Source organism: Pan troglodytes, chromosome 7, assembly GCF_028858775.2.
Source record: "Pan troglodytes isolate AG18354 chromosome 7, NHGRI_mPanTro3-v2.0_pri, whole genome shotgun sequence".
Classification (NCBI taxonomy): domain Eukaryota; kingdom Metazoa; phylum Chordata; class Mammalia; order Primates; family Hominidae; genus Pan; species Pan troglodytes.
The window spans coordinates 61,958,493-62,030,581 of record NC_072405.2 but is presented as its reverse complement, the minus strand read 5'-3'; the positions used below and the strand labels follow the sequence as shown (position 1 = coordinate 62,030,581).

The 72,089-nt window shown below is 39.8% G+C and overlaps 1 long non-coding RNA gene across 3 annotated transcripts; it reads left to right on the top strand.

Annotated features, from left to right (window-relative positions):
- Positions 1–37,162: 37,162 nt before the first annotated feature.
- Positions 37,163–64,408, top strand: LOC104007603 (uncharacterized). Of its 3 annotated transcripts, none has more exons than XR_010159555.1 (7): positions 37,163–37,967; positions 43,370–43,459; positions 43,579–46,346; positions 50,586–50,675; positions 52,334–52,601; positions 56,184–56,266; positions 56,409–64,408. It is a non-coding gene; the product is annotated as an uncharacterized LOC104007603 (long non-coding RNA). The 3 variants fall into 3 exon arrangements; XR_001720175.4 differs by having other exon boundaries at positions 56,099–56,266; XR_681865.5 differs by lacking the exon at positions 52,334–52,601 and having other exon boundaries at positions 56,099–56,266.
- Positions 64,409–72,089: the final 7,681 nt, after the last annotated feature.

Here is a 72,089-nt window from a genome sequence, read left to right as displayed (position 1 = left end):
TATTTCACCTTTATTTTGAAAAATAGTTGTACTGGATCTGGAATTACTTATTGACATTCTTTCCACACTTTGAATATGTCATTTCACTGCCTTTTGGTCCCACTGTTTCTGACAAGAAGTCAACTGTTAATCATATTGTATTTACCTTATATGTAATTACTTACTGTCAGAATTTTCTTTGGACTTTCACCAGCTTCATTGGATGTGACTAGGAGTGATTCTATTTGTGTTTGTGTATATCTTGCTTCTGGTTTGTTGAGCTTCTTAGATTTTTCTGTTAATGTTTCTCATTAACTTTGGGTACTTTCAATTCTTAATTCTTCAAGTACTTTTCTGCTCCTTACTGTCCCTCCTCTCCTCCCGGGACACCAATTATGTATATATTGATGAATTTGATGTTATCCATAGGTCTCCGAGTCTCTGTTCATTATTCTTCAGCCTTTTTCCTTCCCATTTTTCAAATTAGATATTCCACTGCCCACCTTTATTTCAGTGTATTCTGATATCTCAAATCTGTTGTTGAGCTCAACTAGTAAATTTTCATTTTGGTTTTGAACTTTTTAGCTTAGAATATCTATTTGGTTCTCTTTTATAATGTTTAGCTCTTCATTAAGAATTGCTGTTATTGGGTTATTATCATTCTGTTTCATTTTTCATTCTTTAAACATTTTAATAACAGTTGCTTTGAAGACTCTCTTTGCCAAATCAAACATCTGGGCCAATTCAAAGTAATTTTCTATTGGCTGCTGGTTTTCCCTGAGTATGGTCATATTTCCATTTCTTTGCATGCCTCAGGTTTTGGCTGAAAACTGGATATTTTATTTTGTATATTGAAGCCACTCTGGATTCTGTTTTATTAGCAAACCAAATTCAGCAACATTAAAAAAAGATTATTGCTATGGTTTGACTTTCCCCTTGAAAACTCATGTTTAAATTGAATTGCCACTGTAATGGTATTAAGAGTGGGACTGTTAAGAGGTGATTAGTCTATGAATGCTCTGCCCCCATGCATGGATTGCTGTTATCATGGGAGTGGGTTAGTTATTGTGGGAGTGGGTTGTTATAAAAATGATTTCAACCCTCTCTTGCTCTTACCCTCACTTATCCTTCTGATTTCTCCTATGGGATGACATAGCACAAAGGCCCTAGCCAGATGCTGAAATCCTGATATTGGACTTCCCCACCTCCAGAACTGTGGGAAATATTTTTTCTTTATATATTACTGTTTGTGATATTCTGTTATAGCAACACAAAGCAGACTAAGGTGATTATATACCACAACAAAGTGGAGTTTGTTCTGAGAATGGAAAGTTGACTTTACATTCAAAAAATCAGTTAAGAAAAATAATTTAAAACAAAACAAACACCAACTAAATATTAATTTAAACTTAAACTAAAAATTAAACATAAATTAATCATTTAAAAACCAATGATTATTTCAATTGATGCAGAAAAAGCTGTATATAATTGAATATCTATTTATGATAAAAAAATCTCAGTGAACTAGAAACAGAAGAGAGATGCCTGACAAAGTAGCTACAAAAAGCCTACAACTAAGATGGTAGGAAATGTTGCAGAATAAAGGCTTTCTTCTAAGACTGGGGAGCAAGAAAATGATGTCAGCATCAACCACATTTATTAACTTTGTATTGGAGGTTTTAGCCAGTACAGTAAGGACAAAAAGGGAATTTCTAGGTTGAAAAGGAATCAGTAACTCATTCTTCACAGACAACATCATCTTGTGTGGAGAAAATCCAAAGGAATTTATAATAACAACAACAAAACCCATTACATAAAAAAAAAAAAAAACCAAATTTACCTAGGATGTAGGATACAAGATCAGTAGGCAAAATCAATTGTATTCATAGTATTGGCAAAAAATAATCTGAACACTAAAATTAAGAAGACAATTGTATTCACAATAGCATTTTAAAAGTGAAATACTTAGAAAAAAATTTAAACAAGGAAACGTAAGACTTGTACACTGAAAACAATGAAACATTGTTGATAAAAATGGAAGAATACCTGTATAAATGAAGAAATTGTCCATGCCATGGGTTAAAAGACTTAATATGTAAAAGATGATAATTCTTTGCAAATTTACCTAAAGAGTCAATGCAATCTCTGTCAAAATCTTAGCATGCCTTTGTAGAATTTGAAACCTAATCCCCAAACATATTTGGAAATGTAAATGATCCAGAATACCCAAAAATTTTGAATAAAAGAACAAAGTTGAAGTTCTCATGTGACCTAATTTCAAAACCTACTATAAAGATAAGGAAAAAGAGTGTGTAGGCATAAATGTAAGGGCAGACATAAAGATCAGTGAGTCAGAATAGAGAACACAGAAACAAACTCACATATTTATAATCAATTGAGTTTTAGCAAAGTCGCTGAGGTAATTATTTTAAACAAATGATACACTACAATTGGACATCTATATGCAAAAAAATTATTTTATAACCTTATTTCAATCCATACACAAAATTAACTAAAATGAATTATAGACTTAAAAGTAAAAGTTAGTTCTATAAAACTTCTAGAAGGAAACATTTAAAAGTATATAAGTAATTTTGTGTTTGACATATATTTCATAAATACAACAACAAAAACAAAGCAATACATTAAACCTCATCAAATTAAAAACTTTAATTCTTTCTAAAGATATAATTAAGGAACATAAGACAAAAACTTGGAGAAATATTTGCAAAAAACATATCTAATATTTTACAAACAAGGCAGAAAAAGATAGTGAAAAAAGAGAAAATGTCTGCCATAGGTTAAAAAAAGTATTGCTTTCAAAATGTTCCCCCCACAACAAATCTTCTATTTTGAAAACTGTCATTGTTCTAGACATTTTTAAAAACTCAATAAAGCTGAAATTCATATAATATAAAATTATGCATTTTAAAGTAAACAATTCAATGACATTTACTGCATTCATAATCCTGTGCAACCACCACCACTATCTAGTTCAAAATAATTTTCATCATCCCCAAAGAAAATGTTATTCTCATTAGGCAGTGACTCCCCAGATTTCTCTCTCCTCCCAGCTACTGGCTACTACCAATCAGCTTTCTGTCTTTATGGATTTGCCGATTTTGGATATTTCATAGAAATGTAATGCTATAATATGTGATCTTTTGTGTCTGAATTTTTTCACATAATGTTTTCAAGGTTCATCCACATTGCAGCATATGGCAGCACATCATTTACTTTATGGCTGAATAATATTCCATTGTATGGATATATCGCAGTATGTTTATCCATTACCTATTGATGTATAGTTGAGTTGTTTCTCTCTTTTGACCATTGTAAATAATGCTGCTGTGAACATGGATGTACACACATCTGTTTGAGTCTCTGTTTTCAATTTTTTGGGGTGTATACTTAGGATTGGAATTTCTGGGCCATACAGTAATTCTGCATTTAATTTTTAAAAGAACTTTCAAACTGGTTTCTAAAACAGCTGTACCATGTTACATTTCCAGCATCAGCAATTTACAAGTGTTTCAATTTCTCCACATCCTTACTATTATTTTCCATTTAACAAAAATTATAGTCATCCTAGTTGGTGTGAAGTGGTATCAAGTTATGGTTTTAATTTGAATTTTACTAATGATTAATGTTGTTGAGCATCTTTACATGTACTTATTGGCCATTTGCATATCTTCTTTGGATAGATGTCTTCAAGCCCTTTATTCATTTCTGAATTTAGGTTGTCTTTATATCTTGCTGAGTTGTAGGAGTTCTTTATATACTTGGGATATTAGACCCTTATTAGATAAATGATTTGCAAACACTTCCAACCATTCTGTAGTTTTTCTTCTCACTTTCTTGGTAATGCCTTTCATGAAAGGTTTTAATTTTAATGAAATTTAATTAATTTATTTACTTTTTACTGCTAATGCTTTTGATGTCATATCTAAGAATCTATTGTCAAATCCAAGGCTATGAAGATTTACTCCTCTATTTCCCTTATGGTTTTAGCTCTTACATTTAGGTCATTGATCCATTTCGAGTTAAGTTTTGCATATGGTATGAGTTAGGTGTCCACCTTCATTGTTTTGTGTATGAATATGCAGTGGACTCAGCACCATTTGTTGAAGAGACTCTTCTTTCTCCATTAGGTGGTCTGGGCATTTTTGTAAAAAAAACCAGTTGACCATAGATATATGGATTTATTTATGGACTTTTGATTCTATTTCCTTAGGCCCAAATCCCACTGTTTTTATTACTGTAGCTTAGAAATACGTTTTGAAATCAGGAAGTGTGAGTTTTCCAACTTTGTTCTTTTTTACAATATTGCTTTTGCTATTTGTAGCTCTCTGAAATTCCATAGGCATTTGAAGATCACATTTTCTTTTTTTTCAAAAAAGGCTATTGGAATTTTGATAAGAATTGCATTAATTCTCTAGATCACTTTGGAAAGTATTGCCATATTAACAATATTTACTATTCCAACCCCTGGATTGAGATGTTTTCCATTTATTAAGATCGCCTTTTATTTCTTTTACATTTTTGCTGTTTTCAATGTATAAGTCTCTCACAGCCTTGTTTATTTTTATTTTTTAGATATTCTATTCTTTTGGATGTGATTGTAAATGTAATTGTTTTCTTAGTTTCCTTATGGATTTTTCATTTCTGCTGCATAGAAACACAATTAATTTTTGAGTATTGTTCATGCACACTGCCGCTTTGCTGAATTTCTTAACTCCAGTTTTTCTTGTGGATTCTTTAGTATTTTCTATACATAGAAATGTCATCTGCAAATAGAGATAGTTTTAATTCTTCTTTTCCAATTTGTATGTCTTTTATTTATTTTTTCTGCCTATTTACTCTAGCTAGAACTTACAGTATAATGCAGTATAGCTGGGGTAAAAGCAAGCATCCTTATCTTTCGGGGAAAAACTGTCAGTCTGATCATTGAGTATGATGTTAGCTGTGGATTTTTCATAAACACCCTTAGACATGTTGAGGAATTTCCCTTTTATTTCTAGTTTCTGAATGTTTTTTAAAAATCATGAAATAGTATTTGATTTTGTCAGACATTTTTCTGCATCAATTGAGATGATCATGTGTTTTCTACTTGGTCTATCAACTTGATGCATTACATTGATTGATTTTCTTATATTGATACACCCTTACATTACTGGGATAAATCCCACATGATCCTGGTGTGTAAGCCTTTTAGCATATTGTTTGATTTAGTTTTCTGGTATTTTGTTGTAGTGTTTTATGTTCATATTCATCAGACATATTGGTCTGAAGTTTTCTTTTCTTGTGATGTCTCTGTCTAGTTTTGGCATCAGGGTAATAGTGAACTCATAGAATGAATTAGGAAGTGTTTCCTCCTCTTCTATTTAAGTAAGAATTTGGAAAAGATTAAAATCAAACTTTTTAATGTTTGGTAGAATTTCTTTTTTTTATTATACTTTAAGTTCTAGGGTACATGTGCACAACATGCGGATTTGTTACATATGTATACATGTGCCACGTTGGTGTGCTGCACCCGTTTACTCGTCATTTACATTAGTTATATCTCCTAATGCAATCCCTCCCCCCTCCCCCTACTCCATGACAGGCCCCAGTGTGTGATGTTCCCCACCCTGTGTCCAAGTGTTCTCATTGTTCAATTCCCACCAATGAGTGAGAACATGTGGTGTTTGGTTTTCTGTCCTTGTGATAGTTTATTCAGAAGTATGGTTCCCAGCTTCATCCATGTCCCTGCAAAGGACATGAACTCATCCTTTTTTATGGCTGCGTAGTATTCCATGGTGTATATGTGCCACATTTTCTTAATCCAGTCTATCATTGATGGACATTTGGGTTGGTTCCAAGCCTTTGCTATTGTGAATAGTGCCACAATAAACACATGCGTGCATGTGTCTTTATAGCAGCATGATTTATAATCCTTTGGGTATATGCCCAGTAATGGAATGGCTGGGTCAAATGGTATTTCTAGTTCTAGATCCTTGAGGAATCGCCACATTGTCTTCCACAGTGGTTGAACTAGTTTACAGTCCCACCAACAGTGTAAAAGTGTTCCTATTTCTCTACATCCTCTCCAGCACCTGTTGTTTCCTGACTTTTTAATGATCACCATTCTAACTGGTGTGAGATGGTATCTCATTGTGGTTTTGATTTGCATTTCTCTGATGGCCAGTGATGATGAGCATTTTTTCATGTGTCTGTGTGATGTCTCTGTCTAGTTTTGGCATCAGGGTAATAGTGACCTCATAGAATGAATTAGGTCGTATTTCCTCCTCTTCTATTTAAGTAAGAACCTGGAAAAGATTAAAATCAATTTTTTAATGTTTGGTAGAATTTCTAAGTGAAGCCATCTGCTCATGGTCTTTTATCTGTTGTGAGGTCTTTTATTCAATCTTTTAAGTTTGTCCAGGTTTTTTATTGCTTCTTGAGTCAGTTTAGGTAATTTGTGTTTTTTTAGGAATATATCCATTTCATCTAGGTTAACTTATTTGTTGGCATACAATTTTTCATAGTGTTCTCTTATAACCCTTTTTATTTCTGTAAAGTTGGTAGTAATGTCTCTACTTTTATTTCTAATTTTAATTATTTGAATCTTTTCCTTATTTTCTTAGTCTGGCTAAAATTTGGTTAATTTTTTGTCTTTTTTTAAAGAACCAGGATTTGGTTTCATTTATTCTACTTATTATTTTTTGATACCCTTTTTATTTACCTCTCTAAATAAACCAATCATCGTAGATGAAGTCAAGTTAGCAAGGAATTATTGTTCAAAAGTCTCTAGGCACAGAAAATTTTCTTGGCAAATTATTTCAAATATTTAGGGGATAAATTATTTCCTGCTATAAAACTGTTTCATAATATAGAAACAGATGAGAAATTACTTTTATTCTACAAAAACAAAAATGTTGATGCATAAATAAATTCTGGAAACACCTACATAAATTATTAGTAAATATGATTCCATTGCATATTAAAATACAGAGGCAAAACTGTCTCCTATAAACATGACTAACAGAAGACTGTAATGATGACTCAATATAAGCAAAACATATAATCATGTCAATAAACAATGAAAAGACAACTTCTAAAATTCAACACCCAATCCTGATAAAAATGACAGAGAAAGTTGGAACAGAAATATACTTTCTACAACAACGTCAAAATTAAATGCAAGGCAGAGTTTTCAGAGAAATTACAATTAAAATCAGGAACAAACTAAAGATGGTCACTCATCATTGTTCTTCAAACATTAGCTTGGAAGCTCTATCTTTTACAATAAGACATGGAACAGAAATAAGTATAACCATTTTAGAAGGAAAAGAATTATTTTCTAGTTGAAAATATTTTATGACTAGAAACATCAAAGCAATCAATTGAAAATGAAAAGTAATATGAGAGATAAACAAAATGATTAATATATAAACATTGAATTCATTATCATATGTCAGGAATGACTAACTAGAAAACACAGTAGAAATTAAGAGAAATACACTTCATTGTAGGTACAATACATAAAATACCTTGGCATAATCTTAACCACACTTGGATCCCTTGGACGTTGCTGTGAGCTGGTGGGCATTTCAAGTTTCCTGTAGGGAGCAGAGCAACACAAAGATTTAATAAAGTGATACAACTATTTAGGAAAGCAGTTTTGCAATTTATACTATCAAAAGTCACTAAAATATTAAAGCCCATTGTCACTCCAGTTTTACCTCTGGGAATTTATCCTTAGATATGTAAACCAAAAGTATCTGAGACAGGTCTCAATCAATTTAGAACGTTAATTTTGCCAAGGTTTTCTATACTTTGCCAAGTACAGAAAAAAGCCTTCAGATTGCTAATAGTGATTAAATGCCCAAGGAGGTCCTGATGACATGTGCCCATGGTGGTTGGGGTACAGCTTAGTTTTGTACATTTTAAGGTGACATGAGACATCAATCAATACATTTAAGATGTACATTGGTTCAGTCCAGAAAGGCAGGATAACTAAGTGTGGCTTCCAGGTCACAGGTAGATTTAAAAGTTTTTTTACTGGCAATTGGTTGAAAGAGTTATTATCAATAAAAAGGAATGTCTGAGTTAAAGCAGGGGTTGTGGAGATCAAGGTTTTATCATGTCGTTGAAGCTTCCAGGTAGCAGGCTTCAGAGAAAATAGATTGAAAATGTTTCTATCAGACTTAAAGAGTCTGTTCTGTCAGTAATTCCAAAGTGGAGGAGGGTATCATGAGGCATGTCTGGCTCCCCCTTCCCAGCATGGCCTGAACTAGTTTCTTAGGTTAACTTTGGAATGCTTTGCTGACAGAAGGGGCCCATTCAGATGATTGGGGAGCTTAGAATTATGTTTTTGATTAACAGGTAATCATCAAAACTGTGGGAAAATTTATATACAGGAAGATTTTTGACCCACCTAAAATAAAATAGGAAACTATCAAAATATTCAACAGTAGGGGAATAATTAAGCAACTATGGTATACCCTTATGATGGAGTATAATTAGATTATTAAACATGATGTTTATAAAGATGCTATGTGAAGTGACAAAAATATTATAAAATTTTGTTAAAGTGTTATTCAAGCAATATAAACTATTGTTGGGAAAGACATATAGAAAAAATCCTTCAGGTTGCTAATAGTGACTAAATAAGTAAATAAGTGTAAGTGGTTTTCTCCTAATTAGATTTTCCAAAGTGTCTGTAATTATTTTTATATTAAAACATCTACATTTTTTATTTATCTACCTGAAATTTATGTTTTAAAATAAGAGATGAGAAAACAATTGAAAATGTAAGCTGTAGGCAGGACATGGTGGCTCATGCCTGTAATCTCAGCACTTTGGGAGGTCAAGGTCAGAGGATTGCTTGGGGCCAGGATTTCAAGACAAGCCTGGGCAACATATTGAGTCTTTATCTCTACAAAAACTAAAATTATCCAGGTGTGGTGGCATGCACCTGTAGTCCCAGCTACTCAGGAGGGTGAGGTGGGAGTGTTGCTTGAGGCCAGGAGTTTGAGGCTACCATGAGCCATGATGACATTGTGAGGTGAAGCTGGCTGGGCTTCTGGGTCAGGTGGGGACTTGGAGAGCCTTTCTGTCTAGCTAGAGGATTGTAAACACACCAATCAGTGCTCTGTGTCTAGGTAAAGGTTTGTAAATGCACCAATCAGCACTCTGTAAAAACACACCAATCAGTGCTCTGTGTTTAGCTAAAGGTTTGTAAATGCACCAATCAACACTCAGTAAAAATGCACCAATCAGCATGCTGTTTCTAGCTAAAGGTTTGTAAATGCACCAATCAGCACTCTGTAAAAATGCACCACTCAGCACTCTGTAAAATGGACCAATCAGCAGGAAGTGGGCAGGGCCAAATAAGGGAATAAAAGCTGGCCACCCGAGCTAGCAGTGGCAACCTGCTCAGGTCCCCTTCCATGCTGTGGAAGCTTTGAACTTTTGCTCTTCACAATAAATCTTGCTGCTGCTCACTCTTTGGGTCCACACTGCCTTTATGAGCTGTAACACTTGCTGCGAAGGTCTGTGGCTTTACTTCTGAAGTCAGCAAGACCACGAGCCCACTGGGAGGAACAAACAACTCTGGACACACCACCTTTAAGAGCTGTAACACTCACTGTGAAGGTCTGTGGCTTCACTCCTGAAGTCAAGTGAGACCATGAACCCAGCAGAAGGAAGAAACTCCAGACACATCTGAAGGAACAAACTCTGGACACACCATCTTTAAGAGCTGTAACACTCACTGCAAGGGTCCACAGCTTCATTTTTGATGTCAGCGAGACCAAGAACCCACCAGAAGGAACCAGTTCCGGACATATTTTGGTGACCATGAAGGGACAATTGACTATCGCCAAGCAGTGAGTACCATTGGACCCCTTTTACTTGCTATTCTGTCCTATTTTTCCTTAGAATTTGGGGGCTAAATACCAGGCACCTGTTGGTCAGTTAAAAGCGACTAGCATGGCTGCCAGACTAATGACATGGGTGTCAGGCTTTCTGGGAAAGGGCTCTCAACACCCGACTCTTCAGAGTTGGGAGCGTTGGTTTGCCTGGAACCAGCTTCTGCTTTTCCTATACTTCTGAGCTGAGCTGAGGGTTGACAGAGAGGAAAGCCATTCAGCTCCAGGGTCCCAACAACAAGTTGGTTGACCCTGTGGCCATGAACAGAACTCTCAAAGTCATGTCGCCCAAGCAAGTCTCACCCATCTATCCTATATATCCTGACCCTTGCCTCCTGGGTCCTAATGCCTGTTAGACAAACTTCCTCCTGCCTCTTCTCTGAGGCTAGTCCCACTTCTAAAAACCACTGCCTGTCTCTGGTGCTTTTATAGTTTCTCCTATAAGAATGATTTTTAGTATAAACTGCAGGACTCTATTCCCTTCTTTAGGGACCCGGGCTCACCAATCAGAAAGACATAATTTTTGCCCAAAGCCCCATCGGGGGTGGTGGACTATCTTATCTGGAATTTTATGATCCCTCCTCAGACTAGCAGGCCTAACAAAAGCTATTCCTGAAGCTAGGATATGGGGAGCATCATAAATGGTATCTTTACTGTTCATATAAGTGAGGACAAAAAGCATCACTCTTCCAACTCTGGAGATCCCTTCCCTCCCTCAGGATATGACCCTCCACTTCATTTTTGGAGCATAACATCTTTATAGGACAGTAGTAAGGTTCCAATACTAACGGGAGAGTGCTTAGGACTCTAACAGGTTTTCAAGAATGTGTCAGTAAGGGCCACTAAATCCGATTTTTCTTGATTCTCTTTCAAGTCTAGGAGGACAGGCAAGGGTGCAGGTTTTTGAGAATGCATCAGGAAGGACCACTAAATCTGATTTTTCTTGATCCTCCTTGTGGTCTAGGAGGAAAACTAGTGTTTCTGCTGATGAATCGGTGAGTGCAACTATTCTGATCAGCAGGGTTCAGGGACTGTTGCAGGTTCTTGGGCAAGAGGTGTTTCTGCTGCTGCATGGGTGAGTGCAACTATTCCAATCAGCAGGGTCCAGGGACTGTTGTGGGTTCTTGGGCAGGGGGAGAAACAAACAAACCAAAGCCATGGGCAGTTTTGTCTTTCAGATGGGAAACATTCAGGCATCAACAGGCTCACACTTGAAATGCATCCCAAGCCATTGGGACCAATTTGACCCACAAACCCTGAAAAAGAGGCAGCTCATTTTTTTCTATGCTATGGCCTGGCCCCAGTATTCTCTCTCTCTGATGGTGAAAAATGGCCACCTGAGGGAAGTATAAATTACAATACTATCCTGCAACTTGACCTTTTCTGTAAGAGGGAAGGCAAATGGAGTGAAATACCTTATGTCCAAGCTTCCTTTTCATTGAAGGAGAATACACAACTATGTAAAGCTTGCAATTTACATCCCACAGGAGGACCTCTCAGCTTACCCCCATATCCTAGCCTCCCAATAGCTCTCCTTCCTATTAATGATAAGCCTCCTCTAATCTCCCCAGCCCAGAAGGAAATAAGCAAATCTCCAAAGGACCACAAAAACCTCTGGGCTATCGGTTATGTCCCCTTCAAGCTGTAAGAGTTGGGGAATTTGGCCCACCTGGGTACATGTCCCTTTCTCATTCTCTGATTTAAAGCAGATCAAGGCAGACCTGGGGAAGTTTTCAGATGATCCTGATAGGTACACAGATGTCCTACAGGGTCTAGGGCAAACCTTCAATCTCACTTGGAGAGATATCACGCTACTGTTACATCAAACTCTGGCCTTTAATGAAAAGAATGCAGTTTTAGCTGCGGCCCAAGAGTTTGGAGATACCTGGTATCTTAGTCAAGTAAATGATAGAATGACAGCTGAAGAAAGGAACAAATTCCCTACTGGTCAGCAAGCCATCCCCAGTATGGATCCCCACTGGGACCTCATCTGAGATCATGGGGACTGGAGTCACAAACATCTGTTGACCTGTGTTCTAGAAGGACTAAGGAGAATTAGGAAAAAGCCCATGAATCATTCAATGATGTCCACCATAACTCAGGGAAAGGAAGAAGATCCTTCTGTCTTCCTCAAGTGGTTATGGGAGGCCTTAAGAAAATATACTCCCCTGTCACCCAACCCACTAGAGGGTCAATTGATCCTAAAAGATAAGTTTATTACCCAATCAGCCACAGATATCAGGAGAAAGCTCCAAAAGTGAGCCCTGGGTCCTGAGCAAAATCTGGAGGCATTATTAAACCTGGCAACCTCAGTGTTCTATTATAGAGACCAAGAGAAACAGGCCCAGAAGGAAAAGCGAGATCAGAGAAAGGCCACAACCTTAGTCATGGCCCTCAGAAAAATGAACATTGATGATTCAGGGAGGACATAAAATGGAGCAGGCCAATCACCTGGTAGGGCTTGTTATCAGTGTGGTTTGCAAGGACACTTTGAAAAAGATTGTCCAATGAGAAACAAGCTACCCCCTTGCCCATGTCCACTCTGCTAAGGTAATCACTGGAAGGCACACTGCCCCAGAGGGCAAAGGTTCTCTGGGCCAGAAGCCCCCAACCAGATGATCCAACAACAGGACTGATGATGCCCAGGGCAAGCAGCAGCTCATATCATCACCCTCACTGAGCCCCAGGTACATTTAACTATTGAGGGCCAGGAAATTGACTTCCTCCTGGACACTGGTGCAGACTTCTCAATGTTAATCTCCTGTCCCAAATGACTGTCCTCAAGGTCTGTTACCATCTGATGAATCCTGGGACAGCCTGTAACCAGGTATTTCTCCCACCTCCTCAGTTGTAATTGGGAGATTTTGCTCTTTTCACATGCCTTTCTTGTTATGCCTGAAAGTCTCACACCCTTATTAGGGAGGGACATATTAGCCAAAGCAGGAGCTATTACCTACATGAATATGGGGAGCAAATTACCCATTTGTTGTCCTCTGCTTGAGGAGGGAATCAACCTTGAAGTCTGGACATTGGAAAGAACAAACTCAAGCTCCAGCCTTAAGCCTTCACACAAGATGAAACTTTTCTTTATACATCACATAGTGAGCAGGAATAGCTCTTGTGGTCCTTACTGAGACTCGTGGGACACCCCCACAACCAGTGGCATACCTAAGTAAGGAAATTGATGTAGTAGAAAAAGGCTGGTCTCACTGTTTGAGGATAGTTGTGGCCGTGGCCTTCTTAGTGTCAGAGGCTATCAAAATAATACAAGGAAAGGATCTCAGACTTATGCCACCCGAGATGATCTCTTAGAAGTTCCCTTAGCTAATGCTGACCTTAACCTATATACTGATGAAAGTTCATTTGTGGAGAATGAGAAAGGAAGGGCAGGTTATGCCATAGTAACAGTACTTGAAAGTAAGCCTCTTTCCCCAGGGACCAGCACCTAGTTAGCAGAACTAGTGGCACTTACCTCAGCCTTAGAAGTGGGAAAGGGAAGAAGAATAAATGTGTATACAGATAGTATGCTTATCTAAGCCTACATGCCCATGCTGCAATATGGAAAGAAAGGGAGTTCCTAACCTCTGGGGGAACCCCCATTAAATACCACAAGGAAATTATGAGTTATTGCATGCAGTGCAAAAACACAAGGAGGTGGCAATCTTACACTGCTGAAGCCATCAAAAGGGGAAGGAGAGGGGAGAACAGCAACATAAGCAGCTGGCAGAGGCAGCAGAAAGGAAAGAGAGAAAGAGAGAGAAAGAGAAAGAGAGAGAGGAAGAAACAGACAGAGAAAGAGAGAGAGGAAGAGAAAAAGAGGGAGTCAGAGAGAAAGAGAGAAGGAGAGAGACAGACAAAGAAGAAGTCAAAGAGAGAGAGACAGAAAGAGAGAGAGAGGAAGAGACAGAGACAAAGAGGGAGTCAGAGAGAGAAAGAGAGAGAAGTAGTAAAGAAAAAACAGTGTACCCTATTCCTTTAAAAGCCAGGGTAAATTTCTAAATGTCTACCCCATCAAGGCATATTCTTCTTATGTGGAATGTCATCCTATATCTGCCTCCCCACTAACTGGACAGGCACCTGCACCTTAGTCTTTCTAAGTCCCAACATTAACATTGCCCCACGAAATCAGGCCCTATCTGTGCCCCTTAAAGCTCAAGTCCATGAACCCAGGGCCGTACAACTAATACCCCTACTTATAGGGTTAGAAATGGCCACTGCTACAGGAACTGGAATAGCAGGTTTATCTACTTCATTATCCTACTACCACACACTCTCAAAGGATTTCTCAGACAGTTTGCAAGAAATAACGAAATCTATCCTTACTCTACAATCCCAAACGGACTCTTTGGCAGCAGTGATTCTCCAAAACCGCTGAGGCCTAGACCCCCTCACTGCTGAGAAAGGAGGACTCTACATCTTCTTAGGGGAAGAGTGTTGTTTTTACACTAACCAGTCAGGGATAACATGAGATGCTGCCCGGCATTTACAGGAAAAGGCTTCTGAAATGAGACAACGCCTTTCAAACTCTTATACCAATCTCTGGAGTTGGGCAACATGGCTTCTCCCCTTTCTAGGTCACGTGGCAGCCATCTTGCTATTACTTGCCTTCGGGCCCTGTATTTTTAACCTCCTGGTCAAATTTGTTTCCTCTAGAATCGAGGCCATCAACTACAGATGGTCTTACAAATGGAACCCCAAATGAACTCAACTAACAACTTCTACCAAGGACCCCTGGACTGACCTGCTGGCCCTTTCCCTGGCCTAGAGAGCTCCCCTCTGGAGGATACTACAACTGCAGGGCCCCTTCTTCACCCCTATCCAGCAGGAAGTAGCTACAGCAGTCATTGTCCAATTCCCAACAGCAGTTGGGGTGTCCTGTTTAGAGGGGGGATTGAGAGGTGAAGCCGGCTGGGCTTCTGGGTCGGGAGGGGACTTGGAGAACTTTTCTGTCTAGCTAAAGTATTGTAAACACACCAATCAGCACTCTGTGTCTAACTAAAGGTTTGTAAATGAACCAATCAGCACTCTGTAAAAACACACCAATCAGCACTCTGTGTCTAGCTAAAGGTTTGTAAACACACCAATCAGCACTCTGTAAAAACGGACCAATCAGCATTCTATAAAATGGACCAATCAGCACCCTGTAAAATGGACCAATCAGCAGGATGTGGGTGGGGCCAAATAAGGGAATAGAAGCTGGCCACTCAAGCCAGCAGTGGCAACCCAATCGGGTCCCCTTCCATGCTGTGGAAGCTTTGTTGTTTTGCTCTTCACAATAAATCTTGCTGCTGTTCACTTTTTGGGTCCACACTACCTTTATGAGCTGTAACACTCACTGCGAAGCTCTGTGGCTTCACTCCTGAAGTCAGTGAGACCACGAACCCAACTGGAGGAAAAAACAACTGCAGACGCACCACCTTTAAAAGCTGTAACACTCACGGTGAAGGTCTGCAGCTTCACTCCTGAAGTCAGCAAGACCATGAACCCAGCAGAAGGAAGAAACTCCAGACACATCTGAACATCTGAAGGAACAAACTCTGGACACACCATCTTTAAGAGCTGTAACACTCACTGCAAGGGTCCGTGCCTTCATCTTTGAAGTCAGCGAGACCAAGAACCCACTGGAAGGAACAAATTCTGGACACAACATCACTATATTCCAGCCTGGGTGACAAAGAGACCCTGTCTCTAAAATTTTTAAAAAAGTAAACTTTTAATTTTACTGTCCTGTAGCCCACTATCACCTAAGATTTTGGGTATGAGCCTGTTAATTCTCTTTTCTTATGTGTATGTGTGACTCTTAAAAACATCTGTTCATTTTGTTTTACACAGGTAATAGAATAAAACCATCTGCTTGTAAATATGTCAAATAGAACAGAAATCTACAGTGTGTGAGAAATACATTTCTCTTTATCATATTCCTCTCCTCTTGGCAATGCCACATTGTGCCTCCAAGGTTCGCAGGTTGATGCAAGTCATTCCAAACATTTATGTGAACTTACATAAAATGTACAAGAGCGTTAAAAAATAAATTGAATTGCCCTCTGCACCTGGGTGTTCTGCACCAGCTATATTGCAATGTGTTCTGGATAGCTTGCTCCCTTGGCACCAACAGCTCAGATTCGTTTCTCTATTGAAAATAGGAGAACCAAACTTCAATTAATTCCTAATTGATGAATTTCTGGTAAAGTAATAAAATTCTCCTTACCACCAGTAATTATGGTTGTAGGTTTGTTGATTTATTCCTGAGTTCCTCCCAGTTTCGTGTTATCAGGTGTTTTCTAATTCTCTTCTCTTGACAGGATATTCCCTTCATTATGTGTATGATCCCTTTTAAGATTACATTTTAGAGGCTGGGCATGGTGGCTCATACCTATAATACCAGCACTTTGGGAGGCTGAGGTGGGTGGATCAACTGAGGTCAGGAGTTCGAGACCAGCCTGACCAGCAATGGTAAAACCCCATCTCTATTAAAAATACAAAAATTAGCCAGGTGTGGTGGCAGGCACCTGTAATCACAGCTACTCAGGAGGCTGAGGCAGGAAAATTGCTTGAATCTGGGAGGCGGAGGTTGCAGTGAGCTGAGATTGTGCCACTGCACTCCAGCCTGGGTAACAAGAGTGGAACTCTGTCTCAAAAAAAAAGGAAAAGAAAAAGAAAAAAAGAAAAAGAAAGATTACATTTTACTGTTGTATTTACTTATCCTTCTTTCTTGTATTCCATGCCTTCCTCTTCCTTGACTTCTTCCTCTTCCTTTTCTATCCCCTCCTCCTTGTCCCCCCAATCTTTTTCTTCCTTTGTAGTTCTTACTTGAATTTTCTTCCAGAGGGTGATATTAATATATGAGTGATAATATTTAAAGTCTTGCATGCTCCAAAAATTTTATATTTAAATGCTTTATTGGCTGAGCATAATAGCATTCTATTTTGAAAATTGTTTCTTTCTTCTAACTTTTAGTCATTCAACAAATCCTAAATGAGCATTTAATAAATCAAGATCTGTTTTAGGTGCTGGAATTACAGCAGTGAACAAATCGGACAACAATCCCTGTCTATCTTGGGCTGATCACCAAGCCTAAAATCTTACATTCTAGTAGGCTGTCCATTAGATACTTGGTATTCAGTATAGTACTCTTTCTATACATACTCTCTATGTATTACTCTGGTATTCAATAGAGAATAGATACTAGAAATTTGCTGTCAGTCTAATTTTCAGCTTATGAGACAAGTATTTAAAATTTGCATTTACATTGAAGTCTCCAATTTTTTCTAGGATGTGTTGACATGAGTGTTGTTAATGTGTGTGTGTGTATGTGTATGTGTGTGTGCACGCTTTTAAAAAATTAATTTTCTTGGTTTTTACATTGCAAAAATGAACTTTTAATTTTCCCTTCCATTCCCTCTCCCATCCCCTTCGGATGTACTTAATGCCACATACATTTGTCCTCATGCTTTTTGACTCTCCTCTCATTTAAAAATGTCTCTGCCTACTCATTCTATATTTTAGGAGATTCACTTTACCACTTATTTGATCTTCAGCCATGTTCATTCTATTATTCAACATGTCCACTGACATTTTAATTTTTATGGTTATTTTTGAAGGATTAAGAGCACTTTTCTGCTCCTGGGATAGCTAGCTCTTTTTCACAGAACAATATTTTTGTGATATAATATTCTCTTGACTCACTCACAGTATACTAATTAGATGATGTTTAATTTTTTTTTCTAAATTCTGGGTTATTTCTCTTCTTCCAAGGTTGTGTTTTTCACTTGTTAATTTGGGCTGCTGCTTGATGCTTTTGATTTTCCCCTAATGTCAGTTGTGCTTGGTTGATCCTATCTTCATATTAGTTTTTGTTGTAAACAAAAACACTGGTAATCTGACTTCTATATTTAGCCACATTTTAGTGGTTTTACTTTTTACTATGAAAAACCTGTTTCTGAACCAGGAAAATATCTGATTGTTGATATTTTTATAGTAATTTTAACAATTTGAAAAATATGTTTCTGCATCTTTCTAGACAACATTCGGCATCAAAATATTGAAGTTTTGGATTGTTTTTGATGTATACTCTTCAAGGATGATGCAAATAAACATCTTTACCATGAAGGCTGAGCATGGTGGCTCATGCCTGTATTCCCAGCACTTTGGGAGGCCAAGGCGGGTGGATCACCTGAGGTCAAGAGTTTGAGACCAGCCTGGCCAAAAATGTGAAACTTCATCTCTCCTAAAAATACAAAAATTAGCTGGATGCAGTGGCAGGTGCCTGTAATCCCAGCTACTCAGGAGGCTGAGACAGGAGAATCTCTTGACCCCAGGAGACAGAGGTTGCTATGAGCCAAGATCACACCACTGCACTCCAGCCTGGGCAACAGAGCAAGACTCTGTCTAAAAAAAAAAAAAAAAAAACCCAAAAAACAAAAACAAAAACTTCACCATGAAATACTGAGAACAGGGCAGAATTTGTCAGCTTGGTCTTTTTTTACCCTTACATCTAATTCCTTGAAAGATATATTCACAGAAAAATTACTTTGGTTTCAAAAAATATTTCAACATTGATTTTCAACACCTTCACCTACAGTCTTATTTATATTTTGACATTTATAATGTGGAACAGTGCATATCATGTAGGTTTCAACAATTAAAGTGAACATATAGTTCAGATAGCAAGAGCTCGAGTTAGCTATCTTTTAAGTTATGGGTGTTTTTTACTTACATCAAATGAAACTAGAGGTTCTGGTAATCAGAACACAATTAACTTCTAGGGTTTGTTTTGTTTTGTTTTGTTTCTGAGATGGAGCCCCACTCTGTCACCCAGGCTGGAGTACAGTGGCATGATCTCACAACCTTTGCCTCCCAGGTTCAAGAAATTCTCCTGCCTCAGCCTCCCAAGTACCTGGGATTACAGGCACACACCATCATGCCCAGCTAATTTTTGTATTTTTAGTAGAGATGGGGTTTTGTCATGTTGGCCAGGATGGTCTTGAACTCCTGGCCTCAAGCAATCCTCCTTCATTTGAGGGTGGCCTAAGCAATCCTAAGCCTTCTAAAGTGCTGGGATTACAGGTGTGAGCCACCGCATCCGGTCTAAACTTCTGTTTCTGAATGCGGCTTTTCTGGACCACAGGCCAGTCAGTACACACTACATATTCATAGTCATGACTGTTTGTTTAAGTACTGGGCAGATAATAATGAATCTCGTTTAGTAATTCTATCATGAAATGTTGTTTAATTGAGTTTATGTCTTTGAGATAAAAATTTGTGCATTACAGAAGGGAAAATAAACAATATATAAGACATGAATTTTTTCCTAGAGACCATACTGGAATATTTCAGAGGTACATAAAAAAGTAATACATTCAGAATAATCTAGCAGCAGAGTAGCGAGTGCCTGTACCAGAAATACATCATACCTACTCTTAATGGATTATAAATTGCTATTCAATCCATCATCTGAGCAAGAAGTCAACTATATTATAGCAAAGCTTGAGGGGTATTGACGTTTTAATGACCTTCCACTTCCAATTGGTTTAAAAATGTTTATACTAGAATTCTAATTAAGGTCCAAACAGTCACAGTCAAATTAGACAGTTGTCTCCTGGAAAGGGCAGGACACTCTTGGCTGGGGAGAAGAACGCTGAACAAGGTCCTTGCCCGCTCACTCTTAGCCTTCAGCACTGATTAGTTTGGTAATATTGTTACCTCCTTTGCAGCTTTGTTAGACACTGAAGTGTCAAATACATTTCACTGGTCACCCAACAGGAGTATTCACTTAGAATAATCTCCGATAGCAGCAGGGAGCCAAGGAAATGCAGTGTTGGAAACACTCACCACTTACACTCAGTGCTACTCATGCCATTGTGCGAAGGCCACCACCATATATAGCCTTGCATGGTTTTGCATTTTCTCTTATTTTTCCTGTTTTCTAGTCCATGCATAATACTTCCTATCGAAATCTCAAGGCACTTTGCAAATTGCTGCTGTGCTTTGATCTTAATTGCTATGTGATGATAGTTAAATAAAGGCCTGGGAAGAAAGAGGATGTTTACCTTTCTTTGAAAAGAAAATTGATAAAATGAGGTTTTTACTAGGAGTGATGGAAGAACCAGGAAGCTGAACTAATTTCTCAAAAATGCTGTGATTATTTTATGGAAGTGGGCGGTTTGGTTACTTTCTCAACTAAGAAGGTGATAAGAATTGTCCACTCCATCTCCTTCTTTTCCTCAATTTTCTCCTTATCATTGCAAAAATTGTTTTTTGTGTACAACAATCTATTTTAGACAAAGGAATAATCCTAGGCATGTGTCTGTGCATGAGAAATTTGCCTTCTAAGAATGTATAAAGCAATCAGAAAATAGTTTCTGACCAAATAACAAGAAAACAGACCTCTTGGCAATGTTCTAGTTTTGTCCAATGGCCCTAGAGGCACTGATGTGGCCTCGTGATGTTGGGAAGGACAGAAATGGCTCCACCACTCCTTAGAAAGCCTCAGTGGTGGGAATCCTATACCCCAACATGCCATGCACTGAGTGCCTTACTAGATGCTTTGCTTACAAGCTCTTATTTTCATTCTCACACCTGTATGAATTACGTATTATTTGAAGTCCTATTATTTTTACTATACAGATGAGAAAACTGTATTCAGGAGTGTAAGTAATGTTCCAAAAACCACATAGCTAATAAGTAGTGCAGTTTAGAGGCAATCTCAGACCTGTCTGCCTCCAAAGACCTCTCAAGTGAATGTGATTGTTTTCCAGAGTTTTTGACATTTGGTTTATTTTTAGCTATTTCTATGTGGACCCACAATCACTCAATCTTCAAGCATCCAGGGACTTTTAACTGAGCTGGAGTGCTTGGGAAAATGTGGTAAAAAGTATCTTCCTGCCTCAATCAGTTGGAAAACTAGAGTAGCCAATGCCATTAACTCTGCTCTCACTCCTGTCTTTCTTCTGACTTCAGTGCCCTTTCTGTTTTTTGAAATTTGAGATTTCCTTGTTTGTTGTTATAGTAGACAATTTGTTTGTTGTCTCTCTAGTATCAACTCCTGTTTTATTTTCTCCCAAAAGCCATGATGTCTTAGTCTAATTAATTCCAAGGCTGGTCTGAGATTGCCTTAAGCCTACTAGATATCCAGTCTCTCTGGTCACAGGGATTGGCTCAGAGATGGGCACATGATCCAGTCAGAATCATAGAGATATGATGAGATATTGGCTTCAGGGAAAGAACAATTTTCTTATCTTCTGGGGCAGCCATCCAAAGAAACTCACTTGTTTTGGAAGGTGAGGGGTGAGGTGTGAGGGGCCAAGCCTCTGCAGCCATTCCCAGCCAGTGGAGGGATCCCCAGGGCTGCCAGAGGAGCACTTAAGCAGCCTGAGGATAGACCCAACATAGGATGGTGAGTCCAGGGCCATTGGTGATATCATTTCAGCTGCTGCAGATGAAGCTTAATCTGAAGCAGCATATTTGCTTCCAGACTTGCTAAATATGTGAACCAATAAATTATCATTGTTGCTTAACATTATGAATTGGGATTTTTGTCACTCGTGCCTAACTTATAAACCTGTCTTCTAGATTTTTCTAGAAAGACAGTCATCATGAATACACTTTTATTATTGCACTTTTTGTTAGAGTTCTCCAGAGAAACAGAACCCATAGGACATATATAGATATACAGAGAGATGTGTCAGGAGGGATTGGCGCTGTGGTTATAGAAGTCTAGATATACCACAATCTGCCCTCTGCAAGCTGGAGGTCCAGCAAAGCTGCTGCTGTCATTCCTGCCCAAGCCTGAGAATGGGAAAAGGTGGATGTCCCAACTTAATCAGAGAGTGAAAATTTCCCTTTCTTTCACCTTCTTTTATCTATTTAGGCCCTCAGTGGATTGGATGATGCCTGTCCACATTGGCAAGGGTGGATATTCTTGTCTCAGTGTACCGATTTGAATGCAAATCTCTTCTGGAAACACCCTCACAGACACACTCAGAAATGTTTTACCAGCTATCTGGGGATCCCTTAGCCCAGGTGAATTGACACCTAAAATTAACCATCACACAGTTACTCATTTGAAAGGAATTCATCATTGCTATGAGTAGGAAGCATAATTAACTGGGATAGTAATTCTGTTTAATTGAAATTTATGGCTGAGAGCAGTTAAAAAACCATTTTTATGTCAACAGTTGTTACTGAAAAATATTTTGTTCCTAAAGATGATGGAGTTGGTATAAGCGTGCAATTATTTAAAGGCCTCAGGTTCTGGTTAGTTGAGGTTAATTGTAAATAATAATCTCAAATCTTTTATTGTAAGAGCCTCCTGGGATCACATAATTCAAAACTCCTTTTGTTGAGATATTCTTCTCTCAACTGGCAGCTGTATTTGCTGACACTGATGGTGAATTGTTTAACCTTTTGAAACCGTTTTCTATAATTCGAGGGTGATATTTGCACATGTACTTGGCTTTCTTTATAAATAAACAATACAAAGCTTATTTCAGAAAGTTAGTAAATGTGGCAAAGCTAGGAGCTGAGGGCAGACTGACATTTTTGCAAATTTGGGGACCACTTAAAATAATGGTTTATTCTGCAAACAGACTTCAAACTGTTTGCTTATAAACACTATAATATAAAAAATAATGAGCCTAACATTGCTTTTTAATATCTCATTTGCTGCCTTGTAAGGAATGGTATCTAAAAGATCAGTTTTACTGACTTTTTTGGAGCTAGACTTGAGGAACTGAAGTCCATTGGGTAAAATAGCTTTCATTAAGAGCAACGAGAAAAATATCATGGAATGCACTTAAGTATAGAAATAATTAAGATTTATAGCCAATTAAGATCATTATGAGCTACTTCAAAGATTCAGTAGGTTTCCCAAAGAAGAAAAACGAGGTTTTATGCCTTCATCAGGAATCCGGGCCAGGTCTACCAGGGAGGCTATTATTCTAGCCTCTTTGGGGAGTGGGAGAAAGAGTATATCATTTACACTTTTATGAAGGTACTGACTGTGAAACCCAAAGCACCCTAGCTCAACATATCATCTCAAACAACTTGATTCATTTTTCACTGGAGAGTTTTCTTCAGAAAGTAATTAGAAATCATGCAGGTTTTGCCATAGTAAAGGAAAAAGGATAGATAGCTGAGAGTCTATAATATAAGCAACATCTACAAAGTCAGTGCCACTTTCCAGCAGACGGAGGACTGAGGAAATTAGCTTTGGCAGCTGGTCTTGGAAGAATGAATTTGCCGAAGGCTCATCTGCTGCCTTAGTACAGATGGGATCATCTGGCCGACTTGTGTGAGGAAGAGGAAAATGATATTCTTTGAGCATATGTTTGTTTGATTACTGTGAAACAGGCAAGACTCTCCATAAGTATTTTTTAACAACCGGTAACTATGTATCTGGTTTCATAAAGACCATATTGAAATGAGAAGAAAATGCTATTTAGAATGTGTGCAAACTTAGCAAGGAAGGATGCAAAGGCAATGTAGCTACTGCAGGAAAGATTGGACATATGAGACCTAGCTCTGTACAGAGCCCTCCAGCATTGGCTAATTATTTAACCTAAGTCCACCATGATTGAATTGGTAAAAGCTTGACAATATGATCTGGTTTAGCCCCTTCATCAGAAACTGAGGTAAGAGTCTGGTGGGTGGAGAGGTGTATGTGTGAGACTGAAGTAGCTGAGGACCTTGCACGTTCATGGACTGATGGAGGCTAAGGTGTCAAGTCATGGAGAGCTATGGGGGTGGGCCAGAGATGGGGGTTTAGAATTAGGTGGAACTCTGTTGGTTAGAACCTGATGAGCACTTGAAAGACTAGGAATTTCATATAGAAGTCACTGGAATGACATGGACAAATTTCACTAAGTTTTATGTTAGTTTTAGATTTATAGAAAAATTGTAAAGAGAATACAAGGAGTCCCTATATACCATGCATCTGGTTTCTCCTCTTATTAATATCTTACACTACTGTGGTGTATTTGTATCATACCAATGAACCTGAATTGATACATTATTGTTACCTCAAGCCCATAGATTATTTAGATTGTCTCAGTTTTTACTCAATGTCCTTTTTCTGTTCTAGGGTCCCATTCAGGACACCACATTACTTTTAGGTATCATGTCTCCTTAGTCTCCTCTTGGTTGTGACAGTTTCTCAGACTTTCCTTGTTTTTGATAACCTTGATGGTTTGAAGGAGGACTTGGGCAGGTATTTAGTAGAATGTCCTTCTATTGTGATTTTTCTGATATTTTTCTCTTGATGAGACTGGGTTTATGGGTTTGTGGAAGAAAGACAACAGAGGAAAAGTGCTGTTTTGATCACATGATATCAAAGGTACATACTATCAACATGATTGATCTCTGTTGATGTTGACCTTGATCACTTGGCTGAGACAGTTTGTCAGGTTTCTCCATGGTAAAGTGACTCTTTTCTCCCCCTTTCATATTGTGCTGTTTAGAACATGGTCACCATGCACAGACAACATTGAAGGAGTGGAGAGTTATTCTCAAACTTCTTGAAGGCAGAATATTTAAATACATTATTTGGAATTCTACACGGGAGACTTGTCTTTTCTCCCTCATTTATTTGTATCCAATCTTTTATTTATATTAGTATGGACTCATGGATATTAATTGTACACTTTGGGTGATAATCAAATTCTACTTCATTTATTTTGTTGCAACCATCAAGAGTTCTTTCCATTGGTTCCTGTGTCCTTTAGAAATAACCCCACATAGTGAAAGTCTGTAATTTTATGTTGCCTCAGTATTCATTTTGAATATAGCTTTAACTTTCTCCTATCAGAAGCAGGGATTAGTCACCCTTGATCCAGTTTCCAGTTCTCTGCCTCCTCTCAGTTCCTCAATGTGGTCAATCCAGACATCTGCCTTATACAACTGCTCTTGGTGACCCCCTTCCCTCTGGAACAGCTAGATGCAGCCAACTTCACTCACTCTGCTGACCCTCACACTCCACAGAGACTACACAGATATGCCTCAGTGACCACCTCTCAGTCACAGCATGACCACACGGAACTTTTGCCTGTTTGCTTTAAACCCACCAATTAGAACTCCCCTGGGAAACCTGCTTGAGCAATGCCCTGGACCCCAATCAAGGCCTCAGTCCTTAGGTCCCTCTCTTTCTCTGGCTCCTCATCTGCTGGTTGAATGCATTGTCCTGTGACCTTTCTGACGGCCTGCCTTGGTAGCCCTCTTTTCTTTTTTCTTTTCTTTTTTTTTTTTGAGACAGAGTCTCGCTCTGTTGCCCAGGCTGGAGTGCAGTGGTGTGATCTCTGCACACTGCAAGCTCTGCTTCCTGGGTCCATGTCATTCTCCTGCCTCAGCCTCCCAAGTGGCTGGGACTACTGGTGCCCGCCACCATGCCCGGCTAATTTTTTTTTTGTATTTTTAGTAGAGACGGGGTTTCACCATGTTAGCCAGGATGGTCTTGATCTCTTGACTTTGTGATCCACCTGCCTCGGTCTCCCAAAGTGCTGCAATTACAGGTGTGAGCCACCGTGCCCGGCCGGTATCCCTCTTTTCTTATAGACCTGTAGGTAATAAACTGCTTCTGTTATTTTCTGTTTTTATGTATGTATGTGTGTGTTGCCTTCTCTATGTTTCACCTGACAGACCTATCTGGACCTAACTTTTATCCTGGCCGAGGCTCTTATAGAAAGTGGTTATCTTCAAATAAATAAATTGGACACAGGTCAGACAAGAGTATAAAGGCATCTGCTAATAAAAACAAATTTCCTGTGAGAAATTTGTTCAACACCTGGTCAGGTACCTGGTCACAGGTTGCACAGTTAAGCGCTAGGCTGTCCTCCAGGATAAGTATTCCATGAAAGGCATGATGTAAACATCCATGACTAAATCCCCTGGAGCCCTGTCAGGGCAAGGCTAGAGTATGTAGTCACTCTCCTGAAAGGACCGCTGAACCAAATTAGAGAAAGATTTAAAAAAAAACCCCATCATTGTATGCATGTGTGAGTGTTTCAACACTCTCTTACTTTCTGATGTTATAGGCTCATCTCATATGTTTTCTGCCCCAGTCCTAAAATCTGCCCTTTCCCCATAAATCTCAATATAATCACATTGGAAAATGGTATTAGAAACCAGGATCTGGGTGCTAGGTATGCTTGTTGTTACTGAGGAGTCATTACTTCTGGGCCCTGTCAGCTGACAAAGCAAGGAAATATATGTGTTTATACTAATCCATATATATATATATATATATATATGCACACACACCCATCTACAAGTATTTTTATATTTAACCACCTGTATCTGTATTAAGATAAGCATGAGCTCATACTGATAACTCACCTCTAATTCATTACCACCTGGATAATTCTGGCATCCTCCCATGCTTATCTGTAAACACTCACTCCAAAAGTGAGAAATCTAGTTTCCACCATGCATCATTCATTTACTTAATTGTTCAATTCCATTATACATCTATAGTAGTAGCAGATTTCTTAGCACATACTTCCATGGGAAACAACTTTATCAACTAGAGTACAGAGCTAATGACAGTTTATTTTGCCTTTAAGTTTATAATTCATTTCTAAGCCATGGATAATTTTTTAATGTGAAAATATCTTTCTGCTATGTGGGGAATAGATTTAAGAATGGTAGAGAAAACTAATGGGGAAGCTAAGTCCAGCTGAAAAGTAATGGTGGTTTGGTCTAGGATAAATAAAAGCAAACATTTAAGTTCTTATTAGTAAGTTCTATGTAAAAGTTAGTTATTTTTGTACCATGAGCCCTTCTAACCACTTATAATCCTTAACTCACTGAAGCTTACAAACACCTGTGAACTCTACTATCACTGTCCCTATTTCATAGATGAGGAAACTGAGGCACAGAGGGGTCCAGGAAGGGTTAGAATTAGAATTCAGACTCTAGCAATCAGGTTGTAGGTCCTGAGATTTTAAACAGTTTCAATATTTCCTCTCAGTTAAGTCTCCCAACTCTTGACTGTATGAGGGGCAATAATTCTCTCATTTTTTGCAAAGTACTAGCATACACTGTTATGCACTGTAGGATATTCCTAAGTAGGTAAGTAAACATCCCTGACTGAGAAAAGATTAATGCACCAAACCAAAACCAACAAACCAAACCCAACTCTGCTTAAAGTGGTGGAAAGATCAACTCTGCTTGGTGGTGGAAAGATCAGTGCTTCACTGAACAGGCTGCCATGCCGCTGGGCCTTCCATCATTTATGGATCACAGAGGAGAAAGACCTAATTCAGCAGCTATGAGCTGTGATGGTGCCTGCTGCCCTGAGGTAGCTGTAAACTACCTCAGGGCACAGGTTAAGGCATCCAAACCAAGAACAAAATAATCATATGCATTGTAAATCTTAGTTTTTTTTTAAATAAGGAAGTCATTGATAAATGATGAAATATAGCTGTCTCATTAAAACAATATTCAAAGGATATGAAAAATAGTCTTTTGTAGGAAGCCTGTGGCTGTTTATATTTCTGAATCAGTTTTTCCATTTATCTTAGGAAATCAAAACAATGATTCTGCATACTGAATTTTACCATCAGGATTCAAATTTGTTTTCAGATACTGGTGTGGTGCATTTGTGGACATATTTTGCCTTCACCACAATCAGACAAAGACTATCTATTCCCAGGGTCTCCTGGTTCCTTGAATCACCATCTGAGGCACAATAAACTCCTTATGGTAACTTATGGCTTCAAGCAGAAGCTGGAATGCCACATCCCACCAGATTCAGAGCAGGGATGTGCCAAATTTAACCAAAAGCAAATGAGCAAGGAAACTCTCAGCAGCTCTGCTTTAGGCAAAGTTATAATCTGATTTTGGTCCTGGGAAACAAAGCTAGTGGCATATGTTTTTGGTAAAATCATCTTTTGTGGTAGATATTGGGCTCCCTACTGTCATACTAGACCCACAAGCTTGTGAGCTGGGAGGGTACCACCTCAGAGAAACTGAAGAAAAGACCTGGAGACATGAGCTTTATTAGGGACCTTACATAGAGGGAATGCAGGAGCAGCAGGCTGGACAGGAAAACTGTTCCGATTTGTAAAAGCATGCAGGTTATACAGTACCCTTCCCACAGCAACCTCCACTTAGCAACCCCCACCTAGCCCAAAGCAAATGGGCTCAGTTCCTTGTATGGCCTGTGTTCTAATGAACAGGCCAGGCTCCAGGTTGTTTCTCATAGGTATGGTATAAACATCTGAGTTGGCCGTTCTTGGGGTCTATAGCTGGGAACACTGAGCAAACATTCACTAAGGAACACAGGTTCATTCTCAGGGTATGCTTGGGTTATTGCTGCCCGGCAAGACCCTGGGTTCAGAGACATCTCAGTGTGAAAGCTCCAAAGCATCATCTGCCTTTTTTGATGTTTTGTATCCTCAGGGCCTAGGACAGTCCTGTTTCAAGGTGGTCATGCAATAAATTGCAGACATCCAGTAATTTGAATGACTGGCTGGCAGAATAGAATAGACAAGCATTTCCATCCTAATCACCTCTCCCACTGCACAGCCCACAGGAGAGAAGGAGAGAAGCTAATCATTGTCATATAGAGCCTCATGGGAAGTTAACCACCATAAAATCTTAGGTTTCCAGAGATGAGAAAGGCCTCAGTTTCTTCTGTACTGTTTGATGAAACACTACAGCGTATGAAAGCTCACTTATCCCAAATTACTCACTTTATGCTGAGGCCATAGGAATTTGAATGACTGTCTCCAAGTTGCTTGTCAGTTGGAGGAAGTCCAACTTTCTCCCAGGCAGAGAACCCAAGGCCACAATAGGCTAGAGGTAGAATTCAACACCCTGGTTTCTCAGGTTAGAGGCCACAGAATATGCCTTTCTTAGGGTAGAAATTATGGCTTGTTCCCTGCCCTTCAGTATTTAGAATTAAGTCCTAACTTGGTGCTCTTTCTTCACTGTGAAAATGAATTCAATATACACCTTTTCTGTTTTTACAATGCTCAGCTGGCTAACTAGGGAAAACTATGCACCCCTCCTCAATCTAAAATCACTTGTAAATGCACAATTGCCTTTTGCATGGCCACAGGACTTCACTGGGAAACATGGTGAACCTAGATTATTTTCTTATGCTCTGTACTTGACCCTCTTTGCTTCTCAACATAAGGAAACTAATTTGCACTTGGTGAGCTAAGATTTGTGTCATTTGCTGTGGATAATCCTTTCCTGGATTTTTAATAGGTTATTTTATTTTATTTCTTTTTTTTGTCAACTTCTGGGAGCACAGATTAATAAGTTATTTTTAAGTGTTCTAATTATTTAGAGTAGTTGTGGGAAGGCTGCACTGTTTTTGTAAAAAAAGTGTTTTCTTAAGGCTTGGAAGCAGCAGTTTATAAATGGTAAAAGCAACACAAAGTAAAAAAAAAAAAAAAAAAAAAAGCCAAACCACTGCTTTTCTGTCTTTACCTTGTAGACATCTGCAATGGCAGTTCACATGGCTCAGATGGTTCACTTCTGCAGAGAGCTTAATTTACGTGGGACAGGGTAGCAAGAATAATTACTTTGACAATCATTTTGCCACCTGATGACTGTGCTGCCTGTCCTGAGCTGAGGTGTGTTGTGACTGGTTTTTATCAATTTCATTTATCATATGGGGGTGGGGAAACAGTGATCTCTCTTCCTGTCATTGTTCTTAATTGGGATTCCCTGTAACAAAAGGTTAACAAGAGCAAAACAGAAGTTTCTAAACATTTATACCTCTTATATACATGGGAGAAAATGCAGAGCAATGAGTAAATTGCCAGAGTTGATCTCAAAGAAAGAGTGTAAACTTCTGGCTTAACCACCGGACTTTTCTGAAACAAAGAAATGATGCAGTGAAAGACCCAGTTAAGAGATGACTGTGGAAAAAGCACCTTAAACAAAGGAGGTCTGTTATGCAGGTTTACATCAGTGCCTTATCCATTGTCCAAGCTCACTAATGATTTGGAGTCCTTCTTCTGTTCCTAGTGCAGAGAGGGAGACACCCTTACAAATGGAGATTTGCTGGATAGAAATGTGGCCAAAGAGTTCAATAAAAGGGTAAGCTCATGAATATTCAGCTATAGAACTCCTTCTCCGTGCTGTCAACCATTCCTCCTCAGATCCTCTTTCTTTTGGGGGTTTGTTGAGCTGCTTTTCCCAAACCAGAAGCACTAGGGCTTCCTGAAGACTCTGCCTTCCCCTCTCTATCAACCCTCCCATTATAAATATGTAACTGCCCAATGGGTTCACCTTGCCCACTGCCTAGACATAGCCGATTTATCAAGAAAGGGGAATTGCGATAGAGAAAGAGTAATTCACGCAGAGCTGGCTGTGCAGGAGACTGAAGTTTTATTATTACTCAAATCAGTGTCTCCGAGCATTTGGGGGTCAGAGTTTTTAAGGACAACTTGGTGGGCAGGGGGAAGCCAGAGAGGCAGGAGTGCTGATTGGTCAGATAGGAGATGAAATCATGGGAAGTTGAACCTGTTCTTTTGCACTGAGTCAGTTCCTGGGTGGTGGCCACAAGATCAGATGGGCCAGTTTATTGATATGGGTGGAGCCAGCTGATCCATCAAGTGCAGGGTCTGCAAAATATCTCAAGCACTGATCTTAGGAGCAATTTAGGGAGGGTTGGAATCTTGTAGCCTCCAGCTATATGACTCCTAAACCATAATTTCTAATCTTGTGGTGAATTTCTTAGTCCTACAAAGGTGGTCTAGTCCCCAGGCAAGAAGGTTTGTTTTGGAAAAGGGCTGTTATTGTTTTAGGTTTAAACTATAAGTTCCTCCCAAAGTTAGTCCAGCCTACACCCCGGAATGAACAAGGATAGCTTGGAGGTTAGAAGCAAGATGGAGTCAGTTAGGTTAGATCTCTTTCATTGTCTCAGTCATAATTTTGCAAAGGCAGTTTCAAATACATCCTCAGTCCAGACCTCTCAATGGGGCATGGGATCCTGTTCATAATCTTGCACCACCTGTCTTGTCTTGCCTTATCTGTGTGTATTTATTATGGTTTTAGTTGCAAGTAACAGAAAATCCCATCCTAAGAAGGTTAGAGCAGCCTTGATGAAATAACTGGGAAGGTTCTTATTCTTACTGTTCTTATTCAGTTCCTTTATTTATAGGCACAGCTGCTTAAAGACTGTTACCGGAAAGGAATCCTGATCCAGATGCCAAGAGAGGGTTCTTGGACTCATGCAAGAAAGACTTCAGGTGAGTCCATAGAGTAAAGTGAAGGCAAGTTTATTAAGAAATTAAAGGAATAAAAGAATGCCTACTCCATAGGCAGAGCAGTGGTATGGGCTGCTTGATTAAGTATAATAGTTATTTCTTGATTATATTCTTATAGTTATTCCTTGATTATATGCTAAACAAAGGGTGGATTATTCATGAGTTTTCTGGGAAAGGGGTGGGCAATTTCTGGAACGGTTTCTCCCCTTTTTAGACCATATAGGGTAACTTCCTGCTGTTTCCATGACATTTGTAAACTGTCATGGCACTGATGGGAGTGTCTTTTAGCATGCTAATGCATTATGATTACCATATAATGAACGGTGAAGAAGGCCAGAGGTCACTTTTGTCACCATCTTGGTTTTGGCTGGCTTCTTTACCACATCCTGTTTGTTGACAAAAAGAGTCAAACTATAGAATATTTGAAGAGGTTTATTCTGAGCCAAATATGAGTGACCATGGCCCATAATACAGCCCTCAGGAGGTCCTGAGAACATGTGCCCAAGGTGGTCAGGGTGCAGTTTGGCTTTATACATTTTAGGGAGAAATGAGACTTCAATCAAATACATTTAAGCAATACATTGCTTTGGTCCAGAAAGGTGGGACAACTCAAAGCAGGGGCTTCTAGCTTACAGATAGATTTAAAATTTTTCTGGTTGACAATTGGCTGAGTTTATCTAAAGACCTAGGATCAACAGAAAGGAATGTTTGGGTTAAAATAAAGGATTGTGAAGACCAAAGTTCTTATTTGCAGAGGAAGCCTTCAGGTAGAAAGCTTCAGAGAGAATAGGTTGTAAAATGTTTCTTATCAGACTTAAAGTCTGTGTTGATGTTAATGCCAGGGATGTATAATGAGGCATGTCCTACCCTCACTTCCCAGGATAGCCTGAATCAGTCTTTCAGGTTGAATTTCAAGAGTGCCCTGGCTGAAGAGGAAGTCCATTTGGATGGTTTGGGTGCCTTAGAATTTTATTTTTGGTCTAGACGTTTTATCAGCAAGGTCTTTATAAAATGTATCTTGTGCCAACCTCCTATCTCATCCTGTGACTTAGAGTGCCTAACTTCCTAGGAATGCAGCCCAGTGGGTCTCAGTCTTATTTTACCCAGCCCCTATTCAAGATGGGGTCACTCTGGTTCAAATGCCTCTAACAAAACCAGATGGCCTGGGATGGCACCAGAGCTCCTTAACCCCTGACCAGATACTGGAGGGAGATATGACCCCCAAACCAGCACAGACTGGAACAGATGACCCCTTGTTACCTTTAGATCATTAACATATCATTATAATGCTAAATTTCCCACCCTTATGTAAAAGGAAAATAAATCTCAGGACCCCAAAATCACTAAGCCAAAGGGAAGACTCAAGTTGGGAACTGCATCAGGCAAACCTTCCTCCCATTCTTTTCTACATACCTCCCTCACAATTTGCCCACAAGGAAATTCCTTGTGGACAAAGGACAGATAGAACTCAAAGTCATCCCTTTGCTCATGTAAGACAAGTGCATATCTGATTGCTTCTTTTGCCTTATTGTTTTCACTAAGCCAGACTAAAGCATAAGTGACTATTCCTATGAAGTGTGTATTCAGTGAAAGGCTAATCAAAAACTCAAAAGAATATAACCATTTGTTTCTTATCTACCTATGACCTGGAAGCCCCCTCCGTGCTTTGAGTTGTCCCACTTTTCTAGACCAAACCAATGTACATCTTACATGTATTGATTGATGTCTCATGTCTCCTTAAAACACATAAAACCAAGCTGTGCCTCAATTGCCTTGGGCACATGTCATCAGGACCTCCTAAGGATATGTCACAGGCACGTCCTTAACCTTGACAAAGTAAACTTTCTAAATTGACTGAGACTTGTCTCAGATACTCTTGGTTTACACTTATAGGAAAATCACCACCATTTTCTGAACATATGTCACATGAAGAGGAGAGTTTATTGTCTATGCCTGTGTCTAGGGTTCCTCCTTGCACATGTTTGCATACTTTCCCACCCCATGGCTAACTCCTTAAAATTCCCCAGTGTATTAGTCTGTTCTTATGCTGCTAATAAAGACATACCGGAGACTGGGCAATTTATAAAGGAAAGAGGTTTAATTGACTCACAGTTCCACATGGCTGGGGAGGCCTCACAATTTTGGCAGAAGGGCCAAGTGCAGTGACTCACACCTGTAATCCCAGAACTTTGGGAGGCTGAGACAGGCAGATCACCCAAGTCAGGAGTTTGAGATTAGCCTGGCCAACATGGCGAAACCCCATCTCTACTAAAAATTAGCCAGGCGTGGTGGTGCACACCTGTAATCCCAGCTCCTCAGGAGACTGAGAGAGGAGACTGGCTTGAACCTGGGAGGCAGAGGTTGCAGTGAGCCAAGATTGCATTACTGTACTCCCACCTGGGTGACAGAGTGAGACTCTGTCTCAAAAAAAAAAAAAAAAAAAAAAAGAAAAAAAGAAAATCATCCTGAAGGCAAAGAAGAAGTTAAGGCATGTCTTACTTGGTGGCAGGAAAGAGAGCAAGTGCAGCAGAACTCCTCTTTATAAAACCATCGGATCTCATGAAACTTATTCACTATCACAAGAACAACATAGGAAAGACCCACCCCCGTAATTTAATTACCTCCCACTGGATCCCTCCCACAACATGTGGGAATTATGGGAGCTACAATTCAAGATGAGATTTGGGTGGAGACACAGCCAAACCATGTCACCCAGCTTCCCATGTCTCAGGGAGAAGATGCTCCTTCTACATTCCTGGCCAGGAATAAAATCTGTTTGTCTGTTTTTCTGATTGGGTGTTCCTTCTTTGCGACCAACACAAAGTAGGAAAGAAACTCAGTTTACTGGCAACAAGGGGGTTCAAATAACAGGCAGATTGATTATCTACAAATGGAACAGGCCCCGGATGTAGTGAATGCAGGCAAGGTTGGTTCAGTGGCTGTGTAATGTCACAAGGACTGAGGTTGTGGGGGCCAAGAGAGAACTTTCCCCTTGGCCCTTTAAAGGTTGGCTGAAAAATCGCTGACATGAGGCAGATTGGTTAATAGGAAAAAAAGGTGTACAAATGTATTTAACGTGTATACACAGGAGCCTTCGGAATGAAGACTCAACTTCCCAATAAGGTAGAGAAGCTTATGTGCCAACTTGAGGTTTCAGAAAGAAAGGGGCCTTGGATTCTGATAAAACAGGTTATGGGAACATGGAGAAGAGGAAGTCTATTGATGGGAATAAATGATTACTCAGGAGAATGATTGAATGGGGAACAGAAATTAACTTGTAAATAGTTCTCTTTGGAAATTAAGTGATCCTTGGAGATAGTCATCATCTTGAAAAAGGGTCCATTCAGGTGGTTACATTTTGGTCTTACAGGGAGGGGAAGAAAATTGTTCTCCTTGATAGGTCTGGATGTTAGGCAGATAATGGAACTTCAGTTTCTTTGGAAGAAACGGTGGAAGGTCAGAGAGACCTTGAGTCTCGTTCTTCAGTTCAGCATGTCGTATTTTGGGGTACTGGTTTCTGAAAACCAACAGGTTCTTTCCATCTTTCTGTCCTTCCATCCTCCATGTCCCAGCTCTGTCCTCAACCTGTTCCCTTTTTAGGGCTGCTGATAGAGGTGTAGTGTGGTGGTTGTTAAAAGGAAAACTGTAGAGAAATTTAACAAAGTTTAATGGAGCAAAGAATGATTCATGAATTGGGCAGCCCCCTGAAACAGAATAGGCTTAGGGCAACTCCAGGGTTGCCATATGGTCCAATACCATTTATGGACAAAAAAAGTAAAGTGGCGTATGGAAGATGGAAGTGAGGTAAACAGAAACAATCAGATTGGTTACAGCTCAGAGTTGGTCTTATTTGAATGTGGTTTGAACAGTTGGCTGCCTGTGATCAGCCAAATCTCAGCTGCTGTGATTGGTTGAGACTTGGCGACTTGTTGTAACAGTAGGTTGTGGTGTGTTTACACATCCAGTTAGGTGACAGTTCACTATGTATTAAGAAACCTTTAGTCCCGACTGAAAATATCTAAAGAAGAAGCTGTAGACTAAATTCAATTTAACAAGACTAAATCATGGACTGGAGTTCAAATCTCAGCTCTCTTGCTTAGAAGTCATGCCTCAGTCTCCTCATATGCAAAGTAGAGGAAAATGGAGGAATTTATCCCATTTGGTTGTGCTAAAAGATAAACTGGTTTTATTAAAATAGTAAAGAGTTTATTCGAACAGAGAGCAGTTCATGAATCAGGAGGCTCCAGATTGCCAGCAGTCCACAGCTCCAACAAAGGATCCTGAGGGGAGGATTTTTATAAGGTGCACGGAGAGGCAAGACAAAGAAAACATCTGGCTGGTTTAAGTGTGGCAGTAGCCTAATTTGATTCATTTCAGTGCACAGTTCCTAGTTAGAGTTTACTTGGCAGTTTCTGATTAAACTTAAGTTTTGTTCTACTTCAACACTGAATTGGGTTTTGGTTTACTTACACAGGAACCCAGGGTGCTGGAGTTGCCTCAATGTGATGCTCTCCCAATTAATTAGCTGTTGCGATCATACAAGGAATAAATGCTGTCTGCCTTATTTATCATTTTCTTGGCTGAATCTGACTATGCTAATTCCAGACTTCAGACCCACAATATACAGTGAAGGAAGAAGAACCATTCTTTCCAGTGTCTTTGTCTTTCTGTTAGCTTAGAGGGCACATGTAGATTAATTAGGAAACATATCCCCTTCCTTGAACCCCCACCCTGGATGCTTTCTCACCTGAAGGTGACTTGTGTGCATTAGACAACAATGCCCACTTGCTTTGTGTAAAGACAAAAGTGTTCTTTCTGGGTACCTGCCTCTCCACACTGCTCATGGGCTGATGAGCAGAAACCATATGGGTCCACCCTAAATTTCCTGGGCTGTGTGCTGTTGCTTCAAACCCTATCTCAAATGCCACTTAATTTGCTTACACTGTATCTTTAAAATGGAAACTTACATCTTCCATCATATCTTATAATTATTTGTTTCTATTTAATTCCCCACATCTGACAGTGATCTCCACAGTGTCTTTTGCAAATGTTCTTAAATGTTTGTTCATACTACTTAATCTCTACGGAATGGTACTGGATCACTTTAACTTTAGGAGGTGGTGCCTTCTTAGACCTGATAAATCAAGTTTAGCTTAAAGCTGCCTCCTTACATATTTTAAGTTTGGTCTAAAGATTTCTCCATACATTGTAAACTCTAACCTGACCGGATGTGTAAATAGACTGTAACCTACTCTTGTGCCACTCACTGAACTTTGGTCAATCACAGGTGCACAACTGTTCAAGTCATGTTCAAATAAGACAAACTGAGCTGTAACCAATGGGCTGCTTTTGTACCTCATTTTGGTTTTCTGTAAGTCACTTTCCTTCTCTCCATAAATCTTCCACCATGTGGCTGTGCTGGAGTCTCTCTGAGCCTACTCTGGCTTGGAAGACTGCCTGATTTGCTAATCATTCTTTGCTCAAATTAAACTCTGTTAAATTTAGTTAGTCCAGGGTTTTTTTGTTTTTTGTTTTTTTAAAATCAAATCTTCAGTGACTCTTTATGCTGGTCAATTATGGCCAGGATGGATAGGAGACTACCACGCAGAAAAGTATGAGAGAGACTTGAGAGCCATGCAGTGATCTTTAAAACCCTCTGAATATGTATTTTCAAATGCTGCTTTCATAAATCATTAACCATAATTTATTGAATGTGTACTATGTGTATGGCATTGTACTAGATCCTTTATAAACCATATAGAATTTTTATAGTAACCTTGAAAAGTATGTGTTATTATATCCACTGTACATATTGGGGGGACTGGAGGCTTAGAAAGTGGAAGTCGAGGCTTGCACACACTTATTATGAAAGGCCAGCTGGCATGATAGTGGTTCACCCTGAACAGCAGATGGAACTGATAACAGGCCCATTAAATTATGGGCCACATAGTTTGCAACTTTAAGAAATCCCTGTGAAATGTTCATAGAATATTAACTTCTTATCTTATCAAAGAAAATTTTAACCCATTGAAATATAAGATTTGTGTTAGGGTCTGAATGGCCAACCATTTTTTTTTTTCTGTATGTGTTTGAGAATAATGTGTTTTGCAATTTTTACATGCAGTATTTTATATAAGCTTATGGTACAGCTTGTTTATTGTATAATTTAAAACTTCCATGTCCTTACTAACTTTTGTCTGTTTATTCTATTGCTAAAAGTGGTATAGTAAATACACTACAATAATGCATTTGTCAATTTATCTTTAGTTATGTCACTTTCTGCTTCATATATTTTGAGACCATGTTATTAGGTACATAAAACATAATAATTATATTTTTTTCTGGCAAACTGAAGCTTATTATAAATGACCCTCTTTGTTGTGAGTAATGCCTTTTGCATTTACAACTGATGGAGACAGGACGCAGCCAAGGGTCCCTGGTGAAACTCCGCCTTCAAGCCTAAAACAGCCTGAAGGATGAAAAACCAGACTTCTGGTGCCTGATGAAGCCTGCCCTTTCCTGACTGATTCTAAATAATGCCTACCTACCAACTGGGAAGGCAGGGTGGAGCCTTCGGAAATTCATGACCTTCGCAGGGGAGAGGAGCTTGGCCTCTCCTATTGCTGTGTGGTGACCTGGGATTCAAACTGTGAGGCGGAAAACCTGCTAGCAGGAGTCTCGCTTTGCTGAGAGTTATTTTTCTTTTCCTTTTTATCCAATAAATTCCGTCTTCTCACGCTTCTATGTGTCTGTGACCCTACTCTTTCCTGGTCGTGTGACAAGAGCCTGGTTTTAGCTGACCTAAGAAGAAAGTTCTGCAACATTTTTGGTGTCCAGACGTGAGGCTTGAGGAAGGGTGAGTACATGCAAATCAAAAAATCTTTTTTTTCCTTTTGCTTCTAAGCCTTTTTGTCCTTGTACCTCTTCTGGGGGTAGAGGAAACTGCGCACCACCCCACCCCAAGGGCTGCAGGTGTGCGCGGGATGGACCAGTGAATGGCGGCTCCCCCGGTCCCTTCCCGGCCAGGGCTGGAGTGTATGGCTCGAGGCTGCCCACCAGCAGGCTGGCCAACACTCCCGCCACTTGTCCATGGAGGCTTCCCCTCCCCTGGCCAAGGGGACCCACTCTGTCCGACAGCAATTAAGTTTCTTTCCCTGGTGGAGGAACCATTTGCATAAGAATAAGAGGTTCTTCCCCAGGCATCTTTTTCTTTTCTTTTTTTCTGAGAGGAGTCTCACTCTGTCGCCCAGGCTGGAGTGCAGTGGCGCGACCTAGACTCACTGCAACCTCCACCTCCCGGGTTCAAGCGATTCTCCTGCCTCAGCCTCCCAAGTAGCTGGGATTGCGCCACCATGCCCTGCTAATTTTTGTATTTTTAGTAGAGACGAGGTTTCACCAGGTTGGCCAGGCTGATCTCGAACTCCTGACCTCAGGTGATCTGCCCGCCTCAGCCTCCCAAAGTGCTGTTATTACAGGCGTGACCCACCGCGACCGGCTGGCATCATTTTTTTCCCTCCACCCTGTCAGCAGTTAACACAGCCCTGCATTTAAGCTGTCTTTTCCTTTTCTCCGCCGGGTCAGGAGTTAACTTTTAAGTGAGGCTATTTTGCTTTTTAGAAGATGTTTTACTAGGCCAGGACCCCAACTGTCACTGTCTATATTCTCTGTAAAGTTTTAATGATGAAAAAGGATTTGTTAGGTTGGCCTTAAATTGCAGCCAATCCAGTGTGCTTTGCCTGGCATTCTGTATGGTCAGCAGCAAACTTTGCTGCGGGCCTCCATCTTGTTTTACCTCCTTGGGAACCTGACCTGTAACCAGGTGACAATGCTTCGTTTAACCTCCCCCATTTTACCATGGCAGCCAGATTCAGTCCTGGCTTAGGGAATGAGTCCTTTCTGGTTTGGTGTCTGTGCGACCCTTGCTATTTGTTGATTCTCTTCCCCTCCCAAACTGCCTTGGATTTTCCTTTCTCTGAGTCTTTAGTAAAGTTTGAAAGTCAGAAATATTGTCTGCTTGGTCTGGTTAAAGTCAGGTAATAGGGGATTTAAAAAGATTTTCTTAAAAAGCACCCAGCTTAATTAAAAGTGGATATCCAAGTCACAGGTATATTTAAAAGGCCTTTATGTTTTTCTTTTCTAGGACCTCATTTTGTTGGGAAAAGGTGTGTGTTTTTTTTTTTGGTCGGCTGAAGTATTTTTCTCCATTTTGCCTTGCCACTTTTAATGGACACATGAGAAGGGAGAGACCTCTGTTTTTCTCCTGGAACCCCAGGAATTAAAGGCAGATAGACCCCTCTCAAAATTTGTTTTTGCTTCCCAGTTATGCCTCTTATGCCTTAAAAGCCGCACATTTTCCTAGCCTAACTCAAAGGTCTTCCCTCCGGAGGCCAATAATCCAATTAGGAGATTGGCAAACGAAAAAATCTTATGGCTGCTGGATTTTCTTCTGCCTGTCTGTGTAGTTATATATGTGTTGTGTGTGCGAGATGTCCATAAAAAATAGCTCGAATTAATTGGCCCAAAGGAATACAAGTGCTAGGATCAAATATTTTTTAAAGGGAAGATAAAAGCTGTGGTACCGTTTAGATCACGACTTTAATCTGAGAAATAAAAACAGCCTTAAAAATTATTGGTAAAATGCAGATGTCATCAAAATGTAAATAGGTAAACTAAATTATGCAGGTCAGATACTAGATTTGCTAAGTGTATTGAGGTTATAAACTGCCTTTTTGGTCTTTAAGAGCTTTTCACCTTGCAATGGCATGATCTCGGCTCACTGCAACCTCCACCTCCCCAGTTTAAGGGATTCTCCTGCCTCAGCCTCCTGAGTAGCTGGGATTACAGGCACCCACCACCATGCCTGGCTAATTTTTGTATTTTTAGTAGAGGCGGGGTTTCACCACGTTGGCCAGGCTGGTCTTGAATTCCGGACCTCAGGTGATCCACCCGCTTAGGCCTCCCAAAGTACTGGGATTACGGACTTCAGATGTTATCTGAGAGAATGCACAAGACAGACGCAGAGGACGCTGAGCAGTGGTTGGGTAGGTGACCCTAGAGATGAATTCCAATGCTAAGCTTAATTAACCAGTCAGCACATTGGGGATTCTAAAGCCTCTATCTCAAATTCTTTTCACATTTGTCACAGTCCTTTTGAGCCAAGAAGTTCACCCTATGGGAGAGAGAGAGAAAAAAAAGAAAAAAAAAGGAAGGAATAAAAAAGAAGCAGAAAGTTCACCCTATAAATACTGGAAGAGGGTAGAGTTTTCTTTTTTTTTAATTAATTTTTATTGAGGTAAAATATACATATATAATTTACCATCTTTACCATTTTTAAGTGTACACTACAGTAGTAATAAATTAGTTTACATTCTTTTTTTCCTTCATTCCTCCTCCCCTTCTCCATCCTGGCCTCTGGGTAACCATGAATCTATCTTCATTAGATCCACTTTTTTAGCTCTCCATATGCACGAGAACATGCAGTATTTGTCTGTGTTTGGCTTATTTCACTTAACATAATGTCTTCCAGTTCCATTCATGTTGCTGCAAATGACAGAACTTCATTTCTTTTCATGACTGAATAATATTCCACTGTGTATATCTACTACATTTTCTTTATCCATTCACCTGTTGATGGGGACTTAGGCTGAGCCCATATTTTGGCTATTGTGAATACTGCTGTAATAAACATGGGAGTGTAGATCCTTCTTTGATTTCTTTTCTTTGGCTATATACTCAGAGTGGAGTTGCTGGATCATATGGTAATTCTATTTTTAGTTTTTGAGGAACAGCCAGACTGTTTCTAATTTACATTCCCACCAACAGTGTATGAGGGATCCACTTTCTCCACATCCTCACCAACATCTGTTGTTACCTGCCTTTTTGATATAAGCCATTGTAATGGGGTGAGATGGTAGTTCATTTTTTTTTTTTTTTTTAGACAGAGTCTCGCTCTGCTGCCTAGGCTGGAGTACAGTGGCACAATCTTGGCTCACTGCAACCTCCATTTCCCAGTTTCAAGCAATTCTTGTGTCTCTGCCTCCCGAGTAGCTGAGATTACAGGTGCGTGTCACCATGCCTGGCTAATTTTTTGTATTTTCAGTAGAGATGGGGTTTTGCCATGTCAGCGAGGCTGGTCTCAAACTCCTGGCCTCAAGTGATCTGCCCATCTCCAGCTCCCAAAGTGCTGGGATTACAGGTGTGAGCCACCATGCCTGGCCTGTAGTTTTGATTTGTGTTTCTTTGATGATTAATGATGTCGAACTTTTTTTATATATCTGTTGGCAATTTTTTTTTTTCTTTTAGACAGGGTCTTACTCTGTCGCTCATGCTGGAGTGCAGTGGTATGATCATAGCTCACTGCAGCCTCAACCTCCTGGGCTCAGGTGATGCTCCTACCTCAGCCTCCTGAGTAGCTGGGACTATAGGCATGTGCCACCATGCTGGGATAATTTTTATTTTTTGAATTTTTGTAGGGACGGGGTTTCACCGTGTTGCCCAGGCTGGTCTTGAACTCATGGGCTCAAGTGATCCACCCATATTGGCCTTCCAAAGTGCTGAGACTATAGGCATGAGCCACTGTGCCCGACCTGTATGTCTCCTTTTGAGAAATGTCTGTTCAGATCTTTTGCCCATTTTGATTTCAATTATTATTATTATTTTGCTGTTGAGTTGTTTGAACTCCTTATATGTTCTAGTTATTAATCCCTTGTTCAGTAAATAGTTAGCAAATATTTTCTCTCATTATGTATGTGGTCTCTTTACTTTGCTGATTGTTTCCTTGGCTGTGCACAAGCTTTTTAGCTTGATGTAATCACAATTGTCTATTTTTGCTTTGGTTGCCTGTGCTTCTGAGGTTTGACCCCCAAAATCTATGCACAGATCAATGTCCTGGAGCATTCCCTCAAGTTTTTTTTTCTAGTAATTTCATAGTTTCAGGTCTTAGATTCAAGTCTTTACATTGCGTTGATTTTTGTGTATGGTGAGAGATAGAGGTTTCATTCCTCTACATATAGTTATCCAGTTTCCTTAGCACCATTTATTGAAAAGACTATCCTTTTCACATTGTATGTTCTTGGTGCCTTTGTTGAAAATGAGCTGGTTTTGCTGGGTGCGGTGGCTCACACTCGTAATCCCAGCACTTTGGGAGGCCTAGGTGGGTGGATCACTTGAGGACAGGAGTTCGAGACCAGCCTGGTCAACATGGTGAAACCCTGTCTCTACTAAAAATGCAAAATCAGCCAGGTGTGCTGGTGTGCACCTGTAGTCCCAGCTACTTGGGAGGCTGAGGTGGCAAAATTGCTTGAACCCAGGAAGCAGAGGTTGCAGTGAGCTGAGATTGTTCCACTGCACTCCAGCCTGCGTGACATAGCAAGACTCTGTCTCAAAAAAAAAAAAAAAAAAAAAAGAAAAGAAAAAAAAGAAAATGAGGTGGTTGTAAATGTGTAGATTTATATCTGGGTTCTCTATTCTGTCTTATTGGTATATGTTTTCATGCCAGTACCACACTGTTTTGGTTACTATAGTTTTGTAGTAAATTCTGAAGTCATGTAGTATTATGTCTCCAGCTTTGTTCTTTTTACTCAGGATTTCTTTGGGTATTCAAGGTCTTTTGTGGTTCCATATAAATTTTAAGATTGCTTTTCTTATGTCTATGAGGAAAGTCATTGATATTTTGAATCCCTTCTCTCATTTTCCCTCCCTCCTTCCTGCCCCTCTCCTTCCTTTCTTCCCTTCTTCCCTTCCTTTCCTCAACTGCTCAAACGTATATCTAGTGAGCACTGCACTTTCAATTTCACTAAGAAAAGCAGCCAAATAGAGCTAGCTAAGGTGGGCAGCAGTGGGTGGTATCTGAGTTTTGGTGGCTGAATCCATGGGTCCCCTATCTTCCTCTACTCCTGCGTTCCTGTCCTTCACCCTTTATTGCTCCACATCTCCATGATTGGTGAAAAATTTCCTTTCCACACAGTTTTCAACAGGCAAATGTGATGGCATCTAATGCAGCTTAATTCCTCTTATGTCCTTGCTTTTCATTTTCTCCTTTCGCTCTTCTTCCTCACTTTCTCTCCTCCAGGATCCTTTTGGCTTGTCTCGAAGTTCCTTCTGATTCCTTTGGGCTGTCAGCTCCGGGGGCCGTGTGAGGGGCAGGGGGAAGATGTGTTTGGGTGCATGCCTGCTAGCTGGCACGAGGAGCATGTTGTGGGGCACACGTATGCATGGAGCCATTGGGAAAAGCTCTCACATCTAGCTGTGTTTCCCTAGACAAGTACAGACAATCACCAGGAACTAAGGAACAAGAAGCATCCAACCCTGCATCTGTGGGTTTCCTGAGGTGACTCTCAATTGTCATAGGTGAGCTTGCTCCCCTCCTGCTCTCCACCCTTACACTGCCAAGAGCAAGAGCGTAGAAAGACATAAGGGATGTGGTGGAGCCAAAAAGCTAAAAGTTTTTTTCTGTCTGATTTGTTCAGGGGTGAAGAGTGAGTGAGGAAACCTTTGGAGCACTTGTTTGCTTCGCAGACATCCTGACCTTCTTTCAACTGTAAAGACTTAGTCAGAGGACGGCGGCTCCCTCAGCCTCATTCTGCAGTTCCAATGACACTTTTTACAAAGGCTCTGTACTTGTCTGATTCTTAAATAGTCCAGTTTTTGAACTTTGCTGCAGTAGTTGTATTCGAAATGGGTTAATTGTCTCATTTTCTTTTTAATGCCTACTCTTTCAAGGCTCAAATCTTGAATAGGTCAAAAAGAGCAAGAGGAAAATGTCAGAGAATGGAGAAAGGCAAATACAGAGAAGCAGTGTGAACATCCACCCGGCGAGGTGACCTGATGGTGCTGCTCCATGTCAGAGACAGTAGTGTCTGGGAAGAGGGAGCCCTTTCCACAGGGTGGAGCGAAAGGCCTGGAGCTGACACCTGGCTCCTGGGCCCACTCGCCCACCACCTCGAGCAACTCCCTTCCTTAACGTCTGCCCGAGTGTTAAGGGCTGAGCACATGACCTCACAGGAGGATGTGAGGGGCAGCAGTAACATGTGTCTAGCACTTTGTCCCTTATAAGTCACTCACAAATACTTATATCCTTATTATGTTCATCCTTTTCTCTTGAGTTTTTCTCTAATTCTTTAGGAAGGAAACACGTAGCCAGGAAGTGGAGAGCCTCTCACATACTTGGGGAGTTTTCATATTTCCCCCATCAGTTCCTTTTCTGGCCTGAGCTCATGCTCCCTAAGATCAGGGCTTGGGCTTTGTTTTAGTCTGTGTTGTTATAAAAGAATATCCAACAGTGTGTAATTTATAAAGAAAAGAGGTTGACTTGGCTCATGGTTCTGCAGGCTGTACAGGAACAAGCTTGGCTCCAGCATCTGCTTGGCTTCTAGGGAGGCCTCAGGAAGCCTTTACTCATGGGGGAAGGCAAAGGGGAGCAGGCATTATGTGAGAGGAAGGAAGAGAGAGGCAGGGGAGGTGCCAGGCCCTTTTAAACAATCAGCTCCCATGGGAAATAACAGAGCCAGAACTCACTCATTAACTTCAGAATGGCACCAAGCCAGTCATAAGGATCCACCCCCATGACCCAGACACCTGCCACCAGGCCACGCCCAGTATCAGGGATCACATTTTAACGTGAGACTCGGAGGGGACAAACATCCAAATCACATCTGGCCCCATAACCTTTGGAGACCTCAGCTCTGGCGCTAGGGTGGTAGGTCCCCTAAGGGTTCGTGCTCTCTGAAGGAATTGGGTTACATTACCTGGGAGAGCTTTCTGGAGGAAGTGAGCTTTGCTTCTCACAGGTTTCTATAAGGAGAAGGATGGGCTGTTGGAAGGGGAGTGAGTGTGTGTCCAAGTGAGGGAAAGTGAGGTTCAGCATCTTGGTGCTCTTGGCTCAGCTTCCCTTTCTATGCCATGCACAGTGCCTCCAGGATGCCAGGGGGTGCCATCCCTGACCTGTTCTGGGGTGGGTGTGCAAGATGCAAAATGGCTAATTTCAGTTCACTGGTAACTCTAACATTTGGATAATAATTGGCCATAGCATTAGCTTTGGTTATACATCTCCAAACATGTTATTACATTATATATATATATATATACACACACACACACGCACACACGTATACATATATACACACATCTATACTGTATTGATATGTTGATATATTGATATTATGAATTATTTTAAAGAGTATTCTACTGATGTGGAGGATAATATGAAATTCAATATTTTCTGGCACTCTTTTTAAATGATGCTTAGGCCATCTGATGAAAACAGAGCTCAGTAAAGATTTCTTATTGATAAATTAACATTACAAATGAAGACTAGTTTCATTGCCATGATCAGTAAATTAAGGGTCATAAATTAACTGTTGAGTTATTTTCTTTGCACTATTAAGCCTTCCGCTCAATCTTTCTACAGTCTTTCTTATTTAGCAAACGGTGTTACTTGATACAAACCTCTGCTGTGATTTTGTTTTTTGAAATTTAATAAGAAAGCTATATAATACAATTCTCGGGGGAAAACAAGCAAGGTAGGTTTTTCACGGTAACCTCCAAGCAGAGAAATGGTTTCAGTGCGCAGGCCAGTGAATTTCCTCCATAGAGTGTGCTGGAAGAAGTCACCTGGAAGTGATCACCAGAGTGATATTCAGTTTGACTCTCATTGGTTTGTATATAATTGATTATATGTAAAAACAAATGCCAGGGTGAGGGTGGGACTAGAGTCCCCCTTTCAGGCTCCTCCCCTTGCATTTCCATCTGGTCTTGCAGCAAGTTAACCACGGTCCTATCTTCAGGTTCAATTACTCCCTTTAAAAAATAGGTTTTAACACCTATGTATCTCTCAACATTATATTGTTTTATTTTGAAAAATTGAATAATAACCACACACCTAGCTTTGGAAGCAAGAGGCTTCATGGCCAGGATCAGATAAATGATCCTCTTAGAGTGGGTGGGACCTCAGCATCCCAGAGCGTGTGGAAGAGTGCCTGCCAGGAAGCCACCAGACAAGGTCCTAAGTACATGCATGGAAACACTGGGCACGATGCTGACTGTGGCATGGGCCAAAAAGTGACATGGGGCAGAACTTCAGTGGGAGGAGGGGTGCTCTGTACGTTCAGCTTCTAAGCCCACTGTGGCCTTCCTCTTAGGGTTTCACAGAGCCAAGCAGAAAAGAAGCACAGGTGACCTTGGCAGGAAGGCATGCATGGGAGAGCAGGTCTGCACTCTGGGACACCAGCCTCAACAGGTCTGTCTCTTGATCACGCTGGTGACAAGCTGTCATCGTGAGATTTCCTCCCCTCCTGGGGATTGCCTTGGCCTCTGTCTCTGTTGAATTGAATCCCCTGTTTCCTCCATTCTAGTGGGGTTTTTTTGTTTGTTTGTTTTGTTTTGTTTTTTTTTAACAAGGACTCTTGCTCTGTCACCAGGCTGGTGTGCAGTGGCGCGATTTCGGCTCACTGCAACCTCCGCCTCCTGGGTTCGAGCGATTCTCCTGCTGCAGCCTCCCTAGTAGCTGGGATTAGAGGCGTGTCCCACCATGCCCAGCTAATTTTTGTATTTTTAGTAGAGATGAGGTTTCACCATGTTGGCCAGGATAGTCTTGAACTGCTGACCTCAGGTGGTCCACCCGCCTCGGTCTTCCAAGTGCTGGGATTACAGGCGTGAGCCACTGGCATCCGGCATTGCAGGTCTTTTTCTCTCTTAGTTTTTTATCTCACCTTGGTGATGAGCATTCTCCTGGAGATATTTGAGAAGTTCCAAAAGAGATACATTTTTTTTTTGAGGTTTTGCAGGTTTGAAAATGTTTCTATGCAACCCCCCATGCTTCACTGATAGTTTGGATATGGATTTCTAGGTTGGAAATCACTTCCCTTCAGTGTTTTGATAGGTTGCTCATTTATCTTCTTCCTTTAGGCTGTTGAGACATTCAAAGCTATTTTAACTCTTCATGCTTTCTATATAAATTGTTCCCCCGACCCCTGCTGGAAGACCGTAGAATTTTCTCCTTGGTCCCAATATTATGAAATTTCCAGAAAATGTTTTTTGTTGTGTGTTTGCTTTACCCATTTTGTTGGACATTTGGTGGGTCCTTTCAGTTGTGGGAAACTTTCTTGAGTTATTTCATCTATAATTTCTTCTAATGCACTATCTATGCTCTCTCTTTCCAGACCTCCTATTTGAATATTGGACCTCCTGATCTAGTTCTTTAGTTTTCTCACTTTTTGTTTTCTTCAATATTCCATCTCTTTGTTCTACTTTCTGGAGAGAACTTCAACTTTACCCTTTAACTTTCTTAAACTTTTTTTTGTGTTTTCATTTTGAGCTTTTACTTCTCAAGTGTTTTTCAAATGCTGTCTATTATTCTCTGTATGTTTCTCTTCATAGTATCCTGTTTTTCTCATGCATGTGATATTTTATACCTCTGATGACATTAACTTTTGGCTGATGCATTTTTTTTTTGCTTAATGTCAATTTTATACAATTGCTTTTCTCTGCTTGTCTTCTTTTCTGCTCTCTATGTTATCAATTTTTCTCATGAACCTGGTAGTTTTTGTTTTGCTGCTCATGATTAAGAGGAATCTGAAAAGCTCACCAGAAATGTTGGTGCACAGCAGTGACTTACTGATTTTGAGTTTATTATAAGGTAATCTGAGTGGGCGATTCACTGATTCACTAGGTCTTTTCTGTTACAAGTCTGTGGAAAAGACTCTATGCATCTTGTGTTCTTAAAAGTTAAAGGTCTGGCTTCTAGCATCCTAGGAGATAGGATGCAGGAATAAAAAGACTGGACATTTAAAATTTAGCTTTTAACACCCCTATAATCATTTAATCTCCTTTTTGTCTCTATAGGACACAACTCCTTTTATTTGCAAGGCATCAGATATTCCTTGTTTAACTTTTACTGTAGAATAAAGCTTTAAACTTTTGGGGTGGGGTTAGATCAGTCACCCAAAGAGCACTGAGTAGGAAAGATATCCCGGGGGCTAAAAGCCTGTCAAGGAACTTTCACCCCGTCTCTATATTTTCCTCCCTTCCCTCTATCCTTCATTCCAGAGGTAACTGGTGCCACCGCTTTCTCATCTTTTAAGGATTCTGACATTTAAATTGGTTTGGATCTCAGCTTTCTCTTCTGGAGGCACTGGATTTAGTTCTCTTGAGCTGCTAATTACTACTTGTCCATCTGTTGCTGCTGTCTCTTATCTTCTCTTCATCATCCAGCACATGTGTCTTTGTGTGTGAATGCAGTTTTAAAGAAGTTTCAGCAGGGAGCAAAATTGTATGCACGTGTTTAATTAACTTATCTTAACACGGAAACTGGCCTGCAGTCTTTACCATATCATTCATTTTATTTATGTCCTATACAGAGCCACAGAATTCAGAGTAGGAAAAAATTAAACATTTTATATACTCTAATGCCCTCATTCTGTAGATGAGTATATTGTCTCCAAGAAGAAAAACAGCATGTCTAAAATGATATGCTTGGTTTGTGTTAGGATCCAGATTTAAGAAGTCAAGCCCAAATCTCTAAATACTACCCAATGTCCAAAGTTGCTAACCTGTCTTAATTTAGTAATTTAGCAGGTCAATTTGAGTTGTAGAGACCAAAATTTTGTCCTATGGGAAATTATGATATTTGCCAGACCACAAAAATTGAGCAAAGTATAGAAGTGCTCCAAAATCAAACAAATAGTGGATGTAATCCAGAAACAAATAATTAGTTTGGATAATGAAAGTATAGGTACATTTTACATTTAAACCAATGAACAAAGAATCAGTGAGCAGGAAAAAGAAATCCTGTGTTTTAAACATGTCAGCAAAAACATAGTATGTGCATGGAATATTCCCATCTGCTCCTTTTGAGTTCTGGATTTCAGACTCTCTTCTCAGCCCTCCAGGGCCTAAGAGTCCCTGTGCTCTCCAAGGCTTCCTCCATTTCTAAGGTGCTGGGAGTTCCTCTATCTGCTCTCTGCTGTCTCCACCCACCTGCCTTTCATTCTATCAACAAAACAAGACAAAACAAAACAAAAGCACCTTAATTGTGATGAGTTTTGCCCCATAACAGCCTTTCTCCATGACTGACTAATTAAAAAAAAAAAACTTTGGTATGATCCTGAGTGCCTGCATGGAACTTGGTGATGAGCATGAGGCGAACAGGATTCCAGTCCTTACCTGTCATGAGTCATGCGACTTGGCCTAGATACTTCCAGGCCTCTCACTTTCCTGATTTGCAAAGTGATCTTTCAAGCTCTAGTGTTTTAGAACCATGAAATTTCCAAATGATTTTAAATAACTATTAGTTATTTAGAACTCATAACCAAAGGAATGCATCTCTAAGTTGGAATTTCAGACTCCACTGTGGAAGGTTATATGTGTTTGGGTTTGGAGCCATGAGAGAGGAACTACTGCACCACGTCATCTAGGTGGCTGTCCATCCTCCAAGGATAGAGAGCATCTAAAAATTTGAGGTTCAAGAGAAAATGGGTGATTTTGTGGCTATAAAAAATCATGAATGAGTAAAAAAGAAGGAAACCCTGCCATTTGAGACAACAGGGATGGGCCTTGTGAGCATCATGCTAAGTGAAATCAGTGAATCAGAGAAAGACAAGTGCTGCCTGACCCTACTCACAGATGGAACGTAAAAAACAAACTCATGGAAACAGACAGTAGAACAGAGATTGCAGGGCTGGGGAGCAGGAAAACGGGAGATGCTGGCCAAAGGGCACAAACCTTCAGTTACAAGGTGAATAGCTCTGGAGAGCTGATGTACAGCCTGGTGACTATTGTTAACAATAGTGTATTGTGTACTTGAAATTTGCTAAGAAAATAGATCTTAAATGTTCTTACCAAAAACGGAACAGAACAGCCTAACAGTGTGAGGTATGGACATGTTAACTAACGTGATTGTGGTAATCACAATGTGTACCTCTATCAAATTATCACATTTTATACCTTAAATATATATAATTTTATATGTCAATTATACATCAAAGCTGAAAAGAAAGAAAAAATGAGACACAATTTTAATCTTTATATACTGGGGAAAGATGTTTATTTTATAGACATACACCTGATTATTTAAAATTAAGTTAAGTCTTCACTCATGTTTCTTTTGAATTAATAATCTAAAAATGTAAATGGAAAATAAATTATGGTTGAATTGTATCTTCCAAAGGGAAAATGACATTTAAACTGTCATAACCCTGATAAGCAAATATTTAACTTTCCAACCAATAGATGATAAATCAGCTATTTATTTAACAGACTTTTATGGTCACGGCTTGGGATTTTATAGCCATTTGGTTTTGAATTAGGCTGACTGTACATTGTACTAAGAAAGAATCACATAATTAAAAAAATAAAATTTATGGGGTTGATAGGTCTCACATCTGAGTTATAATTATTATCCTTCTGCTTAGTTGTCTTGTTTTCATGTGGAGAGGGTGACTGGGAGTTTTATTTAGGCTTTGCTTTTTTCTACTTTTAGAATACGAGTTTTGAATTTTTGAATTGCTGTTAAAACTTTCATCATGAACACTGAAGTGGGTGAAAAGAGACTTTTGCAGTCATTTTTTTGGTAAGCCTATTACCTGATCTGCTCTGAGTAATTAGCTTCCTTGCTCACCGAGCCATCTTCTATTTCTGCTTCTCACAGTCTCAAGTCCTCTCTCCCGAGGACATGTGCCTCCTGAGCTGCAAAGCATGGTATGGGTGTTGTCCAGGGTGGGGGTTTTCAAAAATGGGGAGACCCCCAACCAGAAATATTCAGATTTCGGCTTTCAGCAGGATGACAAGAAGGACTGGGATGCACTTTGTAGATACTTGTTAAACTTCAACGAAGAATTTGAAGATTTTTATAAATCATGGGTTTTAGGTCAATAGCATCTAGTTAGCACTGAGGTAGGTACCTGGCAAAGGCCTTATTCCTCCATGTCTGATTCACACTGTTGGACATATTCTCTTTTCTTTTCTTTCGTTTTGAGATAGGGCCTTACTCCATTGCCCGGGCTGGAGTGCTGTGGCAGACACAGCTCACTGTAGCCTCAACCTCCTGGGCTCAAGTGATCCTCCCATCTCAGCCTTCTGAGTAGCTGGGACCACGGGCATGCACTACCATGCCTGGCTACTTTTTGTATTTTTTTTTTTAGAGATGGGGTCTTACTGTGTTGCCCAGGTTGGTCTCAAACTCCAGGACTCAAGCAATCCTCCTGCCTCAGTCTCCCAAACTGCTTGGACTACAGGTGTGAGCCACCACAACCAGCCTCATTGGATATATTCTTTTGTAGCTAATTTTTGTGTTTTTAGTAGAGGTGGGATTTTGTCATCTTGGCCAGACTGGTCTGGAACTCCTGACCTCAGGTGATCTGCCCACTTCAGCCTCTCAAAGTGCAGCGATTACAGGCGTGAGTCACCGCTCCCGGCCAATTTAATTTCAAGAAGACAAAATACAAAATGGAAAAATAAATTTGAGACAAGCACTTACATAATGAAATAATTATTTATTTGGGGAGTTATAATGGAAACTATTTTGATATGCACCCGGGTTTTTTTGCATGGTTCACACACAAAAATTCTTTATATTTTTTCAGTCTTTGATGATTTCTAATAAAATGAGAAGAGTTTGTTATTGAACTTCACTTTGCTTTTCTTCTTTAATTGGCTGCAGAAATGCCAGTTCCCAAGGAGAAAGCATTTGCCAGTTTCTCTTCAGTGTTTTAATTTTCCAGTTATAAGCCATAGCTGCCAGATATTTTTCTCCTGTGAATATCAATAATGTATGTTTAACTAGATTTACATTTTGTTTCTTTTTTATTATTGACATTTTTCATAATTAGATGATTGTGGATTTAACAATAGGAAAAAAAAGGCAAACTGTCTTTAGTGTTAACGTCAATCCCTGCCTCAGAACAGGAGTGCTTCAGAACAGGAGTGCTTCAGAGTAGGGGCATTATTCCACTCAGCACATGCGCATCCACTCAGCATCATATATGCACCAAAGAAGATGCACTGCATGAGGCAATCCCCTTAGCGCATATCCTTTCAGATAGATGAGACAAATACACATAACTGCAAATGAGAAAGATACAAAGTGTTAAGGAAACGTGGCAGAAAGCTTTCTGCAGGTCCACAGTTGGATTACATTTTCCATGGGGGGCTATTTCCCAGAATGTGTGCCACTTCCATGACTGCTATACAAACCCTCCATGAATGTCCTTTGCTGTCCTTTTCTGCCAGCTGGCTGCAGATGACAGTGACACCCTGGGAGTTGAGAAATGCTTGTAAGATGGAAGGAGGCTGTGTCCCTGAATGATCACCTGGAAGAGAGCCACCTTAGCCAATGAAACTCCTGCTATGAATGTTTGCTGAGCAAGAAATATACTTACTGCTTTATATGCCTTTGAAGCTATAGGTTCATATTGTTACCACAATTTAAAGTGCTATAATAAAAAGAGTTCAGGAAGCAGGCACATGGAAGCAATAAGAGCAACAAACATTTACACAGGTATTGTTTAAGTGCTTTTGTTTAACAATCACTATAGCTATTAGTAGCCTCATTGTAATAATGAGTAAAGCTTAGAGATTAAGAAGTATTTCTTATAACACAGTTATTTGAGAAGACTGCCCAGCTGAAAACTTGGCCTATCTAATTATAAAGAAGAGCCAATGCATGTTCCTAAAATACTAGGGTGATATGATTAGAATAAGCTGGCTTATCACCACAGATCCACTTAAGGGCAAGTTACAAATAAGTCGATGTTTACAAAATCTTGAGAGTCCACTGAGGCATATTACCATATGTTTGCCAGGAAACTCTTTTTAATTGTATAGGTAATATTCACATTATAGAAACATTTTTTAATAAATAGAAAAAATCTTTGTCATCAACTCACAATCTTAATATAATCCTTGTTTGTATTTTGATATACTTCTTTCTATACTATTTTTCTTTTTCTTTTCTTTTCTTTTTTTTTTTTTGAGGTTGAGTCTCACTCTATTGCCCAGGTTGGAATGCAGTGGCCTGATCTCGGCTCACTGCAACCTCCATCTCCCGCGTTCGGTGGATTCTCATGCCTCAGCCTCTGGAGTAGCTGGGATTACAGGTGCCTGCCACCACACCCAGCTAATTTTTGTATTTTTAGTAGAGATGGGGTTTCACCATGTTGGCCATGCTGGTCTCAAACTCCTGACCTCAAATGATCTGCCTGCCTCGGCCTCCCAAAGTGCTGGGATTACAGGCATGAGCCACCGTGCCTGTCCCATACTATTTTCTATACATGTTTTTAACTAGGCTATAATCTTATTGTATGTACAATTCTGAATTTTGCTCTTTTCACCTGAGTATATCACAATCATTTTCCATGTTATTAAAAAGTTTTCAAATGTTTTCAGTATAAAAAATAATATGTGCCAATTAAATAAAATTGGATGAGGAAAAAAGTAGGGAAATTTTCTCTCTTGCATCCATCACTCAAGAAGCAACGAGAATGTTCTGCTATTTCACTCAATATTTTGTCATAACAATCTTCTAATGCTTTACATAATTTTAAAAAGCTAACTTTTATTAGTAATTGTAAACCAAATACAAATTCTATGCACATAGCTGAAGAACACAGAAAAGCACAAAGGCAAAATAAAATACTTTATAATCTTACTACTTTAAGATAAACATTTACAGTATTCTATTAACATATATGTATATGTGCATACATTTTAAAAGATAGTGTATCATATATATTGTTTTGTAGCTTTTTTTAAAAAAAAATTCAGTATTCTATCTGTAACGGTTAATTTCATGTGTAACTTGGCTAGGCTATAGTGCCCAGTTGTTTGGTCAAACACTAAACGTTGCTGTGAAGGTACCTTTTAGAAGTAACACTTAGAATCAGTTGACATTAGGTAAAAGAGGTTACCTTTGATGATGTGGGTGTACCTTGTCCGATTAGTTGAAAGCCTAAAGAACAAATGCTGAGGTTTCCTGCCTGAGTTTCCAGCCTACCATCTGGTATTACAAATTTTTAACTTAAGATTGCAACATCAATCTTTGCCTGAGTTTCTAGCCTCCTGGCCTGTTCTACAAATTTTGAACTTGCCAACTCTTACAATCCCATGAGCCAATTCCTTAAAATAAATCTCTCTGTATTTATATATGCTTTAGAGAGCCACAGAATGATGTTACAATATCGTTAACATTTTCTACCTCAGTATTCTTTTACAAGATTTTAATGGCTTCCTAATGATTAATTAAATGGTAATCATATTAATAAGATCATAGTATTCAATTGAATGATGTTCCATAGTTTACATATCCATTCCTCTACTGTTAACACCTCTAACAATTTTTTTATTGTGGTAGAATACATATTAACAAAAAATTTGCCATTAAGTGTACAATTCAGAGGCATTATTTACATTCATTATATGGTGTAGCCATAATCATGATCTATTTCCAGAACTTTTGCATCACCCTAAACAGAAACTGTAACCACCAGATCATATACCATAGTTGTTTTAAGTTGTTAAGTTTTGTAATATTCATTATTCCAAATAGCCATAGATAACTGATACCAAAGTTAGTACCATGAGTAGGGTGCTACTGAAGAAAATGTAAAGCAAGTGTCATTGTTTTTAGGACTGGATAGTGAGTGATGCTAGAAAAGTGATGAGGTGGCAATTAGGACTGTTGGTGTGATAAAATAACTTTTTTTTTTTTTTTTTTGAGACAGAGTCTTACTCTGTCACCCAGGCTGGAGTGCAGTGGCACAATCTCGGCTCACTGCAAGCTCTGCCTCCCAGGTTCATGTCATTCTCCTGCCTCAGCCTCCCGATAGCTGGGACTACAGGCATCCGCCACCACACCCAGCTAATTTTTTGTATTTTTAGTAGAGATGGGGTTTTACCATGTTAGCCAGGATGGTCTCGATCTCCTAAACTCATGATGTGCCTGCTTCAGCCTCCCAAAGTGCTGGGATTACAGGCGTGAGCCACCACGCATGGCTGAGAAAATAACTTTTTGAGGCTGGAAAAGGGTGACCTGTGTTATGTAGTGTGGGAATAACTGGCAAATATGTCACCTGCAGTAACTGGAAGATAGGAAATGCCATGTTCCTAATGAATTCCTGTGTCTGGCTAAGGAGATCTCTAGACAAAATGTTGAAAAGGCCAGTTGGGCAGTTCTGTGTAGGTATGACAACATGCACAATACTATAAAGAAGCTATAGAGAGAACTGTTTGATTTGTAAACAAAATTTTGAGAAAATAAAGAAGAGATAGTACTTGCTGGGTTGAAAATAAAACTGTTTCTCATTTACCACATTTTCAGTCTCTCCAACTGACAAAAGGTTCTTAAAAGTAAGAAATAGCCTCAGGGTAAAGAAACATAAAATCAAAGTTGTGGCTAGGGGACTTCTGATACCTCAGAAAGATTTAATGTCATGCCAGACCCTCTTAGAAGACAAAAGGGCTTCTAAAACTCTTAAGAGTGTCTTCCCAAAGCAATCCAACAGACCAAAATTTGAAAGAAGTCTGTCTCAAAAATAAGTATGGTTATGAAATTTGGGGCATAGAGTGAATCCCACAAAGTTGTAAGAGAGTCATATGAATGAAAGCATGGCCCAATTGGACTAAAAAGGCAAAAACATTTGAAAAGAAGCTTCCAGAACCCCAAATTTTATGTAACGAGAGTAGTCTAAGAAAGCTACTTAGCTACAGACATGGTCCATTTCCTGTTGAAAGATGTCTCAGAAGGTGGAGCTAAGCATAGAGAACAACGGATTAAAGAATGACTTCCATGGAGCAGAATGAGGCTCAAATCTGTGTTCCTACAGAATGGGAGACCCCAACGACAGCTGATGACTGGGTTTGGAATTACTGTAGAGCAGTGTGGTTGCTATGTAACTCCTTATTCTGCGCCTTTGGAATGGGAGTGTCTGTTGGGAATTTCCTGCCCTGTGTCTTCTGTTTAACTTGTGTTTGTGAGAGGTAGATAACTTGGCTATTCAGTTCTCAGGTCCCTGGACCATGAAGGGCCACATACAAGGAGCTACCCCAGGAGGCCTCTCATTTGCATTTGTCCCCGCTACTGCAGGACAGAGATCATGGAAGTTGGGCCCGACTGGATGAGATTTGGGGTTCTTTGGAAGTGGCGAATGTGTTTGCCCTGGGGAAGAGGTGAGTATGTTCACAGGACAGTTGTGAGTTATTGTGGTCAGAGGGTAACCTGGGTCAGATGGGTTACAAAGATGGGTGCAAAACCTCTCTGTTCTTCATGCATGCCTCTCCAAAATATGACTTTGCCATTTCTTTCATGAAGAGGTGATGTCTAGGAGACCTCTTCACTCAGGGCAAGCTCTATGACCTGCTTTGACTCCAGAATGTGGTAGAAGTGGCATCACATAAATTGCAGAGCCTAGGCTTCAAGAGACCTTGCAACTTGCCTCTCACTGTCTTGAAGTGCTCCCATCAGAGCATTTTGTAAGGAGCAGGTGGAGCATGTGGACAAGCCATCCCCACCAGCCCCTGAGACATGTGAGAGAGGCCAGAACAGGCCATCCGGACCCCACTGTGCTGGTGGATGAGACAGCAGAAGGAATATCAACCTACCAACAGAATCCTGAGAAATGCTCACTCTTACTTCAAGCTGCTGCATTTTGATGTTATGAAACCATAAATAACTTATGAAGTCATCTTTGCTGACTTAAAGTTTTCCATAACTTTATTATAACATATCAAAATTATGAAAAATGTGAAAAGTAGAAAACTGATGAATTTTGCTTCTTCATATGGTCTTTAAGAATCTCAAAGGCACTGAAGTTTTTTATCTTTTCTGTCTTAGAATAAAAAACCTTGAATGAAAATCTGCTTCTTGGAAAAGCAGCAAGGTTTATGCAGAGGCAATCTGGTATTTGTGTGCACTGGCAGCTGATCATACCCAGCATGTACGCACTCTCAGGGCAGAGTCTGATGCCCCACATAATGGGGCACGGTAAGGACTCCCATGTCCTTGAGATAAAATGATAAGGAAAATACACACTGCTATTAGAATAACAGGCCCAGCTTCTGCACATTTTAATTCCCAAAGTTTTCATGAAAGACAATGATTTTTTGGTACCATGTTTAACTCTACAAGAATCAGTAGTGAAAACTAAAAATGATACTTTGTGAAAGTTCATTAATTTTGTTTTCAGCCAGTGGTGGCCTTGGTCAGATAGAATCAAATCTATGATACTTTTTATCAGAAATGCTTGTACTGTGTACAAACCCCAAGTGAGGGCTTTCAAAGATTGAATTTGATTATTTTCTGTATGGTGCAGATGAAAAATTACTACACAGGAGAAGGTGGGTTGGAGGTGCTCACGAGTAACCAGGAAACAGTCTGAAGTTTTTCTGATACTTCTTCTTGGTCCAACCAAATGTGAGATATAAACACAAACATGGGATTCCGTTCTTATGTTTTGGTTGTTTCAGTCTTTACAGATGTATCGAAAGGCTGTCCAAAGATGTCTGACTTCTGTAGTGTGCCTTCGTAGCACTAGAGGGTTCTGTAGCTGTGAAACTGAAGGCATTGGCAAGAAGCCCTCCATCTTCAAACCACTTTCTGCTAAGGTGTGGCTCTATAAAACCACTATGAGCTGGGCTTCACTGAGACTGAGTTGTTTCAGTAGGATCTTCCGGAAAAACACGTTCCCTCCTTTACCTGGGTTGTCATTCTGAGAACAATCACACCTCCAATTTTGGCTTACTAAGCAATAGTGTTTTAATGATTTTAAGCCAGGATTTGCTCCTCCTTTCCTCAGTATGAGACCTTAACCACTGGAGGAACCAAGAATTCATGCTGGTTGGGTTCTGATTCCACTTTAACTTACTGTATAGCCTCATCCCTTGTTTTTCTGGAGATTCTTTCTGCTTCACTGTTTTATATTTACATTAAAATCAAATGAGGCCATGTTTCTGAAATCACATTGTCCCTACATGGTCATCACAATGAGTCTGTAATGTGACTGAAAGACAGCCATGGATACAGTTAGAGGATATCAGGCAATTGAATGCTCATCAAGCATTCAATTCAGGGCAAATGGCATAAGGTATGCAGGTGGCCTCTTCTGATATCTGTGTCTTAATCCTTTCTTTAGCCTCTGTTTTCTGGACCAAGGCTAAGATATTTTCTGGGCACAGTGGCTCATGCCTATAATCCCAGCACTCTGGGAGGCCAAGGTGGGAGGATTTCTTCAGCCCAGGAGTTCGAGACCAGCCTGGGGAACATAGGAGACCTCATTCCTACAAATAATAAAATAAATTAGCCAGCTCTGGTGGCGTGTGCTTATTGGTCTCAGCTACTTGGGAGGCTGAGGTGGGAGGACTGCTTGAGCCCAGAAGATCGCAGCTGCATTGAGCCATGATTGTGCCACTGAACCCTAGCCTGAGTAACAGAGCAAGGCCTTATCTCAAAAAAAAAAAAAATTCTGAGCCTTCTAATTTTTTTTTCTTTAATTAACTTTCTGTAAGCCCAGCAAGTAAATAAAACACTTATTTTATGAAGCATCTAGTTGCTTTTAGGGGAAGGGACATCCTCTGCATAGTATCTAGGCCAGCTCACTTTCTTCTCCTTACTCTTGATTTACTCTCTGCCATTGAATCTTCTGTGCCAATGTTGGATTAATGTTTCCGGGCCCTACTTTCATCATGCTCCTCTGTATTATCACCTGTTTTGGTTTACAGCAATGATTTTTAAGGTAAGGCATGGTGTGTCCATCATAGTCACATGGGAACTTTTTCAAGCCATATTAACAATGTCCCCCATCCATCATTCTGCCCCTGGAACAGTGTGTGCACTTGGGACCTTCATGTAAATCTACTTTGTTGAAACCCACTGATCAGCATGGTGTATTTCATAACTCTTTGACTTACATTCAAGAAATTCCGTAACCTGAACTCCATTTACTCTTTTTTTCATTCATTCAAATTAAGAATATTGCCGGAACATGAATTATCTGCTAGACGTTTTTCTAGGTGCAGGAGGAGTAAGGATGAACATAACTAGCCATAACTATAGCTATCAATTGTGGAGTGTCTGTTATGTGCCAGGCACTTTTAAGTGACCTACTCGATTTGCTTGCATGACAAACTGTGAGGAAAAGCCCAATATTATCACCTATTAACAGATGAGGAAACTGAGGCACAAACAGCATGAATAGTTTGTTCCAGATTGCACCATAAGAGGCACAGCCAGCTTTCCTACCAAAGCAGCCCTGGCCCAGAGTCCGTACTCCCTCCTCCCCTGCCTCTGCCTGGTGGATAAGGTCACCCTGGCCTTGTGGAACTTATGCTCTAGTGGGGACAAATAGTTATAGAGAATGACCGATGTTACTAAGAAAATAAAAGCTGGTAAGAAAACAGAAGAACTGAGGAGGTGACTGAAGTGAGCATTTATAATTTTATGTTATATCCATTGTAAAATATAAGTTTAGCTTTCTCATACCAGAAGCAGGGCTCAGTCCACCCTTGACTCAGTTTCCAATACTGTTCCCCATCAGAATGGCTCTTGCTGGTGGCCAGAAGTAAAACTTAGAAATATCTCTCTCAGAGACACCTAAGCAGGCTGGGCTCCCCGGTTTCCTGTTGCTTCCTTTAAAGAAGCTCTTCAGACATCTGCACAAGAACTCAAAGTGACCACCTCTCAGCCCAGCATGACCTCCTAGAACTAATGCCTGCTTGCTTTCAACCTACCAATTAAAGCTCCCCAGGAAACCTGTTTAGATAACACCCTGGACCCAAGAAAGGTGCTGGGCCATGGGTTTCTTCTCTCTCTCCCTATCTGTGCTCCCTGACCCCCTGTGTGTGTGTGGTCTCTAGGCTTGCCTTCTATCCCTGAGGGTCTGTAAATACTAAAAACACTTAAACTTTCATATTGTAGTTGTGTCTTTGAAGCCAGGTCCCCATCCCGTACCTTGAGGGCAAGGCCTCCTGGAAGGGACCCATGTAGGTGGATCCCCTGCTGTCCAGGCCTCTTAGCTGCTGGGGTAGTGACCAGTTAAGTGGATAGAGTTTCATTCAAAACAATAATCATTCAACTGTATCTCACATCAAACCTCTGCTCTAGTTTATGTATCTACTTTATGTTCTTAGAAGACTGTGCAAACACATTGTCTTTTTTGAGTACCTGTCTTGTCCTAGGCACTCTGCTTGGTACGGGGAGAGATGAATCTTCTGTCTTCAGGGGCTTCCACTCCAGCAGGGGGAACATGACTAATAGTGACTGCCTGCTGCTGTAGGTAATAAGTGGCTCCCACTAGGCCCTCCATTTGGTGGCCCCCTGTCCCTCTCACTGGTGGAAGCCTACCTGTCCTCTAAGGACCAGCTCACTAATGTCCTAGATCCTCACGGACCAGATTGCTTTTCTCAGAACTGAAGAGCACTTACTAATGGCCCCTCTTGTCATATGCCATCCCAGGATTCGAATTTTTTTTTTTTTTTCTGTCTTGTGGCCCAAATAAATGCTGAACTCCTCGAGGGCTGGGAGTGTATCTAGCAGTTTCCTTATACTGGACTAATCAGATGCTGACTAGGTAGCAGTGAGAAAAATCTAGAAATTCCCTTTTAGCCACATCGACTTACACGAGGGGATATGTGTAAGGTACTATAGCTCTTCAAACAAGAGGTGGTCTCGTTTGAAGGGTGGATTGATGTGGGTGTTCAAATGATGTCACAAGTGGCCGGTTTCTCTGTCTCCATTTCTTTTTTTTTTTGGCTCCATTTCCAAATTTCCCAGATAGCACAGCAAGTTGGCCCCAGCAGCTCTAGACACTCCATCTTCTCAGGGCATAGCCAACACAATAAAATATTTCAAGTTCCTGAAAGATAGCTGAAATAAGCCCTAGAAGTTTCTGGATTGGGAGTAGAGCCAAACCTGCCAGCTCACATAGATGAGGGCAGGGAATAGGGTGTCTCACGATCACAGTGTCCTGCCTTCTGATTTGCCTGGGACTGTCCTGTTTTGGCACCAAAAATATCTGCATCCTAGGAAACCCTCGGGTCCTGGGCAAATTCAGACAGTGACTTGCCCTATCAGAAGCAAAGCAAGGTTGCCATTACCTGAGGTGGGCAAATTCAGACAGTGACTTGCCCTATCAGAAGCAAAGCAAGGTTGCCATTACCTGAGGTGGGCAAATTCAGACAGTGACTTGCCCTATCAGAAGCAAAGCAAGGTTGCCATTACCTGAGGTGGGCAAATGGAGGCTGGGTGGCCAGTGAGTGACCAATACCCCCAGCATTGAAGAGAGTGGAGCAGCCCTTCAAGAAGTTCCAACCTCTGCCCAGGACTGGTTTTACCAACTTCACTAGGCTTAGAATCGTAGGAAGTCTATTTGGGACTTGCGAGTCTCACGTATTCCTGCCTAAATGTTTATGGATACCTGTTTAGAGCTGAAATCTTTTCAGCTCCCATAATATGAGGGAATTAGGTCTCAAAGAAGATCATGTATTTTGATCAGACCTTATAGCTGAGCAGTGGAAAGAAAAAAAATCAGTGTGAGATCTCCCAGGGTTCCACAGGAGTGGCTTCCTTAGTCCAACTGGCAGCCTATCCTGGAATATTGCCTGGGAGAGAGGTTAGTTGCTTTTCCTGGTGCTAGGAACTGAATGGTTTTACATATTGATCAATGAAAATACTTATTTGGCCTAGAATAGATGCAAAAATACTGCTAATTACTAACAGTATCTCTTCTTTGCTGCGTGCCAGACACTCCACTGGGCATTATGCAGTTAATATGTACCATGCATTTCCCGTGGTTAGCAATGATGTCAGGCATAGAAAAGACATGAAATTATGATGTCAAATGAATAAACTGGAAAAAGGAATTTCTTGAATTTTCTCCAGCTGTCCTAAGAATGTATCTATACTTTGATCCTGGCCTACCTTTTCAGCATCTAAACTTTTTTCCCCCAAGCTTCTAGATATTCAAAGTTAAGTATTAAATAAAATCAGTAAATATATACAAGCTTGTTTGGCCATTCTGAATAAGGTTATATTTCCACCACACAATCTCCAAATTCTCTAGCAGAAGGGATCAGTATGTTATAGATACCCCCTTTCCTTCCCTCCCTGGCAAGCCACCACATCTGTTATGGGTACTCAATGCAGTGGCTGCACCTGGGCCTCACTCATTAAGCAGTTGTTGATTGAGTGACTGAATTGAATGCCTGATGAGCTCGCAAGTAAGATTCAGACTGTGCCTGCGAACTAATAGGATCCCTCTGCTTTTTATTCACTACTGCTGAGGTAGATCTCAGGCCAGCCTGAAGTTTAGGTCTACTGAGAAATAATAAGCCTCAAAAATCGAGCTTTGCTTCACCCAGTCTCCCAGTAAACACTAAGAATTGTTCACATTATTTACACATCCTAGACTGCCTGTCTTATGGACCAAATGTTTGTGTTCTCCCCCCAATTTATACATTGGAATCCTAACCCTCAATGTAATAGCATTAGGTGCTGGGGTCTTTGGGAGGTGATTGGCTAATGGACCTGGAGCCCTCATGATGGGATGAGTCCCCTTATCAGAAGAGACCTGAGAAGGCTTTCTTCCTCTCCCTCTGCTCTTCATGATGTGAAGACACAAGAAGACAGCCATCTGTGGGCCAGGAAGAGGTCCTCACTGGAACCCAACCATGCTGGCACCCCAATCTTGAATTTCTAGCTTCAAGAACTTGGGAAATAAATGTAAGCCAGCCAGCTTATGGATTTGTTACAGCAGCCTAAGCTAAGTCAGAGTCTCTAGAACAGCTGGTCTGGGGCAGCAGTGAAGGGAGGTGGGTGGGCATATGACCCTGCCCTGCACATGAATGGCAAAGGCAACTGGAGAGCCTCTCCCTTTTGGTGAGATCCCCAGTCCACAAGGGCATGTTCATCCATAGCTTTACTTCCCAAAGCAAATTCTGGTTCCTGGGGCCTGTGCCTCCATAGATGGCATGATCTGCAGCCTCCTATGGTAATTTACCCTCTTCCTAAATTTCTGAGTCTTCACATTTAAGCAATCCTAGTTAGATATCCTCTACCTGTATCCATGGCTGTCTTTCAGTCACATTACAGACTCATTGTGATGACCATGTAGGGACAATGTGATTTCAGAAACATGGCCTCATTTGATTTTAATGTAAATATAAATCAGTGAAGCAGAAAAAGAGAATCTCCAGAAAAACAAGGGATGAGGCTGTACAGCAAGTTAAAGTGGAATCAGAACCCAACTGTAGTCCAATATTTGTTTCAATCCTGCTCTTTTCTACCATATCACCCAGTTTCCAAATCGTTCAGCAAATTGCCATGGTCAATGGGATTAACCTTTCCCTTTTATTCTCAGGAAATCTCCCTTGTCCATTTTGCAAGACTGTGTGATTCTTTCTACTGTTACAAGGAATAAAAGTCTTCCTAAAAAGGTCTTTGGTGCCTTTATTATTTTACGGATCATTTCTGAGGGAATTATTGAACTTCATTATGTAACCACCCCTTGGGTTCACCTTGCCCACTGCCTAGACAGAGCCAATTTATCCAGACAGGAGAATTGCAATGGAGAAAGAGTAATTCATGCAGAACTGGCTGTGTGGGAGACTGGAGTTTTATTATTACTCAAATCAGTCTCCCCAAGCATTCAGGGATCAGAGTTTTTGAACATAATTTGGTGGGTAGGGGCTTGGAAAGTGGGGAGTAATGATTTGTCAGTTTGGGTATGTAATCATAGGTGGTCGAAGTGAGTTTCTCTTGCTGTCTTCCATTCCTGGGTGGGATGGCAGAACTAGTTGAGCCAGATTACTGGTCTGGGCGGTGTCAGCTGATCTAACAAGTGCAGGGTCTGCAAAATATCTCAAGCGCTGATCTTAGGTTTTACAATAGTGATGTTATACCCAGGAGCAATTTGGGGCGGTTCAGACTCTTGGAGCCATATGCTGCATGACCCTGAATCTGTAATTTCTAATCTTGTAGCTAATTTGTTAGTCCTGCAGAGGCAGACTGGCCCCTAGGCAAGAAGGGGGTCTTTTCAGGAAAGGGCTGTTATCAATTTTGTTTCAGAGTCAAACCATGAACTGAATTCCTTCCCAAAGTTAGTTCAGCCTATGCCCAGGAATGAACAAGGACAGCTTAAAGGTTAGAAGCAAGATGGAGTCAGTTAGGTCTGATTTCTTTCACTGTCATGATTTCTTCAGTTATAATTTTGCAAAGGTGGTTTCACTTAGTTTCAGAGATGGTTGGGGCTGCTTCAGCATGGGATGCATGAAAGGTGCTCAGCTGTGGGTTGGAGCAGGGGCCTCCACTGTTCTGCTCTTAGCTCCTGGTTTAGGGAGGAGCCCACTGACAGTTGCTGGGTGGATGGCTGCTTTGCTTCTGGACTTCACAGCTGGTTTTGTGCACAGAGTTTGTGTTTAGGGGTTAACTTCCTCTTGTCTTCACATTTCCCTGAAGAAAGTAGAAATTTTGCTCCTCTCCTGGGTGTGAGTATCATGGTGCAGATGGGGGCAGTTTTAGAGTAAACATTTTTAGTTTTGCTCCCTAATGACCTTACCCTCAGGCATAGATGATCCGACTGCTTTCATTGCAAAGAAGCTGCTAATTGGCTAGCTCAATTTTTGCGCTTGTTGCCTTCAAAGTATATGAAAAAGGCAACGTGCACCAGCCTCTTTCCCTGGCTTCCTCCTTAATGTGTGTGCATCCGGAGGCCGCAAGACTCCTGCTTCTAGCAGGCTCCTTGTGATACACAGAGTTCTCGTGCCCTACCTCGGGCCTCCTCAGGGCCCAGGGCTGCATTTTCCAGCAGCTCACTGCCCTTCAGCAACCAGGCACCTCTGGTTCAGAGCCCCAGGAGTAGGCTTGGAATTCAAAGAGGAAGAGATTGGAAGCCCTGTTTTAGCTTCAGGCCTGTGTTCTATCTTTCAAACAAGCTTTATTGGGAAACTCTGTAATTTAGTAGTTCTCCGGCCATTACTATTATTTCCTATTTGGCTTCTGTGTCTAGTCCACACTCCTTAGAGCATGGAAGGGAGCAGGTGTGAGAGATTGGCCATCCAACCCTATCCAAGTTTGGATTTCTGTTAACTCATTCTCTTGGTTTTGAACCCCCAGCCTGGTAGCCTTTGATTGCAGGCAATCTCTCCTCATAAAACATGAGAGTGTTTTTTTTTGTTTTTGTTTTTCCTGATAAGGGAAGACTGCCACTTTCTCAAGCTCTCTGCTTCACCAAGTTCTGACAGCCTTCCCATTCAAGTGTAACTTATTCATATCACTCAAATATTTGCTCAGTTGTGCTGCCAGCATGCAGGATATCAGAGACCTGGTAAGACAGTTGGCTGCATGGTGCTGTCTCCTGCTATAGAAATAGTTATGGACAGTCATTCTCCCCTGGCCAGGGAGCTGTGAGTATTTCTGGTGACTTCATGACTTCCTATGGTGGCAAAGCCATATGGTATTTCATTTGAAGTGTCAAGACTTCCTCAGTGCTGCCCAGGGGAATGTCACGCAACTGACAAGAAAATAGGTAACACATTACCAACATCAATAGTAAAAAAGAAGATACAATTAAACTTTACTAATAACTTTATGCCAGTTATTTTATTGACTAAAGTGGATAAACTCCTTAAAAAACACAGATTAGCAAAACTATGAAGTAACAGAAAATTTAAAAAGCACGAATTTATGAGAGAAATTGTATTTGTAATGAGAACTCTATCCACAAAGAAAATTTGGGGCTCAGATGGCTTCAGGCTGTATTCTGTGAAGGAACAAATAATACTAATATTACACACAATCTTTCAGAAAATGAAGGAGAAATGAAACCTTCAAAATGTATTTTATGAGGCTAGTATACCCTTAATGCCCCAAATTGACAAAGGTATAAGAAATGAAAATTACATAACAATGTCCCTATAATATTAGCAAATAAAAATTAGCATTATCCATATGATATTAGCAAATCAAATACAGCAAGAGATAAAAAGGGTGATATATCCTGACAAGACGGATTTATCACAGGAATGTAAGATTGATTTAATGTATGACAATCAATCAATGTAATTCACCACTTACTTTCCATATGATAATTTCAATAGATGTCCAAAAAATATTTGAAAAAACCCAACACCTTACAAACAAATTAGGAATATTTAGGAATAAATATAAATAAAATGTGAGATCTCTATTTTTGAAATTGGAAAACATTGCTGAGATATATTAAAAATTTAAACAAATAGAGATATACTACCATATTTATGATTGAAAGTTTCTGTATTATTAGTATATCCCTGCTTCCTAAATTGATTTATAGATTCAACTCAGTCTCTATAAAATCATAGCAGACATTTATGAAGAAATTGGTAAGCTCATGCTGAAGTGTTTTATGGAAATGCAAAGGATCTTGAACAGCCAAAATAATTCTAAAAAAGAACAAAGTTGGAGGACTCCTACTGCATGATTTCAAGATTTACTTTGAAGCTACAGTAGTCAAGAGTGTGCGATATTTGTGTAGGGAGAGACACATAGGTCAGGGGTGGAGAATAGAAAGTTGTAGATTAGATCTACAACATATAGTTAATTGATATTCAAAAGATATGAACACACACTTTACAAAAAAATGAATGTCCAATAAATACATAGGAACATGCTCAACAAAATTAACCTTCAAGAAATTGTAAATCAGTACAATAATGAGATAAAATTCCACATCAGCTAGAACAGCTAAAATCAAAAAGATTGACAGTACTAATTGTGGGTACTCTCAATTGTGGGTATTCTTGGACATTGTAAAAAGGTCCAAACACTTTACGGAATTGTTTTGACATTTTCTTATCAAATTAAACATAATCTAAACCACGATCCAGAAATTCCACTAACATAAGTATTTACTCAAGAGTAATACACATTGATGTGTACAAAAAGACTTGTTTGAAAAATTTTTATAGCAGCCTTATTCATTATAGCCCCAAACTGGAAACAACCGAAATAGCTATCAATAGGATAATGGATAAACAAATTGAGGTCTATTCATACAATGGAGCAATACTCATCAATAAAGGCTGAGAAGTCTTGACACAGACAAATCTCAAAAACATGATATTGAGCAAAAGGAGCCAGAAAAAAGTGTGCTCTATGTGAACCTATTTATACAACTTCATAGAACAGGCAACATTAATCTACAGTGGCAAAAATCAGAGCAGTGGTTGTGATAGATGCAGGAGGCAGATAAAGGCCTAGGCAGATAGGGAAGAGCCCCCGGAGAAACTTCAACCTTCCCCACAAATATTTACACCAGATGTTTTGTGCAGATAAGGGAAGCTGCACAGGGGGCTTTCCTGGGCATGCCCACAGCAGACTGGAGACCCACATGCACTGGAGGAATGGTGTGGAACCACCAGGAATTCATGCCTTATGCAGGGGAGGAGCCTGGCCTCTTCAACTCATGTGTAATGGCTCTGGTATTAAATCTGGGAGGTGGAAACCTGCTTACAGGACCCCCTTTCTTTGCCGAGATCTTTCTTTTCGCTGAATACATTCCAGCCCTCCTCACCCTTCAATGCGTCTGCATGCCTAATTCTTTCTGGTTGTGAGACAAGAACCCAGACTAGCTAAGGAGCAAAAAAAAAAAAAAAAAAAAAAAAAAAAAAATCGTGCATCATTTGCACTTGGTGAGGTGGAATGAGGGATTGGGTAGAAATGACATGGAGAACACTTGTGGGGCCTAAATGCTCTATGCTTATTTCGGGTAGGGTTATATGAGTGTCTATAATTGTTAAAACATATTGAACTGAACACTTACCATCTTGGCATTTACTGTATGTAAATTTTATCTCAATTTTTAAAAAGTTTAATAAAATTTTATTTTAAATTGACAAGCAAAAATTGTACATATTTGTGGGGTACAATGTGATATTTTGCTATATGTTTACAATGTGGAATGATTAAATAATGCTAATTAACATAAATTGCCTCTCATACTTTTCATTTTTTGTGGTGAGAACATTTAAAATCTACTCTCTTAGCAATTTTGAAGTATCTAATACATCATTATTTGTTATAGTCATCGTTCTGTGCAATAGATCACTAAGGCTTATTCCTCCTAACTGAAACTTTGTACCCTTTGACCCACATCTCCCCTTTTCCCATCCATTCCTCTTCCCCAGCCTCTGAAAACCACCATTCTCCTCTCTACTTCTATGAGTTCAACTTTCTTAGATTCCACATATACGTGAGATTATGTAGCATTTGTCTTTCCATGCTTGGCTTATTTCATTTAACATAATGTTCTCTGAGTTCATCAATGTTGTTACAAATGACAGAATTTCCTTCCTTTTAAAGGCTGAATAGTACGAATAGTATTCCATTGTGTACATATATATTTTCATTATCCATTCTTCTGAAAATGGACAGCTAGGTTGCTTCTGTATCTTGGCTATTGCGAATAATGCTGCAGTATGTTGGAGTGCAAACACGTCTTTGACATACTGATTTCAATTCCTTTGAATACATACCCAGGAGTGGTATTGTTGGATTATATGGTAAATATATATATATATATATATTTTGTGTGTGTGTGTGTGTGTGTGTGAGGAACCTCCATACTGTTTTTCCTGATGGCTGCATCAATTTACATTCCCACCAACAATGCACAAGGATTCCCTTTTCTCCACACCCTTGCCAATACTTGTTATGTTTTGTCTTTTGGATAACAATGATTCATTCTAACATATATAGTTTTGAGTTGCATTTTCCTGTAGTTAGGGATAAACATTTTTTCATATATCTGTTGGTCCATTACATGTCTTCTTTTGAGAAGTATCTATTTGGGTCCTTTGCCCATTTTTTGATTGAGTTATTTGTTTGCTTGCTATTGAGTTTGAGTTCCTCATATATTTTGGATATTAGTCCCTTATCAGATATATGGTTTCCAAACACTTTCTCCCTATCCATGGGTTGTCTCTTCAGTCTATTAATAATTTCCTTTGCTGTGTGGAAGCTTTTACAATCCTGTTTGTGTATTTTTGCTTCTGTTGCCTGTTCTTTTGCCACCTCAGTTTGAATAAAGAAAAATATCTATGGAATAATAAAAGCTCTACACAAAGAAAATTATATTAATAAATAATTATGCTAAAGAATAAAGAAAAAATGGGAGAATTTTATAGTTATTCTAATAATTTCAAAAAACATCACTAACAGAATAAATCAAAATAAACTAGGAAGGGGGAATTAATAAAGATAAAAGCAGAAATTACTTGACTGGAAAGTAAAAAAAGCAGGTTTTTGGAAAAAAATGCAAATACATGAGCCACTCATAAGTCTGACTGGATAAAAAAGGTAAGAACAAAAATTTTAAGTGTCAAGAATGAGGAAGGAAAAATGGTAAAAGACCAAAAACATTGTAAGCATTTTAGATTCCGCATATAAGTGAGATTATGCAGTAATGAATTCAACTCTATTACATCAAATTATGTACCAAAATTAGATTATTATAAAGCAAATACAATTTTTTCAGAACTGAACCAAAAAATCCAAAACATAGACGGGTTACCAAATAAGTGATTAGAAAGAGGACTAATATTCTATTATTTTAAAAAAGCACTAGGATTAGATAGGCTTAAATGTAAAATTGGTCTAACTATAAAGAACTCTAATATTTGTAAATAATTCAAGATTATAGAAAAAAATGAAAATCTTCTAGCCTAATTCTAGTATCAAAACCTGACAAAGACATTGAAAAGCAGTAATAATAAACCTATTTATAGATGAATATAAATACTAAAAATTGAAAATAAAAGATGTGGAAGCAGAATCCCCAAATTACCAACTGTATAATATTCTAAATCCAAGTATGGTTTATTCTAGGATGATACATATATGTGTGTGTATATACATCATACACACATATATATATAATCCTAGAATATATATATCTTATATATTAAGATATATACCTTAATTTATCTTAAATTAATATCTTAATAAAATATTAAATTAACTTAATAATATCTTGAGTTAAGATACACACACACACACACACAATACACATATACATGAGGTGGGAGTCTTGCTACTTTGCCCAGGCTGGAAGACTTGAACTCTTGGGCTCAAGGAATCATCCTGCCTCAGCCTCCTGAGTAGCCGACATAACAGGTGAGCCAACACTCTCACTATCAATATATTCTTCTACATAAAGATTAATGGTTGAAAACTTTATGAATATATCAAGACACTATTCATTAAAAATATTAACAGCCATTTCTATGAAAAGGACAAAATAAAAACTAATCATGGGTAATTACTTAAACATATTAAAGAATATTTTCCAACAAAACTAACAGTCAATATTCTAGATTTCAAAGCAAAAATTCTTTTTAAGCCAGAAAATAAGGAAGGATAACAGATAATCACCATTAATATTTAACATTGCCTGGCAATTCCAGCAAATAAAATGAGAAAAGTGACTGAAATAATTAGAAAAATCATTGGAACATTAGAAACATAACTATTTCCATTTTTGCTGAGATTATATTTGTATATGTGGAAAACCTGAGAAATTTAGAACTATTAAAACTAATAGTTCTAATTTTGAATGTGGTGGCTCATGCCTGTAATCCTAGCATTTTGGTCTCTTTTTTTTTTTTTTTTTTTGAGACAGAGTTTCACTCTTGTCGCCCAGGCTGGAGTGCAATGGTATGATTTTGGCTCACTGCAACCTCCGCTTCCTGGGTTCAAGTGATTCTCCTGCATCACCCTCCTGAGTAGCTGGGATTACAGGCACCTGCTACCACTCCCAGTTAATTTTTGTATTTTTAGTAGACATGGGGTTTCACTATGTTGGCCAGGCTGGTCTCGAACTCCTGACCTCAGGTGATCCACCCGCCTCAGCCTCCCAAAGTGCTGGGATTACAGGAGCGAGCCACTGCATCCGGCCTTTTTTGACATGGAGTCTCACTCCACCACCCAGGCTGGAGTGCAGTGGCCTGATCTAGGCTCACTGCAACCTCCGCTTCCTGGGCTCAAGTGGTTCTGATGCCTCAGTTTCCAGAGTACCTGGGATTATAAGCATGAGCCAATGGGCCCAGCCAATCCCAGCACTTTGGGAGGCCCAGATGGGCAGATTACTTAGGTCAGGAGCTCGAGACCAGCCTGGCCAACCAACATAGGCAAATCTGTCTCTACTGAAAATACAAAAATTAGCCAGGTGTGGTTGTGTGTGCTTGTAATCCCAGCTACTCCCAAGGCTGAGGCAAGAGAATTGCTTGAACCCAGGGGGTGGTAGACAGAGGGTGCCCTGGGCTGAGATCGCACCTCTGCACTCCAGTCTGGGTGACAGGGGGAGGCTGTGTTTAAAAAAATAAAAATAAAATAATAAATAAAATTTAGTAAAACAAATAGATATTTAATACTTACATAAAACCAGTAGTTTTCACTTCAATAATGATTAATATTTGGAAACAAACATGTAAGATGAAATGTTTTATTCCAAAAGTGAAAAGAAATCTCTACAAATGGAGACAAATTTGACAAGAAAGCCACTGTGCCTGCTAACTTAGGAGGAACAGGAAAGAGCTGAGCCCACAGAAACACGCAGCATGCTCTAGAGTTGGGAAAGCTGAGGTAACTTAAATGTCAGTTCTCCAAAAACTTATCTGTGAATTTAAATTACAATTAGCTTTCTAATGGAAAAACTTCTTAATGGAGTTGGAGAAAATTATCTTAAAATTCATAAGGAAGGACACATATTTAAAGAATAAGAAAGCAGAAAAAAAAGAAGACTAAGGAATTTTGATTTTAAGATATTTTGATTTTACCAAATATTACAACACTATAAAGGCAGCATGGAAAATAGCACAGTGGAATAGAACAGAGGGCCAGAAAGTTCCCTCCTAGGCAAATCTAACAACCAAGTCTAATTTAATTGTGAAAATTCAACAGTATGCAAGAAGAGAAAACATAACATTTGGTATTTTTTAATAAGTGGTGCTGGTACAGCACTCTGCC